This window comes from Lactuca virosa, chromosome 6 (genome assembly GCF_052849685.1).
Source record: "Lactuca virosa cultivar CGN04683 chromosome 6, Lactuca_virosa_CGN04683_v6, whole genome shotgun sequence".
NCBI lineage: Eukaryota > Viridiplantae > Streptophyta > Magnoliopsida > Asterales > Asteraceae > Lactuca > Lactuca virosa.
In genome coordinates this window covers 268,580,132-268,652,220 of record NC_136431.1, presented here as the reverse complement: position 1 = coordinate 268,652,220, position 72,089 = coordinate 268,580,132, and the positions used below count along the sequence as shown (strand labels likewise).

Below are 72,089 nucleotides of genomic sequence, written 5' to 3'. Positions count from 1 at the left end.
TTTTATTACTTGGAAGAGGGATGTCGTAATCCAAGCTATAAAATATTTGAAGGTAGGTGAATGACGACTCACCAATTTCCACCAAGATAAACGAAATGTATTATTAGGTTTTAATTGGTTTTGAAACTCCTAGATTCTTTTGAGATTCATTGAACTTTTCAATGGCATGTTTCAATCTCGAGTGTGCCCTTCAGGTTTTGTGACTGGGAAGCCGAGGATCACAAAACAAGGTATGAAGTAACCATGCAAATATACTTGGTACCCTTAATATTTACCCCTCAATCGATGTGCCGGTTAACCACACACGCTCCAACGATACTATGATAAACATTAAGTTACCCTTTGCCTACCTTGTTAAGTCCAGGTTAGTGTGTCGGTTAACCACACACGCTCCACTAACAGCTTAAACAAAGTGCAAAGTGTAATTGCATGGATTAGCACCTTATTCACATTTTCCTAAGTAACTAAGATTGGGAATTTATAAGTGTTTAGTTACTTAGTATTTATCATTATACTTATAATGAAGGGAGAATTATAGTCCTTTTCCTACCTGTTCGGGTAACGACCCTCCACCGGTCAAGGAAGCGGTGGGTGAGAATGGACACCCATTAAACTGCCATTTTATAGGCAGTAACCTTATACCCCCCTTATAGACCGGCTTCGTGAATGAGGCCTACTAATGGTAAGACGACTTGCTCTTATACATATAATATATTAAACTTTTAATATTATAATAGTATAAGGGTGTATTTTAGACATTTAAAATACTTGGTAGTTTAATCTATTAATTAAACTATACTCTTAATTTAATTAAATTTAAACCATGTCATTATGGAATTATTAATTCTCTTTTAATTAAACACTTTAATTATCTATTAATAAAGTCCATAAGAGTTAATTGAATTATTCAATAAAAACATCATAATTCCAATTATTAAATTCAAAATTAAAACCATTTAATTAATTGTTTAAGTTATGAACCCCAAGAGTTTTAAAATTCAATTCTTTTTTTTTATCATAAAAAAAACTTTTTCCAAATTCCAAAACTTGAGGGCAAGTTTTGTAACTCTTGAAAACTTTTGGATTCCATAACTTATGGAGTTAAATACTTGTTTTATGATGAAAGTTTTCATGTTCCATAACTTAAGAACAAGTTATGGAATTCTTTAAAACATTAAGACCAAGTTTTGTAACTCCATCAAAAAACTTTGAATCAAATTTTTTTTAAAAAAAAAAATTTCATATCCATAACTTATGGAAGTTTCAAAAACCCTTAAGATCACAACTTTAAAAAAAAACTTTTGAGCTCCAAATTTTATGACAAAATATGTAACTCCTTAAAACATTTAGATCAAACTTTTAAAACTAATAAAATAATCATATCATTTTATCTTTTACTAAATTTGACCTAATTCAACTCATATAACAAATGATTCAAATTTTACAAATAATTCGTTTTTCACAAAACAAGTAATTATCTTAAAATTTGACAAACGTCATGTTTTTTTTTCCTTTTTTTTTCAACTTGAAAATAAAACATTTGCATGAATATAACAGAAAACAACCCATGGCTCTGATACCACTGTTGGGTTTTGAGCATTCTAACACTCCTATGGTGTACATGCAACCCTATAAACCTTGAATCTATGTTTTCTCTATTATACATGCAAATATTAACTATTCCAAGGTTTCATCCTAACTAGCATATTATGAAGCACCTATACTACAAAGTTCTAGTTAGATGACATACCTTTTGATGTAGCTTGATGTCTTCAAGCTTTAAGAGCTTAGCCCCAATAGTGTGGAAGCCTCAAATGGAATCACAAATCACCAAAACACCTTGGAAGAACTTGAGAGAATATGTATGCACACTAAAATCGGCCCACTCTTATTTTCACACACTTGTGCCAATTTTGTGAGCCAAGGACCCCTTTATATATTATGGAGGATTAGGGTTACATCCATGTAAACCCTAATACCCATGACCTTTCATTTACATAGGATCCATGGGTTAAAAGCTCCATGGACCATCCATGAAAGCTTAGCCCAACCTAAATGAACTTGGCCCATTCCATATATATAAGAGTCCATATTTAATTAGTTCTTTTTGATCACTTAATTAATTCTAAATTAATTCTTGATCAATACTAATTAAATAATATGATTCCATATTAATATATTAGAACTTATAATATATTAATATAAATCATAAATATACTATTCTCAAAAGACTATCCATATAAATTGTGCCGGTGAAGTACAACCCAAATGGACCATGCCGGGTCGGGTCAAGTACATACCAAATATAGTTATGGACTTAGACATTAATCCAACAGCAGCTCCAAGCGATATGCTACCTTGCCCACCCGGGCCGTAATTCTGAAAGGGCGTATATATCGTGGTCCTAACTTGCCCCTCTTTCGAAACCTGATGACCCCCTTCCCGGGTGACACTTTCAATAGTATGAAATCCCCCACCTGGAATTCAAGATCTGATCGCCGCCGGTCGGCATAACTTTTCTGACAGCACTGTGCGACTCGAAGCAGGTCGTACACCTGCTAAATCAGCCCAGTAGTCTTGAGCACCACCTCAGTGCTCCCCTTAACTCGGTGTCCAATCTCATCCCAGTAAGCCGGAGTCATGTATCTCCTGCCATACAACATCTCAAATGGAGGTCGATCGATACTGGCATGGTAACTGTTATTGTATGAAAACTATGCCAGTGGAAGGTACATATCCCAACTCCCTCCAAAATCCAACACATATGCTCGCAGGATATCCTCCAGTGTCTGGATCGTCCTCTCCCTCTAGCCATCTGTCTGAGGGTAGTACGCTGTACTAAAATGCAGCTGAGTGCCTAGTTCCTCGTGGAAACTCTTCCAGAACCTGGATGTAAACCGAACATCACTGTCAGAGACTACCGATACCGGCACCCCGTGTCTAGCCACCACCTCTCGCACATAAATATCTACCAACTTCTCGACGGATAGACTCTCAGAGATCGGAATAAAATGGGCACTCTTCGTCAGTCTGTCTACGATCACCCATATGGTGTCCACACCCCTTGCCGTCCTCGGTAACTTCGTAATGAAGTCCATAGTGATCTCTTCCCACTTACACATGCGAATGGGTAGCGACTGAACCTTGCCATAAGGCCGCTGATGCTCGGCCTTGACCTCCCTGCAGGTCAAGCACCGCTCCACAAACCAGGCGATCTCCCGCTTCATGCAGGGCCACTAGTAACTCAGTCTCAAATCTCTATACATTTTTGTAGCCCCAAGATGTATAAAGAAATTGGACTTGTGCCCCTCCTCCAATATCTTCTGTCTCACCCCTCCAGTCACTGGTACCCATACCCGACCACACTGTATCAAAAGGCCACGACTATCATTAACAAACAAAGGATATTGTCCCCGAATCCGCTCTATCTTCAAATTCTCCTTCTTCACCCCCTCGACCTGAGCCTCCTTGATCATATCCAACAATGGAGAGATCACGGTCATCCTCAAAAAAACATTCCCAATCGGGGAACCTGTCACCTTGCGACTCAAAGCATCGGCCACCACGTTGGCCTTCCAGAGATGGTATAGGATTTCACAATCATAGTCCTTCAGCACGTCCAACCACCTCCTCTGTCGCATGTTGAGGTTCTTCTGATCCACCAAATACTTCAAACTCTTGTGATCAGTATAGATGGTGAACCTCACTCCATACAAGTAATGCCTCTAAATTTTGACGGAAAACACCACTGCCCCCAATTCCAAGTCATGAGTTGGGTAATTCGCCTCATGAGGCTTCAACTGCCTCGAGGCGTAAGCTATCACATGCCCCCTTTGCATCAGTACCACACCTAACCCTGAAATCGATGCGTCACAGTACACCACCAAACCATCTAACCCCTCGGGTAGTACTAGAATCAGAGCCTCGCATAACCTCTGTCTCATGGTGTCAAAAGCCAACTGCTAATCTGTACCCCATCAAAATGTCACACTCTTCATGGTCAAGCGGGTCAAGGGCACAACAATCTTATAGAAATCCTGGATGAATCTCCGATAATAGCCCACTAGACCCAAGAAGCTACGGATCTCGGAAGAATTCTTCGATACTTCCCACTGCATCACTGCCTCAAACTTAACTGAATCAACCGAAATACCCTCCTGGTTGATGATGTGCCCCAAAAATTGTATCTTCTGGAACCAAAAATCACACTTGGAGAACTTGGCATACAGCCTCTCTGCCCTCAGGGTCTCCAATAACTCCCTCAGATGTTGCTCGTGCTGCTCCTTGGTATTAGAGTAGACCATGATATCATCAATAAAAACGATCACCGACCGATCCAGCATCGGTCTGCACACCCTGTTCATGAGATCCATGAACGTTGTTGGGGCATTGGTGAGCCCAAATGGCATCACCATAAACTCATAATGCCCATACCGTGTCCTGAAAGCTGTCTTCAGTATATCCTCATCCCGAATCCTCATCTGATGGTATCCCGACTGAAGATCAATCTTGGAAAACCAATACGCACCCTATAGTTGATCGAATAAATCATCGATCCTCGGTAGCGGATATCGGTTCTTCACCGTTAGTTTGTTCAGCTCTCGATAATCAATGCACATCCTGTGTGATCCATCATTCTTTTTCACGAACAGGATCGGAGCTCCCCACGGGGAACTGTTGGATTAGGTGTCTAAGCCCATAACTATTATTGGTATCTACTCGACCCGAGAGTAGCATGGTCCATTTGGTTTGCATAACACCAGGACAATTTGTTAGGATGGACTCTTGAGAGAAGGTTATATCTGATTTATTAATGTATTATAAGTTCTAATATATTAATATGAAATCATATGATTTAATTAGTATTGATCAAGAATTAGTTTGGAATTAATTTAGTGATCAAAAGAGACTAATTAAATCTACGGGGACTAATTAAGATAGTTAGTTATATTTATATGTGTTGGGCTTATGATCCATGTTGGAGCAAGTTTATGTATGGACATATAAAGAGTTGGGCTACATGAACCATGGATCATAATACCCATGGGTATGGATTTGGGTTATACCCATAACCCTTGGAATCCAACATATAAATATGTAGTCCTTAGCCAAAAAACGCCTACACACATATTCTTGGAGTTCATGAGGTGTTTTGGTGCATGGAGATTCTCTCTCAAGAGCCACCTTTGTCCTAGGTGAGTTGTGAGTCATTTGAGGCATTCATACTTTTGGTGCTAAGCTCTTAAGGCCAAATACAACAAGGTTTCAAGCTACATAAGAGGTATGTCATCCTAACTAGTATTTCATATTATTTATGTCAATTGCATGCTAGTTATAGGCTTAATGCTTTGGAAACACCATTACATGTATAATTAGAGAAAACATAGATCCAAGACATTTAGGGTTGTATGTGCACCATAGGATATTGTAGTATACAAAACCCAACAGTGGTTTTAGAGACATGAGTTGTTTTCTATTATACTTGATGTTATTATTGGTTTTCGGAGCAAAAAAAATCGAATTTTCTGAATTCTGTTAGCAGGACTTGCCGAGTCCACTGGGTGACTCGACGAGTTGCTTGAAGATACGTTTGGACTCGTCGACCGCATCAAGGGGCTCGACGAGTTGGCTGTCCTGGATGCAGATTTTCGAGTTTTTTGGCCTGTTTTGGATTAGGATCATTACCACAAAATGTTTTTGTTCATAAAATTTGATTTTGATGCTATAGTAATGATTATCCTCATCCAAATAAAGGATAATTGTCATAGTTTCAAGATTATATTAGTTTATGTAATAGACTAATTTCTTGTAAATAGTTGATATGGATTATCTTGTTATTATGAGTTTAATCTAGATCATGGAAAATTTATTTGATTATTGTGTTAATTGAAATATTTGATCTTAATGGTTTTTATGAACCCCATAACTTGTCCTCAAGATATGGAAAATGAAGAGTTTTTCTGTTAAAAGTTCATTAAGATTCATAGGTTATGAAAAAAATGAAAGGTATTATTTTAATGTCATCATAAAATAGTTTTATGTCTTCTATAACTTGTCCTCAAGTTATGGAACTTGAAAAGTCTTCCATAAAAACCATATTAAACTCATAAGTTATGAAAATCCAAGAGTTTTGAAAAGTTTCAAAACTTACCCTCAAGTTTTGGAATTTGTAAATTCTCTCTTATGAATACTTTAATTCCAAATCCTAGAATTTTAAAAGTTAAAATTCAAGCCTTATGGACTTTATTAAATCAATTAAAGTGTTTAATTAAAGGAGATTAATAATTCCATAATGACATGGTTTAGTTTAATAAAATTAAGAGTATAGTTTAATTAATAGATTAAACAATCAAGTATTTTAAATGTTTAAAATACACCCTTATACTATTATAATATTAAAAGTTAATACTTATATATATATATATATATATATATATATATATATATATATATATATATATATATATATGTATGTATAAGAATAAGTTAGTCTTACCGTTAGTAGGCCTCATTCACGAAGCTGGTCTATAAGGGGGGGTATAAGGTTACTGCCTATAAAATCGCAGTTTAATGGGTGTCCACTCTCACCCACCGCTTCCTTGACTGGTGGAAGGTCGTTAGCCGAACGGGTAGGACAGAACATTAATTCTCCCTTCATTAAAAGTATAATGATAAATATAAAGTAACTAAACTTTATTAAATTCCCAATCTTAGTTACTTTAGGAAAATGTGAATTTGGTGCTAACCCATAAAATTGCACTTTGCACCTTGTTAAGTCGTTAGTGGAGTGTGTGTGGTTAACCGACACACTAATCTGGGACTAACAATTTGTGGCAAAGGGTAGCTTGATGTTAATCATAGATCAATGGAGCGTGTGTGGTTAACCGGCACCTTGATTATGTGGTTGTAACATTAAGTGTACCAAGTTAATTTGCATGGTTCTTCACTCCTTGTTTGTGATGCTAGGCTTCCCAGTAACAAACTTGAAGGGCACAATCGAGATTTAAACATGCCATTGAATAGTTCAATGAATGTCAAAAGATCTAGGAGTTTCAATTCATTTAAAACCTAATGTTAAATTTCATTTTTCATGGTGGAAATTGGTAAATCGTCATTTACCTACCTTCAAATATTTTGTAGCTTGGATTACGGCATCCCTCTTCCAAGTTATAAAATATTGTGTTGGGTCCTAGCCTTAATACTTCATATTGGGTGTTATATTAAGGACTTAAATCAACTAAACTTGAATTTCTCCCTCATAGATGTCTAGTTATGACAACTATGGTCTTCCATATCCTTTTGGATAAAGCTTTCCCAATGAAGATGATATCCCAAACGGCGATCAAGGTGTAAGATTAATCCATTTGTTGTGCGTTAATGGGACTGGAAATCATACTTCACTTCCTCCACCTCCTCCAATTATTCTCTCTAACCCACAAGTTCTTGAAAAGTGCAAGGTCACTCAATCTCTATTGGCAAGCAATGTCTATATGTGCTCACATCTTGGAGATGAAGTCACATATTGACAAGTTGGGAGAGTTGGGTGTCGAAGTCTCAAGGAAGTTGGTTGTTGACTGGGTTCTGCAATCACTTCCTAAGTCATATAGCGGGTTCTTTAAAGGACTACTATGTGACAGACCACGACATGACCCTTATCGATCTGACCTATTTGGTTGTTGCTGCTGAATCAGCAATGATTTCGAGCACTGGTAAAGCAATTTTTATTGGAAGATCTACTTCCCAAACTTTCATGGACATTGACAATAGAAACATTGGAAGTCCATAAAAGTCTTCTCGTCCCAATGGAAAGGGATCGGCCATGGTCAACCCGGTTGACCAAATGGTAAAGAGAAAGGATAAGTCTGAGATAGTCCCCTGTAACAATATTAAAGAGTCCATATGTTTTTATTGCCAAAGGAAGGGGCATTGGTTGCGATGCTGCCTGATTTACCTTAAAGTTCATTAGCATGGTAAAACTCAAAAAATTTGACTATGCTTCAGGTAAGGTCCACTATCTAACTCTATTAAGTTCGTATTTGGAGATTCTTATTACATGATGTGACTATGTCGCATTATGATGTTTTGTAGAATCGAAAAAAGGAGAGGAAGCTTAGAAGAAGAGTATGCTAAATCTGATCGCGAAAATGGATTTCAATCGCATGATTCGAAGATCAGAATTTTGAGCTGCTGCTTAAGACATATGATAGATTGCTTAGGAATAGATAACAACATAGTTTTCATATGTGTTTGCATTGTAAGGATAAGTTTTTCTATAATTTTAAAATAAAAGGAAAATTTTTGATTTTATTTATTTTAATTATCCTTACAATGGGATTTGTGAAAATTGTTGCTTATATGATTCCATTGATAACAATATTGGAAAAATGGATTTGATTCTTTCGGTTGCGGTAGTGTCATAATTTATCAAATAAGGAAAGATTTTCATCACCCAAGTTTCAGTTGGATAGAAACTTGGAATCATGCAACTTGTATTGTATGATGAATGAGAATTTTCATCTTTGGGAAATTAAGACTAATTCATTGTTCACATGTATATGTGAGTCAAGTGAAGGAATAGGAGATCGGGTACACTTGGTTGTGCGCTGACCAGGTCCACCACAAAGAACGATAAGGCTATTCGTCATGATTTACTGAAGTTTAGTAAATATGGTTGTGATTACAAGTTTAAGTATAATTCTGAAACGTTGGAAACGTTTCAATGTATGGCAGGACGAATAAGAAGAATCAAATTAGGCAGAAAGATAAAAGTTTCTCCTATCTGAAAAGATGGGAGAGTACTTCAGTATCATGTTTTATGATCATCTTAATGATTAGGAAAAACCATATCACAATTGATCCTCTAAGGATATCTTACTGCAATTGTTTGACTAAGAAGAGGAATCGTGAATTTTTGAAATGGTTAACTCAAAATATGAATCATACTTCGTTCCAAAATTGAGTCTTAGTGTAACACTCCAAGATCGAGCCTCGAGTGACATAATGTTAAGAAAGTTTAAAACACTTATCAAATGTAGAGTAAAATGTTTTCTACTCTTGTACATTTGAAATTGGTGAGTTGTGATGTTTTGGATAAAACAAAGACCAACTAAGGCCAATTGTGTGAAGTGTTTGTCTTAATAAGAATCCGCACTAACTCTTGAATATTTTCTTTGTCAAGGAATGGTTTTTTGAAAAGAGAATCTGATATGTCAAGAGGTCAGTGGGAGTCTTAAAGATCTTGAAAAGTTTCAAGAACTGATCAAGGGTATTCTTTATCACTACCACACGACTTGAGGTTTATAACCTATCATGTTGACATATTCTTGTTTCTGTGCCCATTCCAGTTAGAGTTGACTATGCATGTGAGTTATATGAGTTCTCAGTTGTTTGCATGACTACTTGGAAACAATGGTAGGCCCTTGTGCTGCCAGGTGGCAAGAAGTTAAGATTGAACAAGTTCAGTCCATATGAGTTTGGATTTGTCACTTATGGTTATGACAAATTCACATGGATAGAAACACATACACCATAAAATCTAAGTGTCATAAGATTTCTCTTCGATTCATGAAAATGATGGTGAGGAAACGCTTTCACTAAGTAGATTTTAAGAAGATAGAAATTGTGATATTTGCATTCTCAAATTCAATTATGATTACGGCATCCCTTTTCATAATTCGAATTGTGAGCAATGGCAAAGGTCTAAACATTTGAGACTATGATTACGACATCCCTTTTCATAGTTCTAATATTGTTTAGACACACATGTGAGCTATCTAAGGAAAGGTGTATGATTTTGGGAAGCTTAGATAAAGTCTTATCAAAGCATCTCGTATCATAAACCTGAACTTTGGTAATGAAAGTCAATAAAGTATTGATTTGTAGAAGTCCAGCTGATTTCTGGATACATCTCAAAGCTAGTGGGAGCATAAGTGTTATGCTGATAAGAATATAATTATCATGTTAGTGGGAACATGATAATTATGTTAAGTGTTGCAAGTTAGCAATGTTAATTATGGAAAAAAAAAGTTTCAATTTGCAAAGTTGCAGAGTTTGAAAAGTTGTTTGCTATAATTAAGGGACAGGAAATTGTACTTCATTCCAATTCTAAAATCTTAGATTGAGATGTTAATCAAATTTAGTCAAGTATATATATGAATGTTATGTTGGAATGGTTCAACATAAGGAAATTCTATATATGGAAATGCTAATTGCTTTCTCAAAATTCGATTATGATTACGACATCCCTCTTCATAGTCCGAATTGTGAGAACATGGCAAATAAAAAAAATTATAGCAAAAGACTGGTCGAGTATCATGTCTTTATGTGAGACATTATGAATCGTGTCCCATATGCTTCGGATAGAGGATCGATTATATGTGCTGTAATATTCATCTGTTCTAAATTTTCCAAATGCCTAGGGCATTAAGAGGGAAAAAGGATCAGAACTATATCTGACTAAAATGATTAAGCAATTGTCGAGGACAATCTGAGGCTTACCAAAGATTGGTTTCTCATGTACATTTGGAAGTATAGTGTTAATTTTGGAAGGACCATATTGACATATTCTGAAAAGAGGAAACTCTTGTTCAGAAGTGATAGTCAAAATGGGAATATGGAAATGTTTCCATAGGTGGAATTTATTCATTAAATCTATGTAAGATTAGAAAACTTAATGCAAGAAGGATGTTCAAAGGAATGTACTTTGAATGTGAGACTTCGTTTCCGTGGAATTGCTCTCCATTGGTATACTTTGTAATGTTTGTAGGCAAGTCTTTGTGACTTTTTGTGCATAGTCATTACAAGAGGATCATTGCATATAATTTTAGAGTCTAACAGATTTGCAAAGAATCTTGTGTTCTTATTGTAACACCCGGTTCCTGGTACGTATTTAATTCCAAGTATTGTTGTATTTTTCCCTGGGAGTCGACGAGTTGAAGGTCTAACTCGTCGAGTAAAATCGGCTTTGCGCGCGGATTTTAAGTGACCTACTCGACGAGTCGGGAGACCGACTCGGCGAGTAGGAGCTGTCTGAGTGAAACCCTAAAAATGAGGGTTTGCACCCTATTTAAACAACTTATCTCCTCCCATAGAGGTGGGTATACGGTCACAATGTCGGCCCACCAGCAGGGATTGTCTTTAGATGATTGTCTGTGTGATAATTATGTAGGTTCTATTACTAGATGTGCTTTATGTGCCAGTATGATATGCTTTATGTAATAGCGGTAGTAGGAGGGAATAGTCCCTCGCCTCGGTTGTTAGGACCGAAGGGTAGGCCAGTACCCCAGGAATGCTTGATAGTATGATTCCGACAATATGATTATGACAACATGATTATGATAGTATGATTAGGATTTGATAGTAGTAGGGGTGAAATAGTCCCCGTTGTCGGTTGAGATAGACCGGAGGGTAGGTCAGCACCCCAAAACTGCTTGACACGGGTAGTCAGCACCCCAGAATGGCTTGACACGGGTAGTCAGCACCCCAGAATGGCTTGACATGGGTAGGTCGGGCACCCCAGAATTGCCCGACAGTATGTATGCTACATGGTTGTATGTTATGTGGTATGATGGGGGAACTCACTCAGCATTGTGCTTACAGTTTCAGTTTTGGTTTCAGGTACCTCTTCATCCAAGGGGAAGGAGCCGGCGGCGTAGCAGCGCATCACACACACACATGGTTTCCTCAATGAGTTTTCTGGGATTGTACTCTGATTTATATTACTGTTCGATGTTTTGATTTTGAGACATGTTCACGATGGTTTATGGATTGATATGATATTGACAATGTTTTCAGTAAACGATTTTATAAATTACTTAATTACAAACGAAATTTTTGGAGTCGAATTTTGGGATGTTACAAGTTGGTCAGAGCCTTGGTTTGAGGGATTCGGACACACCCTCGGGGGTGTCTGGACTCAAATCGAGGGCTTGAAAGATTGTTACAAGAAAATAGTTTTCTAAAATAGAAGTTAAGGAATTTTGAGAAAGAACGAGGTGTGTGATGCGTGCTACCCGCCGAGCTCAAGTAAGTTTTCCCCAAGATACCCATACTTGTTATGTTATGCTATATGATATGATTATTGAAACTGCATGCTAGATTAGGGCTAAGGATCTAGGAGGATGTCGTGTATGCCTGTTATATGATTCTAAGAACTGCATGCTAGAATAGAACTAGGGATCTAGGAAGGATGCCTTATATGTTTGTTGTATGAGCTTATTGAGCTGTATGCTAGGGTTGTCTAGTCAGCAGTAAGATAGCCTGAGTGGGTTATGCTTGATTTGGTTACTCAATGCACGAATACTGCTTGCTTTGTGCTTGTAGGGGTTCTAGCTAGCCTTAACTAACTAGTAAGTGGATATGTAATAGTATTTGCAAACTAGTTAGGGAAGGATGGTAGGGACTCCTTGAGCAGTTGATGGTGGAGAGTAGGTCGGAGAAGGCCCTAGGTCAAGCCTAGGATGAGATTAGCTTGGATAGCAGATTTGGTAGAAGGAATTTGGTGAAGTCAAAGCAGTCCTTGAGGAAAGTACGGATAGATGTGGAAGGTAGTATGGGCCCGTACTACTGGAAGCAGAGGATCCGTACTCGAGTTAAAGGAGGCTGAGATGGAACCAAGGACCCAGAGAGCGTGCGAAACCTCTCGAGAGTATGTATGACCCTGACGTTTACATGTTTTATTTCAGAATGGTGGTTACGCGTCATGGAGCGGGAGGTTCAGGGTCTTGATCCGGTTCTAGATCAGGCTCGGGTGCGGGATCCGAGCAGGTTGATGACAGTTTACGCAAGTTCTGTTGGAGATAGTGTCTAAGTCCATAACTATATTTGGTATGTACTTGACCCGACCCGGCATGGTCCATTTGGGTTGCACTTCACCCGAACAATTTACGGATAATCTTTTGAGAATAGTATAAGTTATGATTTATTAATATATTATAAGTTCTAATATATTAATATAAAATCATATTATTTAATTAGTGTTGATCTATAATTAATTTAGAATTAATTTAGAGATCAAAAGTATGACTAATTAAATATGGGCTCTTGTATTTATATAGTGTGGGCTAATGCTTATTTGGAATGGGCTAGGCTTGCATGGAAATTCCATGGATACTCCATGGAGCTTTAACCGATGGATCTCATGGAAATGAAAAGACATGGGTATTAGGGTTTACATGGATGTAGCCCTAATCCACCACACTATATAAAGGAGGCTTTGGTTCTTGAAATTGAACCAGTTGATGTGTGTAAACTAAGAGGGCCGATTTCAAGTAGTTTGTGACTATTCTCTCAAGTTTCCAAGTTTGTGGTGATTTGTGACTTCCATTTGAGGCATCCACATTATTGGTGCTAGGCTCTCAAACTCCAAGCAATCAACTACTACTACAAGGTAAGTAATTCTACTAGTTTTATTTTATTCAAGTATCCCATGCCATGCTAGTTAGGATAAGAACCTTGGAAAAATAATTATTTGCATGTATCTTAGTCAAACATAGATCCAAGGTTTCTAGGGTTGCATGTACACCATAGGAGTGTTAGAATGCTGAAAACCCATCAAGTTCATCGCGTCTGAGATTATTAGAGGTATCCTTGAGTCGACTCCTATCATTTTCGGGTCGATCAAGGAGGGGATTATCGAGTTGATGGAGGATCGCCTCCAGGCATTCAGGAGGGACTCGGCGTCCAGCCAGTCGGGTATGCGCACATTGTACTTCAAGGACTTCAGGGGGAGTGGTGCGCCAGACTTTCACAGGGTGCAGGACACCATTGCTGCCAGGAGATGGATCGCAGACATTGAGTCTGCGGAGTTGACACTTGACGAGCTTCTACCCGGAGGGGTCGAAGGTCCGCTTTGCGCATGGTGTTTGAGGGACAGAGCTAGGGATTAGTGGGAGCCAGTCGGTGACTCAATGGGAGCCCCGACCATCGAGGCTATGACATGGTCAGATTTTGTGACTAGGTTCAGGGCTGAGTTTGCGCCAGCTGTGGAGCTTCAGCAGCTGGCCAGAGAGTTTCTTGAAATGAGACAGACGACCGAGACAGTGGCAGAGATCACTGCCAAGTTCAGGGAGAGGGCCTTGTTGGTACCTCAGTATGCGGGGGATGAGGAGATGCGGAAGACACGCTACCATGATATGTTGAGGGCTGATATTCGGGAGAATGTCAGCTATTCAACTTGCTCGACCCTGGAGTCCATGATTTCCATGGCGCGGGAGAGGGAGATTGATTTGAAGCACCTCAAGAAGAGGAAGGCGGAGACTGAGCAGGTTATGGGGGTTTCGGGGAAGAAACCCAAGGGATCCAACATTAGGTCGAAGGGCCAGCCGGGCCAGAGCCGCTGCAGGAAATGCGGCAGGTCGAATGAGGGAGCTTGTAGAGTGGGATCGTCAGGCTGCTGCAAGTGCGGCAAGACGGGGCACTTTAGCAGGGATTGTACTGCCCCTGCCCCCACAGTTCAGACATCAGACCTGATTTGCTTCCATTGCAATCAGAGGGGCTATAAAAAGGCCAACTGCCATAGGCTGTCAGCAGCATCAGCAGCAGTGCCGGTGGTGGCGCCGACTCCAACGACTGCACGAGTTACGAATGGCCGGAAGGTCAAGACAGAGGCTCCAGTGGTGCGGAGCCGAGCATTTCAGTTGACAGACGAGGAGGCACGCGCCGCACCTGATGTGATGACGGATATGATTTCTTCTCTCTAAACTTTTATATTATGTCGCTGTGATTTTGATATGTTATGTTATGTGCTCTGTTTAGGATCGTTCCATGTGAACGGTATTCCAGTTCAGGTGTTGTTTAATTCGGATTCTACCCGATCATTTGTGTCTCTTGCACTTAGCAAGAGGTTTCCTGAGTCTTCGGGCATGTTAGAGTGCCCCCTAGAGGTTGAGATTGCGGACAACCGATCAGTGCGGGTGTCAGAAGTTTTCAGAGATTGTGTTCTGAGGTTGTACGAAGAGCGCTGCTTGGTAGATTTGGTTGCCATACCATTGCGGGGGAAGAAGGTTATCATATGGATGAATTGGTTGAGCCCCAATGGGGCGGTGATCGACTACGCGCAGCAGTTGGTGCAGATCAGGACCCCAAGTGGGGGAGAGCTGGTAATTCAGGGCGAGGGACCACAGTAGGAACCAGCTTTATGTTCAGCAGCGAAAGCTAGGCGCTATCTCCAGCAGGGGTGCGCAGGGTATGTCGCCTATGTCTTGGATACCCGGGAGGCGGGTAAGGCGACGGTGAGTGATGTGACAGTGGTACGAGAGTTCGCGGATGTATTTCCAAAGGAGTTGCCTGGAATACCTCCAGAGAGGCAGGTAGAGATTAGGATCGACCTAGTCCCTGGTGCGGCTCCGATAGCCAAGGAACCGTATCGGCTGGCTCCTCCTGAGATGAAGGAGTTGTCTACATAGCTGCAGAAGCTGTTAGACAAGGGATTCATTAGACCGAGCAGTTCACCCTGGGGAGCCCCGATTTTATTTGTGAAAAAAAGGACGGGTCTCATCGGATGCGTATATATTACCAGGAGCTGAATATGGTAACGGTGAAGAACCGTTACCTACTCCCGAGGATTGACGATCTCTTTGACTAGCTTCCGGGAGCATCTTGGTTCTCCAAGATTGATTTGCATTCGGGCTATCATCAGATGAGAGTCAGAGAGGAGGACTTGCAGAAGACTGCCTTTCAGACATGATATGGTCACTATGAGTTCGTGGTGATGCCTTTTAGGCTCACTAATGCTCTTGCCGCGTTCATGGATCTCATGAACCGCGTGTGTAGGCAGATGTTGGATAGGTCTGTGATTGTTTTCATTGACGACATCTTGGTTTATTCCAATATGCATGAGTAGCATGAGGGGCACTTGCGGGAGGTTTTAGATACTTTGAGGAGGGAGAGCTTGTATGCTAAGTTCTCTAAGTGCGAGTTCTGGTTGCGCGAGGTGCAGTTTCTTGGGCACCTTGTCAACCAGAACGGGATTTCGGTTGACCTGGCCAAGGTAGAGGCCGTGATGAGGTGGGAGGTTCCGAGGTCTCCATCTGAGATTCGGAGCTTTCTGGGACTGGCAGGCTATTATCGGAGATTCATTCAGGACTTCTCCGAGATAGTCGTGCCCCTAACCCGGCTGACGAGGAAAGTTGTGGTCTTTCGCTGGGGGCCTGAGCAGTAGGCCGCATTTGAGACGTTGAGGCAGAGATTGTAAGAGCCACCAATCTTAGCCCTGCCAGAGGGCATGGACGATTTTGTAGTGTACTGCGATGCGTCCATATCGGGTTTGGGCGCAGTATTGATGCAGAGAGGGCATGTTATCGCTTACGCTTCGAGGCAGTTGAAGCCTCACGAGGCAAACTATCTGACGCATGATTTGGAGCTGGGGGCTGTTGTTTTCGCCCTCAAGATTTGGCGTCATTACCTCTATGGGGTTCTTTGTACCATTTACACGGACCACAAGAGCCTGAGGTATCTCATGGATCAGCCAAATCTGAATATGAGACAGCGTCGGTGGCTTGATGTGGTAATGGATTATGATTGCGAGATCCTCTACCACCCGGGGAAGGCCAATGTCGTTGCCGACGCGCTTAGCTGCAAGGCAGCGCCGATCAGGGATATCTGTATGAGGATGACGGTTGTGACTCTGCTGTTGGAGCGGATTCGGGAGGCCCAGCAAGAGGCCATGAAGGAGGAACACCGTAAGAGCGAGCGTATTGTGGGTCAGGTTTTCCTCCTTTGATTATGACAGTCGTGGAATTTTGACGCTGCACCGTAGAGTGTGGTCCCATATCATGGGGGTGTGCGCCAGGCATTGATGGAGGAGGTGCACAAATCCAGGTTTTCTATTCATCCCAAGGCGATGAAGATGTACAGGGATCTTCGTCCTGATTATTGGTGGCCATGCATGAAGAGGGACGTAGCCTGGTTTGTTGAGAGATGCCTGTCCTGCAGGAAGGTCAAGGCCGAGCACCAGAGGCCGCACGACAAGACGCAACCGTTGGACATTCCCATGTGGAAATGGGAAGATATTACTATGGATTTCATCACAAAGCTTCCCAGAACTGCACGGGGAGTGGATTCGATTTGGGTCATCGTGGATCGGTTGACCAAGAGTGCCTATTTCATACCGATCCAGGAGAGCATCTCGGCCGAGAAGTTGGACGATATCTACATTCGATAGGTAGTAGCTCGGCACGGAGTGCCAGTCTTAGTGATTTCGGATCGAGACATGCGGTTTACTTCCAGGTTCTGGAAGAAGTTTCACGACGAGTTGGGTACTCGTCTGCACTTCAGCATTGCTTTTCACCCACAGACGGATGGTCAGAGTGAGCGGACCATCCAGACATTGGAGGACATGCTGCGGGCATGTGTGTTAGACTTTGGAGGTAGTTCGGATACTTACCTTCCTTTGGCTGAGTTCCCCTATAATAACAGCTATCATGCCAGTATTGATTGTCCTCCTTTTGAGATGTTGTATGGGAGGAAGTGCAGGACCCCGATATGCTCAGGTGAGGTTGGTCAGAGGGTCATGGGGAGTACCGAAGTGGTAATCAAGACTACAGAGAGGATCCAGCAGGTTCGGAGCAGGCTTCAGACTGCTCAGAGCCGGCAGAAAAGTTATGCCGACAAGCGTCGATCGGACCTGGAGTTCCAGGTCGGGGATATGGTACTCCTGAAAGTGTCGCCTTGGAAGTGCGTCATTCGATTCAGGAAGCGGGGAAAGCTGGGCCGGAGGTATATTGGACCTTTCAGGGTTGTAGCCCGGGTGGGTAAGGTGGCATATTGGCTGGACCTACCGGCCGAACTCCGTCAGATTCACAGTACGTTCCACGTCTCCCAGTTGCGGAAGTGTCTGGTGGACGATTCAGTAGTGGTGCCTTTGGAGGATATTCAGGTGGATGACAGCCTGAACTACATCGAGTGTCTAGTGGCGATCCTCGACAGGAAGTCGAAGGATCTGAGGAACAAGAAGGTGGAGTTGGTAAAGGTGCAGTGGCAGCACCGCAAGGGCTCGGAATGGACCTGGGAGCCGGAGGACGAGATGAGGGAGCATTACCCCGAGATGTTTTCGGATTCAGCAGCAGACTTCGAGGACGAAGTCTAGAATAAGTGGGGGAGATTTTTAACACCCGGTTCCTGGTACGTATTTAATTCCAAGTATTATTGTATTTTACCCTGGGACTCGACGAGTTGAAGGCCTAACTCGTCGAGTCAACTCGGCTTTACGTGCGGATTTTAAGTGACCTACTCGACGAGTCGTGAGACCGACTTGGCGAGTAGGATCTATCTGAGTGAAACCCTAAATCTGAGGGTTTGCACCCTATTTAAACAACTTATCTCCTCCCATATCAGCCTCTATCGTCCCTCACACTTACAGAAGACCTTAAACTGAAACCCTAGCATTCTTTGAGTGCTCCTAAGCCATTTTTCTGCATTCTTTGGTGATTGTGAAGCTTGAGAAGAAGAAAGGAGCTTGGGATTTCCAGTGGAAGCTAGAAGATCCAGAGATTGTGTTTCATCTCCAGCTCATTGAAGGTAAAAAGCTTCAATCTTGACTTTCCATGTGTTTAATCATCTTTAGGGCTTGGGTTTTGGTATCTTTAGGGCATTTCTAAGCCATTTTCGGGTTGTGGGGTCTAATGTGAAGTTATGGCTTCAGATCTTGGACTTTGGAAGGGTCTCATGGCATAAAGGTGCCAAATCTATGGCCATGAGAGCCCCATGCATCTTGTAGGTCTCATTTTTGGTCCTTTTGAGCTTAAAGACCCATGCATGGACGTAAAGTTCTTGACTTTACGTGTTATATCGACCCTAAGAGGTTAGATCTACCCTTTGGATGAGATGGGCTCAACAGAAATGGAGTTTATGGACATGGACTTAGTGGACTCGACGAGTCGGGAAATGGTTCCCCGACCTTTGCTGTTTTGAGGAGTCTGGTTGAGTCTACAAAGGACTGAACAAAGATGGACGTGATTATAAGACATGGAAATCATGGGACTCGACGAGTGTATGAACAAACTCGGCGAGTCCAAGGAAATCTTCCAACCCATGAAGATGAACTCAACGAGTTGTTCATACAACTCGGCGAGTCATAGACTAAACACATTCTTATGAGGGAGATAACTCGACGAGTTCAAGGGGAACTCGACGAGTTGGTTGAGGATGGTCCCGATATTATGGTTGAAGAAGGACCCGTCGAGTTTTTGCTAGACTCAACGAGTAGAGTCGGGAGTTGGATCATTTTGGAGGAATAGGGACTTGACGAGTTGGGAGACCAACTCGGCGAGTCAAGTCAACTGGAGGTTGACTTTGACCAGGATTTGGATTGATCCTTATGGGGGTTGTGAGTACAAAATTGATAACTTAGTAGAGTTGTCGTGTAGGGATTGAGGAGTCGAGGAAATTCGAATTTCACGCCGAGGACAGTTCAGATACTACGCGACATTGAGGTGAGTTACCTTCCAGTAGAGGTGGGTCTACGGCCACAATGTCGGCCCACCAGCAGGGATTGTCTTTAGATGATTGTCTGTGTGATAGTTATCTAGGTTCTATTAATAGATGTGCTTTATGTGCCAGTATGATATGATTTATGTAATAGTGATAGCTGGAGGGAATAGTCCCTCGCATCGGTTGTTAGGACCGAAGGGTAGGCCAGTACCCCAGGAATGCTTGATAGTATGATTCCGACAATATGATTATGACAACATGCTTATGATAGTATGATTATGATTTGATAGTAGTAGGGGTGAAATAGTCCCCATTGCCGGTTGAGATAGACCGGAGGGTAGGTCAGCACCCTAGAACTGCTTGACACGGGTAGTCAGCACCCCAGAATGGCTTGACACAGGTAGTCAGTACCCCAGAATGGCTTGACATGGGTAAGTCGGGCACCCCAAAATTGCCCGACAGTATGTATGCTACGTGGTTATATGGTATGTGGTATGATGGGGGAACTCACTAAGCTTTGTGCTTACAGTTTCTGTTTTGGTTTCAGGTACCTCTTCATCCAAGGGGAAGGAGTCGGCGGCGTAGCAACGCATCACACACACACATGGTTTCCGCAATGAGTGTTCTGGGATTGTACTCTGATTTATGTTACTGTTCGATGTTTTGATTTTAAGACATGTTCACGATGGTTTATGGATTTATATGATATTGAGAATGTTTTCAGTAAACGATTTTATAAATTACTTAATTACAAACGAAATTTTTGGACTCGAATTTTGGGATGTTACACTTACATTTGTCATAAGGATTTGGAATTATGAAATGAGCATCATTGAAATGTTTTCAATTGATCTGTTCCAAAAAGAAAGGACCATAGGTAAACATAGTGTGCATGCTTGTAGCATGGGACAACTATTGTTTTAGTTCAAGTATTAAGTTGATTATATGAAACATTATACAATGAATAATGAGTAATCAATATGGCTCAAACGTTTTGGGGCCATATAGGATTAGTGTTATTCTTGTGTTTCACTTTGCATGTTTTGACTTCCCGAATAACTAGGTTATTCAAACCGTCCACAGTCGATCATACTTTGGAAGTAGGTATTGAGGGAAGACTGTCATGAATGGGTCTGTAGTATGTCTAGATGTTTTAGACATAGCTGCAGTATTCATGAGTGCTCCTAGAATAAGATTCGAGTATTGGATTAAACTCACGCTCATTTGAATCACTTCATGGATTTTATCACGAGTGATCATGAGACGATAATATCTTATACTCTTCAAACGGAGATGTGTGAGTTGTAGTTGCGAGTCGGTTGCACATTGACATATGTAAACGCACCAGTAACTTGGATGTTGTAAAACATATCGTTGTGTGTAATTTGATAAGTGAGTACAAGCGAGCATTTGGGTCGAAGCGATATCTGTGGGCCCCTCGATGATTTAGTGATGACAACCCTAAGTGCTCGGCCAGACCTGGACTGATTTGATTTGTTCAATTAGTCGGTCGTCATAAATCAGAAATCGGGAAACATTAGATGGACAGAGAGAATGATTATAATCCATGTCTCAGTCCATATGATATCTAGAATGGAGGAATATATGATCCCTTATCTAATGGACACGTCATTGACTACATCAGAGTTCGACAACGGCTTTTAAGAGCTACGATTGCTAGTCGGGATTTTGGAGTCATATTTGCAATAATAGTTTTAGACTTATTCAAGTAGGAGACTGTTGGATTAGGTGTCTAAGCCCATAACTATTATTGGTATGTACTCGACCCGAGAGTAGCATGGTCTATTTGGGTTGCATAACACCAGGACAATTTGTTAGGATGGACTCTTGAGAGAAGGTTATATATGATTTATTAATATATTATAAGTTCTAATATATTAATAAGAAATCATATGATTTAATTTGTATTGATCAAGAATTAGTTTGGAATTAATTTAATGATCAAAAGAGACTAATTAAATCTATGGGGACTAATTATGATAGTTAGTTATATTTATATGTGTTGGGCTTATGATCCATGTTGGACCAAGTTTATGTATGGACACATAAAGAGTTGGGCCATATGAACCATGGATCATAATACCCATGGGTATGGATTTGGGTTATACCCATAACCCTTGGAATCCAACATATAAATATGTACTGCTTAGCCAAAAAACGCCTACACACATATTCTTGGAGTTCATGAGGAGTTTTGGTGCATGGATATTCTCTCTCAAGAGCCACCTTTGTCCTAGGTGAGTTGTGAGCCATTTGAGGCATTCATACTTTTGGTGCTAAGCTCTTAAGGCCAAATACAGCAAGGTTTCAAGCTACATAAGAGGTATGTCGTTCTAACTAGTATTTCATATTATTTATGTCAATTGTATGCTAGTTATAGGCTTAATGCTTTGGAAACACTATTACATGTAAAATTAGAGAAAACATAGATCCAAGGCATTTAGGGTTGTATATGCACCATAGGATGTTGTAGTATACAAAACCCAACAGGAACTGCTTGGACGGATAAACCCTCGGTCTAGCAGCTCCTGAAGTTGCATAGATAGCTCCTGCATCTCGGGCGGTGCTAGCCGGTTTGGTGCCTTCGCTATCGGAGCGGCACCCGACAGCAAATCAATGCGAAACTCAACCTTCCTCTCCGGAGGCACTCCTGGTAACTCTTCGGGAAAAACATCCCGAAATTCTTGTACAACCGACACACGGCCCACATTTCTCGTGGTCTCAACCCTCGTATCTAAGATATAAGCTAGAAATCTCGTACATCCATACTGCAGAAATCTCCTTGCCCTCGTAGCCGAACACAGAGTCGGCCCCTGCGAGGCCCTCTCACCATGTATAACAAGTTCTCCCCCACTTGGGGTTCGAACCCTCAATAACTGGCGCTCGCAGTCGATCATCGCCACATTGGCCCCCAACCAATCCATCCCGACAATCACTTTCAGCCCTCGCAACGGTATCGGAACCAAGTCAACGCAAAACCTCTCTCCAAGCACATTCAGGACACAGTCCTGATACACCATCATAGCACTCACAGTGCGGTCGTCAGCAATCTCTACGTCAAGCGGGGAATCCAAAGTTCCTGGCGCATCCCGAAACTTCCTACTAAGTGCAAGAGACACGAATGATCGAGTAGCGCCCGAATCAAACAAGACATGAGCCGACATACCATTGACCAAAAAGGTCCCTATCCATAAACACAATGCACATATAAGCAATACAAATAAATAGAGAGCAGAGAAGAATATACACGTACCAGCCAGAACGTCTGACTCTGCCCGAGCCTCCTCGGTAGTCAGCTGAAATCTGCGGCTCTTCACCGCTGGAGCATCCGCCTTAGCAAGGCGGCCATCAGTAATCCTCATCGTGGCGGGCGCAGGGGCGCCATTGCTACTCTCCCTCCCTGCAACCTCAGACAATCGGCCTTTTTATGGTCAGTCTGGTTGCAGTGGAAACATATCCAGCCCTTCTTGGGGCAGTCCCTACTCACGTGGCCCGGCTGACCACACGTATAACACACCGGGTTCGTCCCCAGGCAAGCTCCCCCATGAGATCTCCCACACTTGGCACACCGACCACGGCCATGCTGGACCCTACTAGATGAATCTGTTGTCTTAGGCTTTTTAGCCTGACCTACTGCTGCCTGTGCCTGCTCAGGATTCAGCTTGGTGCAGAAATCCAACTCCATCTCCCGCTCACGGGCCTTCTCCACCATCTCATTCAGGGTTTTTCACCCTGTAAAGCTCACAAACTCCCGAATATCATCCCTTATCATAGAATGATATCTCTTCCTCCTCATGTCCTCATCGGTAGCGTGCTGTGGAATCAACAATGCTCGTTCCCGAAACTTGGCAGTGTTCTCCGCCACAGTCTCGGTAGTCTGCCGGAGCTCCTGGAACTCCCTCACCATCCATTGCACCTCAATAGCCGGTGCAAACGCCAAGTCAAATCGCCGAACAAACTCGGCCCATGTCATCTCAGCCACACCGGCTGCTCCCACCTGGCTGGTCACCTCTTCCCACCAATCTCGGGCTCCATCCCTCAACATACAGGAAGCAAAACCCACCGTCGCCATATCAGGGCAGGAACTTATGCGCTGGGCGTTCTCAATGTCCGCCACCCAGCATCGACTAACAATGGGGTCCCTGACCTCGAAAAACTCTGGCGCTCCACACGCCTTGAACTCCCGAAACGAGGGAGTTCGGGCCCCGACCTGACCCGCACCAATCTCGGCTCTGAATGACCTGAGCCTGTCCTCCATGATCTTCATCATACCCTCCTTGACCATCCCAAAGATCATTGGGGTAGCGTCAAGGATGGCCTTTGTAACCTCGGCTGCAATGATCTCGTGCAACCTCTCATCAATGGGCTCGGTACCGCTGCCCGATCCGGATCCAGACCCTGATCCTGATCCTGATACCCCTGTCATAAATCGTGTCATCACCATGCTGAAATGAAATGTCATAAACCATAATAATTAGGACATCTATATAGGGGATCTTCCCACACCGGTCCTCCTTAGATCTGTCAAATCTAGCATTAGTTCGGGTACAGGTCATGTGCTTTTAGTAGTACGGGCCCAATACTACCTTCCACACCTACCTGTACCTTTCCCCAAAGCTCTACCTGTCAACTCCAATTCGTCCCAAAAATAAACCATATACCACAAACCACCGCATAACCCAAATCCCAGGCTGTCCTAAGATTTGCCCTACCCACATCAAACAGACCAATCATAACAGGTTGCCTTTATGCATGCAAATTATACACAGAAAATGATCAAATAGACTTTCGAATAAGAGATTCTACCCTAGGACCACAACTAGACAAGGAACAGGAAAAAAGGCCAAATCAATCAGTCTAAGGCTATAAGCTCCTAACCGTATTCAATTTTAAAAGCATACACATAGCAAAAATCAATACGATTATCAAAGTTCAAATATTAGTATAACATGGCTAACACATTGGGGAACTACTTACTTGGCTCGGACGATCATGCGCGTTGCACTCTCCTGTTTTCCAGTCTCAAAAGTTTTAACTTTTATTTTTGAAAACAATTTTACCATTTCCTTAGTTTGATTCCTGACACACCCGAGAGTGTGCCCGAATCCCTCAAACCAAGGCTCTGATACCAACTTGTAACAACCCAATTTTTCAAAAGAAAATTTTCATTTTTAATTATCCAAAAAACAATTCCATCATCCACAAAAACTAGTTACAATTGTTTTCAAAACCATATCAAATACAACTTTATTTCAAAATATCATATTGTCCCATAAAATGCACTAGTGAGAGTGCACGACGCGCCATCAAGCCTTGCCCTTGCCCTTAGGCTCAAATGTACCTGAAACAAATCCACAAACTGTAAGCTAATGCTTAGTGAGTCCCCCAGAGCATACCCCACACACAATCCACATAACACATAACATATTAGCTATAAAGCTACACATATCACATAATCCATGCATACAACATATAAGGAAGCCATGGAAACCCTCAAGGGTCTTACACCTAATGCCACGGGAACCTCCACATGGTCTTATCTGCCATGGGAACCCCCACATGGTCTTCCTACCGTGGGAACCCCCACAAGGTCTTCCTGCCTTGGGAACCCCCACAAGGTCTTCACTACCAAACAAGACATAATGTAAACTATACAAGCAGATATACTAGGATGCCATGGAAACCCTCTAAGGTCTTATACCAATGCCACGGGAACCCCCACATGGTCTTCCATGAAAATGTCATTCTATCGTATCGCATAATCAATCAACAATCCTCATCACATAAAATGGGTTGGCCTTGGTGCCTTAGACCCATTGTTATGGTGAGAATACTCATCTTGTCTGCTGAATCCGAAAGCTGCTCTCCTAACAGTCTGTAACCACCCGTGCTGAACAATAATAACATTACTCAAGGTTAGGAATTGAACATAATCCAATTGAAGAGTCCAAAATCCAAGTCCTCTCTTAATGGCCCAAAAGTCTTCCTTTTCTATTGGGCCGAAAGTCCATGTCTAATTATCATTAATGGGCCTCATGGCCCAACAAGCCCCAACCATAGAAACCATGGCCCAAAACATATAAGTTGGGTTATGAGCATAACATCAATATTATGGTGTACATGCAACCCTAATTGCATTGATCTATGTTTTTCTAAGTATTCATACAACATTGAATACCAAAGCAATAAACCCTAATAGACTAGCATACAAATCTAAAAATCACATATGATTAGGGTTAGAAAGTTCACCTTGATTGTTATATAGAAATAACAATCACAATCCTTCTTGATCTTGACTTCTAAAAGCTTAGTGCCTCAAGTGTTGCACCTCTAATGGAGTCACAACACTCAAGCAACAGGATAGCTTTAGGAGAGGGAAGATTTGCGGCCCTTAGGGTATCTTAGAGGCATTGGACGAAAATCCCTTAGCCATGGGGTCTATTTATACTTATGGCTATTAGGGTTTTAGGTGGAAACCCTAATATGAATTCTTAAGCCTTAAGCCGCCCATGAACTCCTTTCTTAGAGCCCTTTGGACGAAATCTTATTGGGCTTTCCCATATATTTCGTCCACTCCACTCTATGGAGTCCATCAGCCCATTTATGCAACTATCAATGATTTGCATAACAGTCCCCAATTATTTAATCAGTCTCTTTTGTCCACCAAATTAATTCCAAATTAATTTATGATCAATACTAATTAAATAATATGATTTCTAAATAATATATTAATCTTGTGATATATTAATAAAATCATTTTGAGTACGAATTTAATATCCATATAGTAAATTCTACTCTCTCTCCTCTTGTCATCCTATCAGGTTGCATGAGTGAAGGCAACCCAAAATGACCATGCTCATAATCGGGTCAAGTACATACCAAAATAGTTATGGGCTTATACACCTAATCCAACAGTCTCCCACTTGGATAAGTCTAATAACTATTTTGCAAGTACGACTTTAAAACCTGATCAGCAATCGTAACTTTCAAAAGCCGCTGTCAACTCTGACATGTCCTTTATATAAGGGATCATATATTCCTCCATTCTAGATATCGTTTTAACTGAGACATGGATTTTAATCATACTCTCTGTTCATGTGTTGTTTCCCGATTTCCGATTTATGATGACTGACAACATACTACAATTGAACACATCAACTTAATCCAGGCTTGGCCAAGCGCTTAGCATGTCATCACTGAATCATCAAGGGGCCCATGAATATCGCTTTTATCCCACTTTGGGTAAAAGGAATGGATAAACTTCGACTCAAAATCTCGCTTGTATCTACTCATCATATCACACTCAACAATATGTTTTATAACACCAAGTTACTCGTGCGTTTACATATTATCAATGTGCAACCGACTTGTAAATTACAACTCATATGTCTCGGTTTCAAGAATATAAGATATTATCGTCTCACTAATCACTCGTGATAAAATCCATGAAGTGATTCAAGTGAGCATGGGTTTAATACAATACTCAAATCTTATTTCAGGAGTACTCATGAACACTGCAACAGACTTTTGCTATGTCTAAACGCTTTAGACAATCTACAGTCGGATTCATGACAGTCTAGCTTCAATACCTACTTCCAAAGTATTTATCGACTGTTGATGGTTTGAATAATTTTATTATTCGGGAAGTCAAAACATGCAAAGTGAAAGACAAGAATAATCGAATCCAATATGGCCTCAAACTTGTGAGTATAAATAAAACACCTTTTATTTAGTCACCATATTGATTACACATTATTCATTGTATAATGTTTCGGATAATCAACTTATTACTTGAATTATAACAATAGTTGCCCCATGCTCCAAGCATGCACACTATGTTTACCTATGGTCCATACTTTGTGAAATAGATCAATTGAACACATTTCCAACGATACTCATTTCACAACTCCTAATCCTTATCATAAGTGTAAGAATACCAAAATCTTGCCACTATTAGAATATGTTGGATTCTAACATTTCATGCAATGACCCTTTCGTAATGTCACAGCACCAAAGCCACCAAGACTTTGCCAATGATATTACAAAGTGCTCCATTGGAGATTGTTACAAGGCAATTCCATAGATATGAAGTCTCACATTCAAAGTACATTCCTTTGAACATCCTTCTTGCATAAAAGTTTCTAATCTAGACATAGATTCTTGATATCCAATTCCCATTTACGGAAACATTTCCATATTTGCCATATGACAACTCGTTTTAAATAGAGTCATATCTATTCATAATAATTTCAATAAGGTCCATCCATTAATATACTTCCAACTGCCCACAAGTGACCAATCCTTGGCGAACCTTAGATTGTTCTCGACAGTTGTTTAATTAATTTCAGTCATATTTGGTTCTTGTCCTTTTTCCCTCTAAATGCCCGAGGCATTTGGAAAATTTAGAATGGTCGAATATTACAACATACCAGAAGCGTATGGGACACGATTCATGAAAAACGTGATACTTTACCAGTTTCTTGCTACAATACTGGCATATTCTGAAAAGAGGCATCTCTTATTCAGAAGTGATAGTCAAAATGAGAATATGGAGTTGTCTTCATAGGTGGAAGTTATTTGTGTAAGATTAGAAAACTTAATGCAAGAAGCATGTCCAAAGCAATGTACTTTGAATATGAGACTTAGTTTCCATGTACTTGATCTCCATTGGAATACCTTATAATGACTGTTGACAAGTCTTTATGACTTTGTACATATTCATTACAGGAGGGTCAGTGCATATAAGTTTAAAATCTAAACAGATTTCGATAAATGATAGGAATTTGAAATTCTCACATTTTTCGATAAGGATTTGGGAGTGTGAAATTAGAATCATTGAAATTATGTTCAATTGGTTTATTTCACAAAGTAAGGATCATAGACAAACATAGAGTGCATACTTGGTGTATGGCAAAGCTATTGTTTAAGAAAAACATAGTGTACATGCTTGGAGCATGGGACAACTAGTGTTTTTAATTCAAGTATAAAGTTGATAAAACCGAAACAATGAATAATGAGTAATCAGTATGGTGATAAATAAAAGTTTTTATTTATATTCATAGGGTTTGATACCATATTTGATTCATTTATTCTTGTGTTTCACTTTGCATGTTTTGACTTCCATAATAACTAAGTCGCTCTTCCTGAATGATTAAGTTATTCAAACCATCCACAGTCGGTCATATGTTGGAAGTAGATATGAATCAAGACTGTCATGGGTTGGTTTGTAGAGGTCCAAGTTGGTGGACAAAGTGGTGCTACAACACTCATGACTGCTCATAAGTTTTGAGTATTGGATTCAACCCACACTCATTTGAATCACTTCATGGATTTTATCACGAGTGATCATGAGACGATAATATCTTATATTCTTAAAACCTAGAGATATGAGTTGTTACTATGAGTTGGTTATACATTGATTGCACGAAAACGCATTGGTAACTCGATGTTATAAAACGTGCCTTTGTGTATGATTTAACAAGTAGTACAACAAGCCATATGAGTCGAAGTTTATCCATTCCCTTTACCTTCGGGATAAAAGCGATATCTGTGGGCCCCTCGATGATTTAGCGATGACACATGTGAGTGCTTGGCCAAGCCAGAACTGATTTGATTTGTTCAATCAGTCAGTCATCATAAATCGAAAATCGGGAAACAACAAATGGACAGAGAGAATGATTATAATCCATGTCTCAGTCCATATGATATCTAGAATGGAGGAATATATGATCCCTTATCTAATGGACAAGTCATTGACAAGGTCAGAGTTCGACAGCGGCTTTAAGAGCTACGATTGCCAGTTAGGTTTTGAAGTCATACTCAATAATAGTTTTAGACTTATCCAAGTGGGAGACTGTTGGATTAATGTCTAAGTCCATAACTATATTTGGTATGTACTTGACCCGACCCGGCATGGTCCATTTGGGTTGCACTTGGCACAATTTATATGGATAGTCTTTTGAGAATAGTATATTTATGATTTATATTAATATATTATAAGTTCTAATATATTAATATGGAATCATATTATTTAATTAGTATTGATCAAGAATTAATTTAGAATTAATTAAGTGATCAAAAAGAACTAATTAAATATGGACTCTTATATATATATGGAATGGGCCAAGTTCATTTAGGTTGGGCTAAGCTTTCATGGATGGTCCATGGAGCTTTTAACCCATGGATCCTATGTAAATGAAAGGTCATGGGTATTAGGGTTTACATGGATGTAACCCTAATCCTCCATAATATATAAAGGGGTCCTTGGCTCACAAAATTGACACAAGTGTGTGAAAATAAGAGTGGGCCGATTTTAGTGTGCATACATATTCTCTCAAGTTCTTCCAAGGTGTTTTGGTGATTTGTGATTCCATTTGAGGCTTCCACACTATTGGGGCTAAGCTCTTAAAGCTTGAAGACATCAAGCTACATCAAAAGGTATGTCATCTAACTAGAACTTTGTAGTATAGGTGCTTCATAATATGCTAGTTAGGATGAAACCTTGGAATAGTTAATATTTGCATGTATAATAGAGAAAACATAGATCCAAGATTTATAGGGTTGCATGTACACCATAGGAGTGTTAGAATGCTCAAAACCCAACAGTGGTATCAGAGCCATGGGTTGTTTTCTGTTATATTTATGCAAATGTTTTATTTTCAAAGTTGGAGAAAAAAAGGAAAAAAAAAACATGACGTTTGTCAAATTTTAAGATAATTACTTGTTTTTGTGAAAAACTAATTATTTGTAAAATTTGAATCATTTGCTATATGAGTTGAATTAGGTCAAATTTAGTAAAAGATAAAATGATATGATTATATTATTAGTTTTAAAAGTTTGATCTAAAGAGTTTTTTTGAAACCTCCATAAGTTATGGATATGAAAAGGTTTTTAAAAAAAATTGATTCAGAGTTTTTTTGAAACCTCCATAAGTTATGGATATGAAAAGGTTTTTAAAAAAAATTGATTCAAAGTTTTTTATGGAGTTACAAAACTTGGTCTTAATGTTTTAAAGAATTCCATAACTTGTTCTTAAGTTATGGAACATGAAAAGTTTCATCATAAAACAAGTATTTAACTCCATAAGTTATGGAATCCAAAAGTTTTCAAGAGTTACAAAACTTGCCCTCAAGTTTTGGAATTTGGAAAAAGTTTTTTTATGATAAAAAAAAGGAATTGAATTCTAAAACTCTTGGGTTCATAACTTAAACAATTAATTAAATTGTTTTAATTTTGAATTTAATAATTGGAATTATGATGTTTTATTGAATAATTCAATTAACTCTTATGGACTTTATTAATAGATAATTAAAGTGTTTAATTAAAAGAGAATTAATAATTCCATAATGACATGGTTTAAATTTAATTAAATTAAGAGTATAGGTTAATTAATAGATTAAACCACCAAGTATTTTAAATGTCTAAAATACACCCTTATACTATTATAATATTAAAAGTTTAATATATTATATGTATAAGAGCAAGTCGTCTTACCACTAGTAGGCCTCATTCACGAAGCCGGTCTATAAGGGGGGTATAAGGTTACTGTCTATAAAATGGCAGTTTAATGGGTGTCCACTCTCACCCACCGCTTCGTTGACTGGTGGAGGGTCGTTAGCCGAACAAGTAGGACAAGGACTATAATTCTCCCTTCATTAAAAGTATTAATGATAAATACTAAGTAACTAAACTTTTTATAAATTCTCAATCTTAGTTACTTAGGAAAATGTGAATAAGGTGCTAATCCATGAAATTACACTTTGCATTTTGTTTAAGCTGTTAGTGGAGCGTGTGTGGTTAACCGGCACACTAACCTGGACTTAACAAGGTAGGCAAAGGGTAACTTAATGTTTATCATAGTATCGTTGGAGTGTGTGTGGTTAACCGGCACATCGATTGAGGGGTAAATATTAAGGGTACCAAGTATATTTGCATGGTTACTTCACACCTTGTTTTGTGATCCTCGGCATCCCAGTCACAAAACCTGAAGGGCATACTCGAGATTGAAACATGCCATTGAAAAGTTCAATGAATCTCAAAAGAATCTAGGAGTTTCAAAACCAATTAAAACCTAATAATACATTTCGTTTATCTTGGTGGAAATTGGTGAATCGTCATTCACCTACCTTCAAATATTTTATAGCTTGGATTACGGCATCCCTCTTCCAAGTTATAAAATAGTTTGTTGGGTCCTAGCCTTAATATATCATATTGGGTGTTATATTAAGGACTTAAATCAACTTTACGTGAATTTCTCCCATTGTTGATGTCTGGTTTAGACAACAATGATCTTCCCAAACCAAGCTTTCCTAATGAATATGACTTCCCGAGTTTGGCTCATGGAAGTCATACTTCTCTTCCTCCACCTCCTCCAATTATTCTCCCTAACCCACAAGTTCAAGGTCACTCAAGCCCTAATGGCAAGCAAGGTCTATGTGTGATCACATCTTAGAGATGAAGTCACATATTGACAAGCCGGGAGAGTTGGGTGTCAAAGTCTTGAGAAAGTTGGATGTTCAATCACTTTCTAAGTCACATAGTGAGTTCCTTTGGGACTACTATGAAACAGACTATGACATGAACCTTAATGATAATATCTATTTGCTTGGTGCTGCTGAATCAACAATGATTTGGAACGATAGTAAATCAAATTTGATTAGAAGATCAACTTCCCAAAAACTTTATGGACAGTGACAATGGTGACACTAGAAATCCAGAAAAAGCATTCTCTTCCCAATGGAAAGGGATTGACCATAGTCAACCCGGTTGACCAAATGGTAAAGAGAAAGGCTAAGTCTGAGATAGTCCCATTACCAAAGGGTCCATATGTTTATTTTGCCAAAGGAAGGGGCGTTGATTGCAAAGCTGCCAAATTTACCTAAGGATGTTAAAGTCAATAAGTTTGACTCTACATCAGGTAGAGCCCATTATCTAACTCTGTTAAGTTCTATTCTGAGATCCTCATTACATGACGTGACTGGGTCACATGTTGATGTTTTAAGAATCAAAGAATAGAGAGAAATCTTAAAGGAAGTATATGCTGATTCTGATCGTGAAGGTGGATTTCGATCGCATCAGAATTTTGAGCAGTTGGTTAAGAAGTTATGATATATTGCTAAGGAATAGATAACAACAATTTTCCATGTGGATTGTAAGGATAAGTTTTTCCGCAAAGTTTTAAAATAAAAGAAAATTGTTTAATTTTATTTATTTGAAGTATCCTTACAATGGCATTTGTGGAAAATTGTTGCTTATATGATTCCACTGACAGCAATATTGGAAAATGGATTTGATTCTTTCATTTGTGGTAGTGTTTAAATTTACCAAATCAGAAAAGTTCCTCATCACCCAAGTTTCAATTGGACCGAAACTTGGAATCATGCAAGTTGAATAGTATGATGAATGAGAACTTTCAAGCATTGGATAATCAAGACTAATTACTTGTTCACATGGATGTGTGAGTCAAGTGAAGGACTAAAGGGATCGAGTACACATTCTTGTGCACTGGTCATGTCCACCACAAAGCTCGTTAAGACTATTTGATTTACTAAAGTTTAGTAAATATGGTTATACTTACAAGTTTAAGTATAATTCAGAAACATTGGAAAAGTCTCAATGTTTGGCAGAACGAATGGGAAGAATCAAATTAGGCAGAAAGATAAAAATTTCTCAAATCTGAAAAGATGGGAGAGTACTTTAGTATCATGTTTGTGATCATCTTAATGATTTAGAAATCATATCACAATTAGTCCTCTAAAGGTCATTTTAGTGCATTATTATGACTAAGAAGAGGAGTCATGAATTGTTGAAATGGTTAGATCAAGAAGATGAGTCATACTTCGTTCCAAAACAATTCTTAGAGTCACACTCCAAGATTGTAACTTGAGTGACATATCTTAAAGAAAAGGTTTAAAACACTTGTCAAATGTAAGAGTAAAAGTGTCCTACTCATGTACATTCGAAATTGGTAAGTTGTGATGTTTTGGATAAAACAAAGACCAACTAAGGCCAATTGTGTGAAGTGTTTGTCTTGATACAGAATCCGCACTATCTCTTGAATATTTGGCAAGATAGTCTTATATGTCAAGAGGATAGTGGGAGTCTTAAAGATCCTAAAAAGAATTTCAAGAACTAATCAAGAATAAAACCTGAGGTTCTTCACTAGCACACGACTTGAGGTTTATAACCTATCGTGTTGACATATTATGTGCCCATTCTAGTTAAAGTTGGCTTTGCATAGGAGTTCCGAAAGTTCTCAATTGGTTGCATAATAACTTGGAAGCAATGGCAGGCCCTGTACTGCCAGGTGGCAAGAAGTTAAGATTGCATAAGTTCAGTCCATATGAGTTTGGATTTGTCATTATCCTTGTCTTGTGACTATGGTTTTGACGATTCACATGGATAAGAACACATACACTATAAAATCTAAGGGTCAAAAGGTTTCTCTCCGATTCATGAAAATGATGGTGAGGAAACACTTCCACCAAGCAGATTTGAAGCAGATGGCAAAAGGTCTAAACAATTGAGACCATGATTACGACATCCCTTTTCATAGTTCTGAAATTGTTTAGACACACATGCATGCTATCTAAGGAAAGGTGTATGATTTTGATAAAGTTTTATCAAATCATCTCGTATCAGAAATCTGAACTTTGGTAAGAAAGTCAATAAAGTATTGATTTCTAGAAGTCCAGCTGATTTCTGAGTACATGTCAAAGCTAGTGGGAGCACAAGTGTTATGCTAATAATCATCATGTTAGTGGGAGCATGATAATTATTGTTAGTGTTGCAAGTTAGCAATGTTAATTATAGAAAACAAAAGTTTCAATTCGTGAGGCTGCAGGGATTGAAAAAGTTGTTTTGCTATAATTAAGGGAGAGGATATACTTCATTTCAGTTCTAAAGGCTTAGATTGAGACCTTAATCATCTTTAGTCAAGAATATATATATGAATTTCATGTTGGATTGGTTCAACTTAAGGAAATTCTATATATTGCGTTCTCAAAATTCGATTATGATTACGGCATCCCTCTTCATAGTCAAATTTTGAAAACATGGCAAATAAAAATATTGTAGCAAAAGACTGGTCTAGAATCATGTCTTTATGTGAGACATCATGAATCGTGTACCATTTGCTTTGGGTACAGGATCGATTGCATGTGCTATAATATTTGTCATTTCTGAATTTTTCCAAATGCCCAGAGGCATTAAGAAGGGAAAAGGTCTAGAATTGGATATGACTAAAATGATTAAGCAATTGTCGAGGACAATCTGAGGTTTACCAAAGATTGGTTGCTCAAGGACAGTTGGAAGTATAGTGCTAATTTTGGAAGGACCATATTGACATATTCTGAAAAGAGGCATCTCTTATTCAGAAGTGATAGTCAAAATGAGAATATGGAGTTGTCTCCATAGGTGGAAGTTATCTGTGTAAGATTAGAAAACTTAATGCAAGAAGCATGTCCAAAGCAATGTACTTTGAATATGAGACTTAGTTTCCATGGAGTTGATCTCCATTGGAATACCTTATAATGACTGTTGACAAGTCTTTGTGACTTTGTACATATTCATTATAGGAGGTTCAGTGCATATAAGTTTAAAATATAAACAAATTTCGATAAATGATAGGAATTTGAAATTCTCACATTTTTCGATAAGGATTTGGGAGTGTGAAATTAGAATCATTGAAATTATGTTCAATTGGTTTATTTCACAAAGTAAGGATCATAGACAAACATAGAGTGCATACTTGGTGTATGGCAAAGCTATTGTTTAAGAAAAACATAGTGTACATGCTTGGAGCATGGGACAACTAGTGTTTTTAATTCAAGTATAAAGTTGATAAAACCGAAACAATGAATAATGAGTAATCAGTATGGTGATAAATAAAAGTGTTTATTTATATTCATAGGGTTTGATACCATATTTGATTCATTTATTCTTGTGTTTCACTTTGCATGTTTTGACTTCCAGCATAACTAAGTCGCTCTTCCTGAATGATTAAGTTATTCAAACCATCCACAGTCGGTCATATGTTGGAAGTAGATATGAATCAAGACTGTCATGGGTTGGTTTGTAGAGGTCCAAGTTGGTGGACAAAGTGGTGCTACAACACTCATGAGTGCTCCTAAGTTCTGAGTATTGGATTCAACCCACGCTCATTTGAATCACTTCATGGATTTTATCACGAGTGATCATGAGATGATAATATCTTATATTCTTAAAACCTAGAGATATGAGTTGTTACTATGAGTTGGTTGTACATTGATTGCACGAAAACGCATTGGTAACTCGATGTTATAAAACGTGCCTTTGTGTATGATTCAACAAGTAGTAGAATAAGCCATATGAGTCGAAGTTTATCCATTCCTTTTACCTTCGGGATAAAAGCGTCATCTGTGGGCCCCTCGATGATTTAGCGATGACACATGTGAGTGCTTGGCCAAGCCAGGACTGATTTGATTTGTTCAATTAGTCAGTCATCATAAATCGAAAATCGGGAAACAACAAATGGACAGAGAGAATGATTATAATCCATGTCTCAGTCCATATGATATCTAGAATGGAGGAATATATGATCCCTTATCTAATGGACAAGTCATTGACAAGGTCAGAGTTCGACAGCGGCTTTAAGAGCTACGATTGCCAGTTAGGTTTTGAAGTCATACTCAATAATAGTTTTAGACTTATCCAAGTGGGAGACTGTTGGATTAATGTCTAAGTCCATAACTATATTTGGTATGTACTTGACCTGACCCGGCATGGTCCATTTGGGGTGCACTTCACCGGCACAATTTATATGGATAGTCTTTTGAGAATAGTATATTTATGATTTATATCAATATATTATAAGTTCTAATATATTAATATGGAATCATATTATTTAATTAGTATTGATCAAGAATTAATTTAGAATTAATTAAGTGATCAAAAAGAACTAATTAAATATGGACTCTTATATATATGGAATGGGCCAAGTTCATTTAGGTTGGGCTAAGCTTTCATGGATGGTCCATGGAGCTTTTAACCCATGGATCCTATGTAAATGAAAAGTCATGGGTATTAGGGTTTACATGGATGTAACCCTAATCCTCCATAATATATAAAGGGGTCCTTGGCTCACAAAATTGACACAAGTGTGTGAAAATAAGAGTGGGCCGATTTTAGTGTGCATATATATTCTCTCAAGTTCTTCCAAGGTGTTTTGGTGATTTGTGATTCCATTTGAGGCTTCCACACTATTGGGGCTAAGCTCTTAAAGCTTGAAGACATCAAGCTACATCAAAAGGTATGTCATCTAACTAGAACTTTGTAGTATAGGTGCTTCATAATATGCTAGTTAGGATGAAACCTTGGAATAGTTAATATTTGCATGTATAATAGAGAAAACATAGATCCAAGGTTTATAGGGTTGCATGTACACCATAGGAGTGTTAGAATGCTCAAAACCCAATACTCTTGACATATAAGATTCCCTTGTCAACAAAACATTTCTTGGCAAACAAATATTCAAGAGTTATTGTGGGTTCTTATCAAGACAAACACTACACACAATTGGTCTTAGTTGGTCTTTGTCTTATCCAAGACATCACAACTTACCAATTTCAAACGTGCAAGAGTAAGAAAAAACATTTTCCTACTCCACATTTGATGAGTGTGTTAAAACTTCTTAAGATGTGTTACTCAAGTCACAATCTTAGATTATGACTCTAAGACTCGATTTTGGAACGAAGTATGATTCACCTTTTGATTTAACCATTTCAACAATTGTCGATTCCTCTTCTTAGCCATACTAGTGTACTAAGGTGTCCTTAGAGGACCAATTGTGACACGGTTACATAATCACTAAGTTAATCACAAAACACGATACTTAAGTTCTCTCCCATCTTTTTAGATTGGAGAAACTTTTATGTTTCGGCCTAATCGATTCTTCTTATTCGTTTAGCTATTCATTGAAAATTTTCCAATGATTTAGAATCATACTTAATCTTTTAGGTTTAACCACATTTACTAATCTTTTAGCAAATCATGACGAATATTTTATCGTTCTTCGTGGAGGACTTGACCTAGTGCACAACAATGCGTACTAGATCCTTTAGTCCTTTACTCGACGCACATACTTATGTGAACAAGGAATTAGTCTTAATTTCCCAAATACGAAAGTTCTTATTCATCATACAATACTAGTTGCATGATTCCAAGTTTCTGTCCAATTGAAACTTGGGCGATGAGAATCTTTCCTTATTTGGTAAATTTCTGACATTACCACAAATAACATAACTAAGAATCATATCCATTTCAATATTGATAACAATAGAAATAAACAAACATCAATTTTCACAAATAACATTGCAAGGATAAATAAGTAAGATAAAACTCAAAACTTCATTTATTTATAAAACGCGGAAAAAACATGTCCTTACAACGCAATTCAAATGAAAACTATGCTTATTACATATTCCTAATCAATCTATCCTAACTCTTAAACAACAGCTCGAAAATCCAATCTCCGAATTATGCGATCGAAATCCATTTCTTCGTGATCAGACTCAGCTTACTCTTCCTTTAACCTTCCTTTCTTTTTCTTCGATCCTACAAAACAGCAAAATGTAATCATATCACATCATGTATTAAAAATCTACAAATAGGAACTTAATAGAGTTAGATAGTGGATTTTACCTGAAGCAGACTCATACATCTTGACTCTCCCATCTCTTAGATCTCTCAGGTAGTAAGGGCAGCTTCGTGACCAATGCCCCTTCTCTTGGCAGTAGAAACACACAGACTCTTTGGGAATGGCACAAGGGACTATCTCAGACTTAGCATTTCTCTTTCGTAGAGAAAACTTTTCTGGACTTCCAATGTTGACATTGTCCATAGAAGGTCGGGACATTGATTTACCATAAAAATTTGCTTGACCAGTCCGCCAAATCATTTCTGATTCAGCAGCAATAAGCAAATAAGTCAAATCAATGAGGGTCACGTCGTGGTCCATCATATAGTACTCTCTAATGAACTCAATATATGAATCAGGAAGTGATTGAAGAACTAAGTCAACAGCCGGCTTCCTAGAGACTTCGACACCCGACATTCCCAATCTATCAATATGCAACTTCACATCCAAGACATGAGCACATACAGACTTTCCATCTTCGTGTTTATTTGCCAATAGGGCTTGAGTGACCTTGAACTTTTCAAGTCTTCAAACACGTGGGTCAGGGAGAATTATTGGAGGAGGTGGAGGAAGTGAAGCATGATTTCCATTTCCACAATCCAATCGTGGAAAATCATCTTCATGTGGAAAACCATTTCCAAAGGATTCAGGAAGACCATGGTTGTTAGATTTTGACATCTACCAAATGGGAGAAATACAAGTTAGTTGATAAAATCCTCAATATAGCACCCAAATGAAATATTGAGGCTAGGATCCAACACAATATTCTACAATTTGGAAGAGGGATGTCGTAATCCAAATTGCAGAACATTTGAAGGTAGGTAAATGACGATTTACCAATTTCCACCATGAAAAACGAAAATTGAAAATTAGGTTTTAGATGAATTGAAACTCCTAGATCTTTTGAGATTCATTGAACTTTTCAATGGCATGTTTAATCTCGATTATTCCCTTATTGTCTGCGACTGGGATGCCGAGGATCACAAACAAGGTGTGGATAACCATGCAAATTAGCTTGGTACTCTCGAAGATGTCTATCACCTAATCAATATGCCGGTTGACCACATACGGTCCATTGATCTATGATAATCTACAAGCTACCCATTGCCATCCTTCATTGGTCCCATATTAGTGTGTCGGTCAACCACACACGCTCCACTAACGACCAATAAGGTGCAATGTGCAATTTCATGGATTAGCACCAACTCCACATTTTTCCTAAAGTACTAAGATTTGGGAATTTATAAAAGTGTTTAGTTACTTCGTATTTCATTATACTTATAATGGAAGGTTGTGTCCTATCCTACCCGTTCGGCTAACGACCCTCCATTAGTCAAGGGTGCGGCGGGTAAGAGTGGATACCCAATGGCGGTCATTTTGCAGGCCGCTTCCTTAAACACCCCTTATAGACCAGCTTCGTGAATGAGGCCTACTAACGGTAAGCCTGACATTTACTCATACATATATAATATTAAACTTTTAATTTTATATAGTATAAGGGTGTATTTTATACTTTTAAAATACTAGGTGGTTTAATTTAATAACTTAAACTTTTAATTTGATTAATCTTAAACCATATAATTATGGGTTTATTAATTATCTCTTTTAGTTAAACTCTTAATTAAATTTAATAAAACCATAAGGGTGTAATTTGAACTTTTCAAAATACTAGGGTCTTAGAATTCAATATATCAAAATTAATACTTTTTAATGAAATTTTAAATTACAAAACTTGAGGACAAATTTTGAAACCTTTCAAAATATTAGGGTTTAACTATTTAAATTTCAAAAACTAAAACTTTTAAGTTCAAATTTAAACTATAAAACCTAAAGGGTGTAAATTGAAACTTTTCAAACTTACTAGGTCAAATATTTGACTAATAATAATCCTATATTATCCATATTTAACCAAATCCATTAATTTTGATAAGGATAACCATTCCAAACTTAAAAAATTGAATTTTGGCAAGAAAAATGAGTTTTGGCAATTATCCTCAACAAAATCTGGCTAGAAAATCGAATTTCCCGGCACCAGACCCTTGGACTCGTCGAGTCCACTATGGAACTCGTCGAGTAGGACCTACTCGTCGAGTCCATACAGGGACTCGGCGAGTTAGCCAGTCAGAAGGCAAAAAATTCGATTTTCTTGAACTTTGGCAATTCACTTTTTCATCTATTCACTAGAAAAACGACCTAGGCTCTGATACCACTGTTGGATTATGAGCATAACATCAATCCTATGGTGTACATGCAACCCTAAGTGCTTTGATCTAGGTTTTTCTAAGTAAACATACAACATTGAATACCAAAGCAACAAACCCTAATAGACTAGCATACAAATCTGAAAATCACATATGATTAGGGTCAGAAAGTTTACCTTGGTTGTTATATAGCAATAACAATCACAATCCTTCTTGATCTGGACTTCTGAAAGCTTAGTTCCTCAAGTGTTGCACCTCTAATGGAGTCACAAACACTCAAGCAACATGATGACTTTAGGAGAGGGAAGATTTTCGGCCCTTAGGGTCTCTTAGAAGCATTGGACGGAAATCCCTTAGTCATGGGGTCTATTTATACTTGTGGCTGCTACGGTTTTAGGTGGAAACCCTAATATGACTGCTTAAGCCTTATGCAGCCGATGGACTCCTTCCTTAGATCCCTTTGGACGAAATCTTATTGGGCTTCCCCATAGATTTTGTCCATTCCAATCTATGGAGTCCATCAGCCCATTTATGCAACTATCAATGATTTGCATAAAAGTCCCCAATTATTTAATCAGTCTCTTTTGACCACCAAATTAATTCCAAATTAATTTCTTATGAATACAATTTAAATAATATGATTTCCAGATAATATATTAATCTTGTAATATATTAATAAAATCATTTTGAGTACGAATTTATTATCCATATAATAAATTCTACTCTCTCTCCTCTTGTCATCCTATCAAGTTGCATAAGTGAAGGCAACCGAAAAGGACCATGCTCATAATCGGGTGAAGTACATACCAAAATAGTTATGGGCTTAGACACCTAATCCAACAAAACATGACCAGGCCCAATGACTAATCAAGGCCCAAAAGCTTACAAGCCCAAAACAAGTCCAAATCCATTTGATGTGCGTACGCCTAGCGTACCACCCTCGTACGCACAGCGTACTGAGTCTCTGGTTCGTACGCGCTGCGTACGCTAAGTTACGCCCAGCATACTAACAGATTAAGCACTTTCTTCCATTAAGTGCTTAATACTCGATTTTCTCACGTCCAATAGTCAGATCTAAGCTCATTAAGACGTCCTAGGGCATAAAGTTGGCAACTTTATGCCTTTTCATGTCTCATATGTTCCCAACAACCCATTAAGACCTTTCCAAGGGTCTTAATCTAGCCATGAGGTCAAAACACCGATCAAGACTTCATTTTTATGCTATGAATGGGCCAAAGGACCTCAGATCTAACCTTTTCAGCCTCTGGAGTTGCTCAACTCTCAAGAGGAGGTCTAAAACCAACTTAGGGGACAAATAGAAAACCCTAGCTAGATCTAATGAATAACATGGCAAGATCAAATCTTTATACCTACAGAAGCTTCTCGAGGTGAACTACATGCAGATTCTTGAAGCCCAAAGCCACTCCAAGCTAGCTTTAGCAACTCCTCCTTCTTGAATGGACACAAAAATGGCCACAAATGCACTCCTTAATCTCAACACACAATCTCAAATGATTCTAGGGTTTTTAGGGACGTTTGAAGGTGAGGGAGGCTGGTTAGGGTGGAGCTAAATGAGATAAGGATGCTTATATAGGTCTCAAGTCCGGAATATTAGGGTTTGCACATACGTCACGTACGCCCCGCGTATTCTTGGTACGCCCAGCGTACGTGCTGACCCGCCGCGTTCATTTGTTCGTGTACGCTGAGCGTACTCATGAAGTACGCCCAACGTACTTAAGGGACATAAAATTCAATATTAAAAACTTCAAGGGCTATAATGGCAATACTTGAATTGGAGTGTTACATGTATATACTAGGTTAAAACCCGTGTGCTACACGGGTGATAAATTAACATAACTTAGATTTAGAAATAAAAATTAAATAAATAGCAACATAATATCATTTGTCTAATGTTGAATGCATGATTTTATGAAAACTAAAAAATCAAATAGAAATGTAATGCATTGTTATTTCTGACTATATAAAAAACCTCATCATACCTACCAGACAAAGAAAAACATATGGTAAATAAGTGTTAAAGCAAACTCTCATGTGCAAAATAACAATTATGGCATCCATTTCCATCTTAGGGCAAGAACCTATAAAATTAAATTCTAAATTAATTGATAGAATTGTATGCTAGGTCTTGAATGTGGAGAAAAAGAGAACCAGGAATCTATTGACATAAACCCACCTTGGTATAAATAATTAAAATTAGCAAAAAAAATGATGCAACCGTATTGGTTTGATTAAAATACATATTAAATACTAAGGAGACATGAACACAGTCACATACATACACACTATTCTTCTTGCAGATGGTAGTTATAAGCTTCAGTATATGAATGTTCCTTGTGTTTACTCGTGAGAACTTGAAAATCATGACTATTTGAAAATCATGACTATTTGAGAATGAAACTCAGCTGTCCCTGTTTAAAAAAAAATGAAACTGGTTTGTTTCAAAAGGCTTATTTGTGCTTACACACATATCAAAAGGCAATTTTTATAGTATTAGCTAAGCATAAATAATGTCATTTTTGTCCATTTTTAAAGATGGAAGGTTTATAAGGCAATTTTGATAATAATGAATAAGCACAAAGAATGAAACTCAGCAGCAACAAAGAAAAACTCAAGGCCCAAGCTATGTAGCTTCATTTTGTAAGAATGAAACTCAGCAGCAACAAAGAAAAACCCAAGCTATTTTTTTTTCATTTTCACATTGTACTTTTCAATGCAATAATAGGATAAAAATGGAAAAAATAGTTTTTGTATTTGTATATATATATATATATATATATATATATATATATATATATATATATTGATTGGAACATCACTTAACTTTTAAGGGCTTTATTGGAAAGTACAATGCTATAATGGAAAATTGAAAACAAAAAAGTAGGATGCTATAATGAAAAAACAAAAACAAATGTCATAAATAACAAAAATATGGTAAGTACAATGCTATAATAGGATAAAATATGATATTATAAATAAAAAAAATATATGCAAAAGTACAATGCTCAAATAGAAAAAACAATATAATATATATAAAGTACAATGTTATTATATAAAACTTAAAACGAAACCAAATGCCATAAATAAAAAAAATATTGTAAAGTACAATGCTATAATAGGAAACAATATGATATTATAAATAAGAAATTATATTCAAAAGTACAATGCTTAAATAGAATAAACAGTATAATATTTAAAGTACAATGCTATTATAGAAAACTTAAAACAAAATCAAATGCCAGAAATAACGAAAATATACAAAAGTAAGACGATATAAATGATAAAAAAAATTCTTCTAAATTCTATTCGTATACGTGTCTTCTTTGTAATCATCGTGAGCCTAGAAATACCCACCTGAAATTGATTTAGATATTTATTTCGGGCTGTCCCCGTTGTAGGACTACTTTTTGAATACTTTATCTCATTACGGATGTGAACATGTATTACATGATTTTTGTTTAAGAAAGATTTAGTTTTCATGTCCCCTTAGCTCCCAAGTATATATATATATATATATATATATATATATATATATATATATATATATATATATATATATATATATATATATATATATATATATATATATATATATATATACTTGGGAGCTAAGAGGATATGCTGCCAAAATTTTCTTAAACAGACAATCATGTATTACACGTTCACATATGAGAAAAGTTATTCAAAAAATAGGTTTAGAAGCCTACCGTTGTAAATACTCTATCCATTTCCGATTATTGGTTCTCGTGTCGGGGATACTTTTTAAATCATCGACTTTAAGAATACTCTAAACAATAAACTTTGTTTAACGGAGAGTAAACCCTAAACACTAAACTGTGTTTCCGTTGCATCATGTCTATTGATAAAAGTTGGACTACTAATCCACATCATCAATCTTTCGAGTTCCAGCTAGGACTCGACTCTTATGTCGAGAGATCGAAGTCGGACCTAGATAGTAAACGTGAAACCAGATGTCCGTGTGAGAAATGTGATAATCTTTACTTCATGGATTCGAAATTAATGTGAAGTTATGTCCATATATATGGTTTCAGTTGGTCATATGAAACGTGGACATATCACGGTGAACCTTTAATTACTCCGGTTGTAGATGTCGTAGCGCCAAGTAACGAGATGGTTGATGTTATCGACGATGTTATGCGGGAGTCGAGAGAAAATGATACCAATCTCGATGAAGGAACCTTGAATATAGGGGGTAGTGGTGTCGATGATGATTTTGAACAGGTGTTAGAAATCAAGTGATATCCAGGATGTACATTCTCTTACCATGATTTTTTAGCAAATCCGATGCATCTCAAGGTCAACAACAAATAGACTGATAATTCATTTTATCAACTTCTTGAGTTTTTGTGTTCAAAATTTACACAAGACAATAAAGTTCTTTGTTCATATTATCTAGCCAAAAAGAAACTGAAGAAGATAGGTTTGGGGTACGAGTCAATACATGTATGCAAAAATGATTGTTTTCTCTTCTGGAAGGAACACAAGTCATTACAGATTTGTCCCATTTGTAAAGAGAGTCGTTGGATTGATAAAAACACCAAGGGTAAGAAGGTAGCTCGTAAGGTGTTATGGTACATTCACTGACCCCTAGACTATGGCGTTTGTATTTTTCAAGGTACACTTTCAAAAATATGATATGACATAGTATTGGGAGATCAGAAAATGGTGTGATACGTCATCTCATTAATGGAAAATCTTTGCAAAAGTTTGATGTAGATTACCTTGCTCGAGTGAACCTCGCAACGTATGCCTAGGGTTGGCAGCTTATGGCTTTAATCCATTTGGTAACATGTTTAATCCATATAGCACGTGGCTCGTCGTACTCGCCACATATAATTTGGGAGATCAAAAAATGGTGTGATACGTCATCTCATTAATGGAGAATCTTGGCAAAAGTTTGATGTAGATTACCTTGCTCGAGTGAACCTCGCACCGTACGCCTAGGGCTGGCAGCTGATGGCTTTAATCCATTTGGTAACATGTTTAATCCATATAGCACGTGGCTCTCCGTACTCACTACATATAATCTGCCACCATGGATTTGTATGAAAGATTCATCATTCATGTTGGCCTTGTTGATTCCCGTCTGCAAAGCACCTGGAAAGGACATATATGTTTTCGTTAGGTTGTTAGTGGAAGAGCTTAAGTTTTTGTGGCACTCAGGCGTACACATTAAAGACACAGCGACAAAAACATTCGTCACTATGAAATCTATGTTGTTATGGACAATAAATGACTTTCCAGCTCGTAGTAGTTTATCAGGTTGGAGTAGGAAAGGCTATAGAGCATGCATGACTTGCAATGAAGACACTCCCTCGTACCTTGTAACAAATAAAGTCATTTATGTAGGTCTTCATCGATTCTTAGATGCTAATGATCCATTAAGGATGAGTTTGAAATTTAACGGGTAACTTGAGACAAGACCCGCTCTGAGACACTTTACTAATGAAGCCATACAAGAGCAACTAGGTCGTCTACTACTTCGTAAACTGGCTAAACATCGTGAGATTGTCAAGGACAACATGGGTCAGCAAGAATTTGAGTTAAACTGGTTGAAACGTAGCATATTTTTCGAGCTTGAGTATTGGTCTTCTCTGCAGCTGAATCACAACCTAGATTTCATGCATGTCGAGTAAAATATGGGAGATAGTGTTTTGGGTACTTCTTCGATGAATGATAAGAGTAAAGACACGTCAATTACATGTGAGAACTTGAGAAATCTGAATATCTGGCATAATCAATGGTTGCAAAGAAGGGGTAACAAGTTAAGTAGACCACATGCAAGATACTCACTAAAGAAACCTGAACTCAAAATCTTTTGTCAATTTATTAGAGATGTTAAACTGCCAGTAAGAAAGTGGTAGATAATGATATTAACATTATTGGGTTGAAATCTCATGACTATCAAATTCTTATGCAACGTTTGATATCGATTACATTTAGAGCATTATTGGACAAAGAAACTTCTACACCAATTGTAGATCTTTCTATGTTTTTCAAGCAAATTTTCTCTAGAACACTAAAGGTGGCAGATATGAGAAAAGAAAAAGAAGACATTATAATCTTGTGCAAGTTAGAGTTGATTTATCGTCGAATGTTTTTTGACATTATAATTCATTTAGTTTTGTATTTACCTGATGAAGCGATTGTCAGAGGCCCGGTATATATGAGATGGATGTATCTGTTCGGAAGGTATATGAAAAAACTAAAAAACTATGTTAGAAATAAGGCGAGTCTTGAAGGTTGTATAGTTGAAGGTTATGTTATTGAAGAAGCCTTATCATTTTGTTCGATGTACCTTCGAGATGTGCAGACTCAATTCAATCACCCTGAAAGAAACGAGGATGTTGTCATTGACAAATCAAAGTTTTGGATGTTTGAGTCTAAGTGTCAACAGGTCAGCACAGCGTAAATCAAACATCTTGATCTAAGGGAAAAACATAATATGGAATGGTTTATATTGAATAGTTGTAAAGAAGTCAGACAATACATCGAGTAAGTGTTCTTATCTCTATCTTTCATTATTTATTGTTACTTTTTTCCATTCATCAGTTATATATATATTTATATTTATATATATATATATATATATATATATATATATATATATATATATATATATATATATATATATATATATATATATTGTCATAAATATAGAAAATTCAAATCTGACCATCTTGAAAGTGACGAAAAGACCAAATTTCCCAACTGGTTTCTTCAAAAGGTAATAACATTTAACAAACAAATATGTTTGATCAATATAACGAATCAAGAATACATAAAACATCAATATATGTTTAATAGGTTTTTCAGATGGAAAAAAAAAATACTCTCCAGAATTCCACAAAGAGTTGACGACCCTTTCAATGGGTTCATAAATGGATATTTATACTTACACTGCGTGCATAGTCAATGGTGTTAGGTTTATCATACTTAGTCGTGATGAACAATGCACAATACAAAAACTATGGAGTTCTAGCGGTGCGTGAGAATGGAGAGATATATTATGTCCAGCTAGAAGAGATTATGGAGGTGAAATATCCATATGATTATTCGACTGTAATATTTTGGTGCAAGTGGTTCGATACGAGAAATATTCCTGATAATAATTTCATCAGTATCAACACAGAAGAAGAAGCATACCAAGATGATCAACTCATATATGCTTCACAAGCCAAACAAGTGTTCTACATCCGTAAGCCTTCTCGAAGAATCCAAAACAACAATGATAATGTTGTCGTTGAGCATGTTAATCATTGAAGTACTTGGGATCTACCATTCGATAATGCTCGTGTCCAAAATGCTTACAGTGACTCTGACCAAAATGTTGACAATGTGGAGGCAGGAAATGTTGACGTAGTTCAAAACAACTCTTCATCCGATGCTAGACTTTTTATCGACTTCTCATAATACTTTCAAAAGAATGTTGATGTAGCTCAAAACAATTTTAATTATGAGGATGAGGATGAGAATGAAGTACCTCCACCAACGGGTAGAATCGATAATGTTTCCGAGGAAGAGATTGATTATGATGATGACGATTCTGATTATGATAATGATGAAGAAGACATTAAAGTATATGAGGCACATTATGATTAAAAAAATCATATGTTTTTTTGTAATAGAAACTTTATTTGAAGTCTAACTTTTATTCATATTGTTTGTCTATATTGTACATCTTATAATTTTGCAGGCTAACTTTTATTCATATTATGTTTCTATATTGTACGTATTGTAATTTTGCAGGCTATATATGGGGTTTAGTTGGGCGATATTCTTCTACATGATGACAGATGTTATGGGCCTAGAACATGGAGGTGATGGAGCCGGGGATCCACCATCTCCAGTAGGCTTTGGTCGTGGACAACACAAACTGGATGGTAAGTGTTATTATGATATATTTATTAGCTATTTTTATTCTTTTATTATAAGCTATCATGACTAATATTTTTAATTATATTTTTCAGTTGAGCTTCCTAAAAAAATAAGTGGTCTATCAAAAATCATCCAACTATCAAAGATGATACGGACAAACGAGGGAAAGCTCGTGGATTTGGATTTCGACAAGGAGCTCACATATTCCATGTCGGGAAGTGTGGTAATTGGTTTACCTATGATATCGGGAGGTATATGTGGATGAACATCCGTTTGAGCGTATCTGGTTGGGACAATGTTTCCCCACAGTAAGGAATGTCACAGTCGTGCATCTAAAGGTAACTTGGATAATATTTTAAGTCTAGTTGTGATTGTATTTATTCAACTAAATTTTTTGTATTTGTAGAATAAGTTTGATTTTGATAAGGTTAACTTGGATCCCGAGCGTGCTCAGTTGTTACGGAGCATTGATGCGACTTTATAAAAAATTTACAGAGGCCGGAAAAGTAAAGCGCATACTTATTTTCAGAATGTCGGGGGGCTTATAGATATCCAAAGGGCATTAGCCAACCCCCCCCCCCCCCCGGGCATGTCTCGTGAAAATTGGGTGCAAGCAGTCGAACATTTTCAAACGCCCAAAATTTTAAAGCGTTCGGAATCAAACAAAGAAGTTCGTGCACAACAAGTTGTAAACATAGGTGGATCGTGCTCGTCTAGCAATGCGTGTTTCAAAGAAGTAAGTTATGATATATTTAACTGTTTATTTAAATTATAAGTAATCTAATTTTTAATGTTAAATAGGATATCACTTGAATCATAGCATTTCCTAAGGCAAATACCGATCGTCAAAGGGTATTTAGTAGTCCTGCAGTCGAGCAATAATATGTAAGTGGTTAATTTGTATTTTCATAGAAGTGTTTATATCGTCAAGGGGTATTTAGTAATCTAACTTTTATGATGTTTATCATTTTTTAAAAATACAAAATGCTTTACTCCTTGAGACCAGTCAACAAAATCAAGCTTTTTTTGAAGCCAGCGGTCTAACAACAAAGGATATACAAAATTGTTTTGAAGAATATTGGGTGTTTGACGAGGCCATATCAGAGGCATCAGGCGTAAAACTTCTACGATTGTGTCTATGTACGATCAGGAGCAACCACCACAACAATCACAGGTAATTGTTAGTTTAAGTGTATTTGAAAAGTACAATGCTATAATGGAAAAAAAGTAGGATGCTATAATCTTCATTACCTTAATTTGTAAAGTAGAATACTATAATTATACGTTGCTAATTGTTAGTTTAGTGTAGTACAATGCTATAATGGAAAAATGAAAAAAAGTACAATGTTATAATGTATATGCAATATTGTGTACGATGTAGTACGGTTATAATTTGATATATTGGTACTTTGTAGTTTGGTAGCTTTTAGAAAGTACAATGCTATAATGGAAAAATGAAAAAAAGTAACAACGGCGATATATGGAGCGTTTGCAGTGAGGTAACAACGGCGACCTTTTAGGCGTAAAAAGCTTTAGCGACGACACACCTAGCTTTTAGCGGCGACGCTTGTCACCGCTAATGCTTGTGTTTCTTGTACTGACAATCACAAATATCATCCTAGAAAAAAAAAAGTTTGAATCGCACATGGGTAGAGAGGAAATCACAAAGGACGTTATGTCATCTCCTCTTTTGTGTCTCGAGAAAATGGCAAATATCTAACTTTTTTTATATACACAATAAGATACCGTAGGTGGCTTGATGAATTCGCAGGCTTGTTTGTCTCATCTATGGTATCGTAGATTAAAACTTAAAAGTGGAAAATTCCAAATTTTTGGCTAATTTATGAAAATAATGAAGAAAATAGGATAGATTTGTAATTTTTCCTTAATTAAATTGGCATAATTTGTTTAATTGCCAATGTTTGAACTTGTAATTCTAGCCTTTTGTTGGCCCTTTTTAATAAAGTTTCTGTTTCTGTTAAAAAATAATAATAATAATAATAAATTATAAATAAATCTGAAGTTGGAATTTAAAGCCACATGTGTGAGATTTTCAATTCACCAACTTAAAAGTTATTTCAAAGATTCACAAGTAACTAAAATGGATAGTTGGGTTAGTTAGTTTCCATAAAAACAACATTAACCATATAAATAATATAGGAGTTATTTCAATGAGATTTATGTTCTTGTCAATATATGATGCGAAATGACAAATGACAAAAAATAAATAAAGAAATAACAATTTGCATAACAGATTTAATTTTAAACATAAGCTGATTTTGACTTGAACTTACTGTGGAAGAACTGAAAACATTTTTTTTTCTGAAACAGCAAATAATATACTCATAACTATCACCACCTCTGTCTTAAACGAGATTTGAATCTATGACCTCTAAAATGAAAGAGTCACTCCTTACCTGTAGGCTAAAGTTCATTTTTGGTTGAACAACTATGATTAAACAAGCACTAATAGCGAAACCCAAAAAATATATAGCACAGTTACAATTGCCATGAAAGCAAAAGTGGGGTTTTCAATAAAAATGAATAATATCTAAATTAGGCCCAATAAGATAGTAAATATGTTTTCAGATATATCTTGAATAATACATACATACATACATACATACATAATAATAATAATAATAATAATAATATTATTATTATTATTATTATTATTATTATTATTATTGTTATTATATTTTGTAGTTGTCTGCAACAGAAATTCGTTCATGTGCAATGAGTCAACAATGAAATGCGGAAATATCTTTGTATTTTGTTGACTATTCACCTTATCAATCACTTTAACTGTTCTTTTTCCAACCCTACAACACTATAAATACCACCATCTTCACTCATATTTCATTACAACTAATCTATCATTCATCTTCTTACATATTCATTTTTCCAAATATAATTTGATAATGGCCGTTGTAACTGTAGACCTCGAGGTCACTTCTTCACTTCCTGCTCCGAAGCTTTTCAAAGTCTTTAATGACTTCGACACAATTGCACCTAAGGTTGAACCAGAGACTTACAAATCCGTCAGCACCATCCAAGGTGATGGGGGTGCTGGAACCATCAAGAGCATTACATACGGTGATGGTAAGTAATTGCACCATCAAATTAATAGATAACTTTTAGATATTTTTGCTTAGATTTTTATAACTTCATGTCAATAATTTTCTACCAAATGATTTCAACTTGAAACTTATCATAGGTATTCCATTCACAAGCTCAAAGCACAAGGTTGATGCCGTTGACACAAAAAACTTTAGCTACAGCTACACCATCTTTGAAGGTGATGTCTTAATGGGCATAGTAGATTCTGCGCATCATCATATAAAGTTTTTACCTTCTAGTGATGGTGGATCCGTATACAAGCACACAGTGGTGTTTAACTGCAAAGGGGACAATAAAGTATCCGAAGATAATATTAACCTTATGAAAGAAGGATTGAAAAAGAGCTTTAAGGGATTTGAAGCCTATGCCATTGCTCATCCTGAAGCTTACTAATTGATATGGGATCAACATGTTTTGCTTCAATAAGTCATACTGTGGTTAGTGTGTGCTCATGATAAAAGAAGAAATTGTTTTCATAGAGTTTTATTTTATTGCTTGCCTTCACCTAAATAATTTGACGTCTGGTCTGTTTGTGTGGTTGTTGTACTAGGTTTCCCTTTGAGATAACAATAAATGAGCAAATACCACAAGTTAGTTTATTATGTTTGATTCTCGAATAATTATTCTAATCCTTACACTAAAGTGTATCACCACAGCTTTTGAGATGATACATATGTCCTTTAGAATGTTCATAATCATCGTTTTATATCTTTAACATATGCGGTGCATCGAATTTAATAAATAAAAGCATTTTTACCAAATGTCATGTTCTCATATGTTGGTCTTGTGAATTTGATGAGAAAGTTCACAAACCAAAGAACCTTGAATAGCCAGCGATGTCCTTTAGAATGATGTCTTTAACATATACGGTGCATATAACTTAATAAATAAAATCATTTTTATCAAATATCATGTTGTCATTTAATTTGATACATTCCATTTTCTAGGATGTTTTGAATTATTTTTTCTCGGGTTGTCATTTTCTTGTATTTTTCATTTTTTTAAAATTAAAATCCACATTTAGTCAGAGTGTATATATATGTATGATAGTTTATTTTTTAAATTTCAGAATAAATGTTCTACAAACGTTTTTTTTCCTACCTGTTTCAAATCTCCTAAAATATATTAAATTATTTATTTTATTATTTATTTCCTTTGTATTTGTGTAAACTTTTACTTTAAAAAATACGTAATGATTACAACTTTGTATTAAACTTTTATTTTTAATGAACTGTATAGAGTGAAAACGACACTCTGTTCAAGCGTGATCCTTAAATAGTGATTTAAAAAAAATGCTGATTGATTAGAAGTATAATGATAAATGCCAACGGTTATTTACGATTCCATCACTACTACAAAAGGGCACATAGGACACGGTATATAAGACCCATTTCTGGAAAAAAACGGGCTGAATTATATAAAAACCGGGTTTTATAAGGGGGAGTCTCATATGACCCGGCTTTCAACATACAACCAGGGTATATTTAATACTAAAATAAATCGGTTTCTAATGTAACAACCGTGTCTTATAGCCGTACAATTATATGTCTCAGTTTTTAGAATACAACCGCGTTTTATGTCTGTGACACACAAATTATAAGGTTATATGACACATTTATCAGCAATTATAAGGTGTCTTTTGGGGTGCTATGACAACATCAAGATCATGTTATGGAGTTGCTAAGCTTTTTTATAATAACAAATTTTTATAAATAATACTATAATAATAACTAGCAGGGAACTCAAGAAGAAGTGGTATAAGTACAAAGAGTAAAGAAGTTACATCACCAAAACATAAAGCATAAACTATACAATGTTGTCAGAGTAAGGACTCCAAGAACTACATTTTCCCAAAATAAGCAATGAATTTTGAATCGTGTAAGTAGGCCAAAGCACCAACTTGTATACAACTTCAAGATGTAAATGGAAAATACAAATTTGATATTAAATGATGCAGTAGAAGCAAGTAAAAAACTCAAATATAGGATACTCAAGTGGTCACCAAAAACATAAATACAAACTTTTAATCATTTGCACATGGAATCAGCAGCAGCAGCAGCAGCAGCAGAGCCCATTAATATTTAAATACAAGGCAAAAGGTGGGACTAGATGAGATGTCAATTGACACCAAAGCTTCAAAAATAAACAAAGTAGAAATGCTTTAGTGGCAAAGATTGACAATAGTAACAAACTCCGTAGATCCAAAAAAACAGCAGCATAGCATTTCCCATATTGTATTGTACGGATGAGAATGGGACGGAAATCGGTTTCAGTACTCGAACAAAATCGTTGGGGAAAATAGGTCAACTTGACTATGCATGGGAAAATATGTCCAATAGGTGTGAAATCTGTCCAGTTTCTTATACTGTAATGATAACCACAGTACATAATAGCAACAAACTTTCAATATCCACTCCAGAATAGCAACAAACTTTCAGTACACACTCCAGAATAGCAATGTATTTCAGTCCAGTTTTGTTTCCATTTTCTCAAGGGAAACTTGTGGTTATATACGCCCTGTATGTGGCAAAAACACATAAGAGGTTACAAAGGCAAATTTGTTCGATACATTTTTAAGGCCAAATTTTTTCCTGAAAAGCACATTAAAATTTGTCAATATGATATTTAACTGTTGCATGTAACAACAAGATTGAGATGGATGGATACTCTAGCTTTTTTAGAATCAAAATCATTGATAATATTATCAAGAACTCAATCTTTTAACAAATTTAGTTTCATGCTCATTCAGATTCTGAATAGTTCTATAATAATTACATAATAAAAATAACTAGTAAAGACAATGGAAACACCTTAATCGTTAACCGGTGACATCATTTTCTTCTTTTTCTTGTTTCTCTCCAAACCTTGGAATAACCCTGCAACAACAAATAAGAAACAAATAACAAATAAAACTAAAATTTAATAATTGTATTCAAATGATAATCCTATAAAATAACAAGAGAGTGGCAAGCTAGCAAACCCATCACTAGAGCCGACCTTAAGAGTTTGGGGTCTGTAATGAAAACGCCCCCAAATTACTCACCCAGATGGTTGTACTTTAATCCCTTTGCGTTTATTTCTCCCTACCCCTCTTGATTTCTTCCTCTCTATCGGTCGCTCATCTCTCCAATTCTGTTCTCTTTCCCTTTATCTAAGATTCATCCATGGGGGAGATTTCTAGAGCCTTTTGGAGTCATAGGGTGGATGGATGCAGAACAGGGGCGTCATATTTTGAGATAGTAAAGGTTATGAACCGTTGATATCTTGGGCTTGTGGGGACAAAACATGCAAAATATAACAGATTGAAAGAGGGAAGCGACTTGTTTGTAAAAGATCCCCATATGGGATATTGGTTTGGGAGGTTTTGATATGTGGAGATGATAGAGTATAAAATACATATCCAAGTCATTGATAGGGAGCCTTTTGGCGGGAAAAGAAAAAGAATCCCCTTTCTACTAAATTATTTTTGTCCAGGTCCAACATAGGAAAAAAAATGATGAATGAATATTCATATTGATCTTGTAAAACATTTATTTATATGCATTTCTATATTGTGAGGGTATGTTTGTTAATGTCTATCAATTTTATTAACGATGCATAGTTTCTCACATAACAAACAATACGAGTAAATAGTTTGTTTTATTATTAAGGATTATTATCACTAGAGCCCAACGAACTTACCGGTTTTGGTTTAAATGATCATTCGTGATATTTTTTTGCATTATAAAGGAATGAATTCATGTTTTAAGGTTTTAAAATGTCATTATGAAAAATATGAAGGGGTCGTCCGGTGAACATATCATGGAGTTCCAATGAGTGTACTCACACTTAAGTGCGTGCCCAAGGTATTCACAAGTCTCGCCATTCCAAAATCTGAAATCATAACTTCAAAATCTGCATCGAGAAGAACATCATAGGGTTTCAAATAATGGAGGATTATATGAGGTATACACCTATGGTGAAGAGATGTTAACCTCCTCCCTGACCCAATCGTCATCTTCTTTCTTGATCCTCAATTTTGAATTTGAACACAGCCACCGCAGGCGACTCAATCGTGAAGAACAACTTCTAAACTTCCATGTTTCATGTACTCGTATACCACCAAAGTCATTCTTCTCCGATTTTAGAGTGACCTAATATTGGGACAAGATTGCGATGTTTGATTTTCCTGATTATTTCCATTTTCGCCTTGAATCCACTATCCTCTTTACAAACGTCATCGTTAGCTTCAAATTGGTGTCGGAGATTAATGTATTCGACCCTAGAAATGATGAAGTCATGTCCCATCTCTTTTTTGAACCTATGCATCTCCTACTTATTCTCTAAGGTTCTCTTCACATCCGCAAAAAATGGAGTTCACATCCAAAGAAAGAAAACCAGTTAGGGTGGAAATAAGGGAATGAGATGATTGGAAGAAGGGAATAAGGGGAGAAGGTGGTGGTGGTTGGTCGTGGTGGTTGCGGTGGTGGTAGATGTCGATGGTGGTGGTGGTGTTGGTGTTTGTGCTAACAGTGGTGGTGGATGTGGCGCTAGAGAATTTCTCAATAATTATATGAATTATGTTGTCTAAAATGTATATAAGGTTAGTTGTTAATCTTTATAACATCATTCTTTTAGTTTAAATATTGTTTGTTAAATTCAACTGTTTTGAATGTTAGACAAAACACTGATTATTTGTTGTGTTTGTTTTTCAGTGAAGATGAAAGGATAGCTGCCACACTTGATTACGGAACAATCCCACTTCGATGGGATAACAATTTCTTTTTTGAAAGTTTTTATGTAGTAAGATATAACCAAATCAATGAGTTTTTTGTAACACTCAAACATGTTTATATCAATGGTTATAATGGTTGGTTATTTAGAATGTCTACATTAACATAACATGTTCATCAAAACATACTCTTTGTATTAAATATGTGTTTTGGATGTAAGTCTCAATAAATTTGTCGGTGGATAAGTGGAATATAGTATAATTTTTTGATGCAAGTCCCAATAGTTATTTTCATAAAAGAAAGTATGATAAAAAAAACCAGGTTTCTTATAGGACCTGGTGCCATTTTAGTCGATGTTTTTGGGATTGGAACCGGGCTCTTATCTCATTATATGACCCGGTTTAGTTTGGTAGAACCGTGACCTAATCTCCTTATGTAGTGTGGTTTGTGGTCTCTAATATAATTACATGTCCCGGTTTCTATAAAAAACCGTATTTTTTTAGGCTGATAGGACCCGGTTTTAAAACCGGGTTTTATTTCTTTTTTCGCATAGGACTCGCTGGCTATAAGACCTGGTTCAAAACCGGGTTATTTAACTAATTTAACCTGGTCGTATAAGTTTTTGACAAAATTGCAAAAATGGTCCCTGTGGTATGCATTTTTTTGGGGTTTTAGTCCAAATCACGACGTTTTTGGATTGGTGGTCCATTTGAGGTAGTTTGCTTGTGATTTTGGTCCTTCGGTAAACTGAAAAGACTAAAATACCCTTCTGATATATTTTTTATGTTTTTTTCTATTTAATTTAAAGTTTTATTAATAAAAAATATGGGAGCTCTCTCTCTCTCTCTCTCTCTTTCTTTCTCTCTCTCTATCTATCTATCTCTCTATCTCCCTCTCTCTCTCACCAAAAAAACCCACCTGAGTATCATTTTCTTCCCACGACCCCGTCTTCTTTTCACCATCGACACACCACCTGCAACCTCATATTTGTTACAGTTCATCGACACCCAACACCCCCTTCACATAATCATTCCCATCGTTTACCACCACACTCTTAAACTAGACCTGCAAATTAGAGATAAAACTCACACAAGTTCATATTTCTTCAACTGGGTTTACAACATTTTCGACCCATTCGAGTGTGTGTTTTTTCTGTTTCGTGTGTGTATTTAACTTAGATCTCAAAACTTCGATTGTGTATGGAGTTCTACTTCGATTTATGTTGTTCCTCGCCCCTTTTTTCTTAAGAACCCTAACTCTTTGATGGTGGTGGTCGGGTGGTGTTGAGAAAATAGGTTTAGAGTTGTGACAACTTGGTGGTAATAAAAACTCTAATATGTTCTTGAGTGAAGATGGAGCCCTAATCGTGTGTATTACTGACGATGAACAACATGGATAGAAGCCCTGACGTAGGTCTGGATTTGTAACCGGAGAATAGGAACAGAGGTGAGTTTGGGTTTGAAATTTGATGCATTGTGTTTGAGTTTTGTGGATTCCGATATGGTATTCTTCCTTCACCAGGGAATAAGAAGCAATGACCCAAGCCTCCATCTATGAGCACACAACAATCAAGAATTTGCAACATGTTTTGATTGATTCTTCTTCCTAGCGCCATTAACAGATTAATCCTTGATGGAATCGCATCTAACTGATAGATAATTCATTTGTTCCACATGGTTACATCTCCGAATCTATGCACCGCCATACCCACCACCAATTTGCATCTAATTCTTCATCATCGTTATCTGGTCCCCGATGCCCCTGGTCAAATGGTGGAGATCAAAGTGTCGGATTAGGCAGAAGAAGAAGAAATGGTGGAGAGGAGCGAAACTTAGCTGTTACCGGTGGAGGCTCCGTCAAAGATGGATGCTTGGTCTCGACGGAGATGGTGATTCCGATCTGGTAGAAGGATGAACTGAGATGTGTACCCTTCAAACATCAAGCCTCTAAATCATCATAATATCTATCAGAAAGAATGAGGGACAAGTTCAAGTCTATAGTGTCTATTTTTGTTAAATTAGGATAAAGAACGAGAGATGATTCCAGTTGATGGTGGTCGTTCCAAATGAGAGACAAATTGGAACAATGAGAGAGAGAGAGAGAGAGAGAGAGAGAGAGAGAGAGAGAGAGAGAGAGAGAGAGAGAGAGAGAGAGAGAGAGAGAGAGAGAGAGAGAGAGAGAGAGAGAGAGAGAGAGAGAGAGAGAGAGTCATTTTTTGTATTTATTTATTAATTATAAAACAGTTAAAAAAATGAAAAATGAAAAATAAATATAGTCTTTTCATTTTGGGGAGGGACCTTTTCCACATACAAACTAGCTCAAAAGGACCATCAATCCAAAAGAATCGTAGTTTGGACTAAAACCCCAAAAAAATACATAGCACAGGAACCATTTTAGCAGTTTTGTCTAAGTTTTTTGTAGTAGTGCATAAAAGGATCTAACATTTTGATTAAAATGTGAGCACAACAAATGAAAAGTACTTTTAGAGTTGACAAAAGTTGTGTGTAAAAGTATTATTGCTGTCGCTAAATCAATTGTGACGACTGCTTGCGACAACAAATAATTAATTTCTTTTAAAGAAAAATTCATAATAATATTAAATAATAATTTTAAAAATATAACTGGGCTTAGAGACCTCATTTATCATTTTGCGTCGATATGTCGTAGCAATAAACATATAAAAAGAATCAAAGTAGTAATTGGTGACCGCTTGTTTATTGGTGTATCTTGTAATAGTCAACGCTTCCTGTTGACTTTGGTGGTCACTCTCGATTAGTTTGTTAATTAACTAGAGTTAGTTTGTTTAGTGTTAGCTTAATCATAGTTAGTTAGGTTAGTTGGATGTTGGGTTAATATCTTTTGAATATATTATGTACAGCTCTTCATTCTAAGTAATAATGAGAAAATCTCTACCAAATTCATAATCTTCTACATGGTATCCGTGCAACGACTGATTCGATCATTTTTCATTTCTTTCTCATTCATTGTTTGATTCTTGTTCTTCAATTTATTTTTTTCTTTTCTATTCATATATTGATTCTTGTTCTTCAATTTATTCAATCAAAAATGGCTACTCTACCTGCTTCATCTAACACTGACACCAGATCTATCAAAATTTCTAATCCTAACTCTGTTCTTAGGACCTTCTGATAATGTTATCAAAATTTCTAATCCTAACTCTTTCTTAGGACCTTCTGATAATCTTATCACAGTTCTTGTATCAAATGTTTTTTAATTTGATGGAACTGGCTTCTCTATATGGAAAAGATCAATGATTCTCGCACTTCCAACTAAAAACAAGTTTGGATTCGTTGACGGGTCGGTGGAGAAACCAGATAGCAAATATGAAATGTTTTAGAATTGGAACAGATTGAATTCGGTGGTGATTAGTTGGTTGCTGAATTCGCTATCCAAAGACATGGTTGAGAGTGTTCTTTTCTTACAAACAAAAAAGGGAGTCTAGTCGGAACTGAATTAGATGATTTCTCTTCGTATTTCATAAAAATCAAAAGAATCTCATACGAACTTAAGATGATACATGAAATTCCAAATTGTTCATGTGGATCTGCATTAAAAATTAAGAAATTCCAAGAAGAACAAAGATTGATTCAATCGCTTATGGGACTTGATAACTTGTATAAAGCAATAAGGGGACAAATATTGATGATTACTTCACTTTTTAGCATTGCCACAGTTTATTCTATTCTTATCCATGAAGAAAGGAAACATGGAATCTCAACTAATCCTAAGTTTTTGTTGAACCAATGGCTATGAATTTTAATAACACATCCAAGAAAAACATCTATTGTTCTCTCTAGAAGAAATCTTGGAATGTTAAATCTCAATGTTACAGATTGAATGGATTCCCTGCAGATTTCAAGTTCACCAAGCCAAAGAAGTTTTAGTCCACATTTCACATTATTAATTATAGCAGTCGATCTATATCCCCCTAAACAATACAAGCAGTTGATGCAGTTATTGAAAAACAACAATGGATATGCATGTTTTAATTCTTTAATCATTGATGGTACTATGGATACTGCAGGTAATTACGACACTATTTTCAATCTACCAGGGAATGATACAATCCGGATAAGATACACACCTAAGTCTAGGTTGATACCCTTAGCCCCACTAAGTGTATTCCCCTTTTTAATTAATATGTTGTTAATTCATCATACAAGGAAATTACACATTAAACCTCCCTAAGTAATTGTGCATAATTATTATCATCTTTTAAGAGCATATTACTTCTCAAGATACTCATTATGTAGACATGCAAATTATTTATTAGAATTTAACCATTTTACATCAATACAAAATATCATGCACATATCACCACATCATCATTGTAGCATATCATCTCACTAGCATGCCTTTTCCTAATCATCATAGACAAATAATTTCAGAAATCACAGCATGCCCTCATCAATCTTAATAAACACAAACACCCTTTCTAGCATGAACCTATTACACCCTTCACTTCCAAATACCATATAATGAAGTGTAGCAAGCAATATATACATTCAAAACTTCAAATCACACACAACTACCAACATTCAAAGCAAATAAATCAGCTTCAAACATGGCACCTGCATCCTATAACATCTTAGGTTCATTCCAATCCCTTTAAGATATGGAATTGTCTATCAAAGTACTTAGATCTCCACAAGGATTGACTCACCGTTGCCATGTAGATGCTCTTTTCCCCTTCAAAACTCGTGAGCACTTGAGATTATCCCAAGCACCCGAATACAACACAAACAATCATGTTACTATATGTTTTCAAGTTTACTTACACAAATATACTGTTAGGATTACAATTAGGTTTACAATTAGGTTTACAATTAGGTGAATGCTTATTTTTAATATAGTTTTAGAATTCCCAGATTGACCCATGATCATAAAACATAATCTACAACTCCAAACAGGATGTTTTAGGACTTTCTAGAAACTAGACTCTATTTCATACAATTCCGTCCCTCTGGTTCATTGTGTAATTCGGATCAGATTGGGCAATACAACCCTTGCAAAACAGACAAAGTTGTCCAGTTTTCTAAATTTTTCCAAAATCACCATATTTGTGCCTAAACTCAACAAATACATACATCATACCAACTCCATGACTTCAATATAGAAATTAGGTTGAAAATAGATTACTAACCTGTGGAAATCTTGAGGAATCCTAAGAGAAATTGAATGAGGTGGATCCAAGACCAATTTCACCAAAAAATCTTCAAAAAATATACTTCTTATTCACTTCAATCAACTTAAAACTCCAAAAGAAGAAACCCTCTCTAACTTGATTTGTTCGCTGCAAATAAGGTTACAAACACGTTTTTTAGAGTTAGCCCTCTTTAAATATACCATAAAGTTCATATTTGTGCATGATCAAGAATCATTTTATTACACTTTTCCCTCATAACTTAACCTTAAACTAAGGAAAATGTTAGTTTAAGAATGAAACTTAACAGAACACTAACCTTGATCACGGAATGGAAAATTTTGTTCGTTACAAGCCTCCCCTCATTAAGAGGATTCCGTCCCGAAATCAGGAAATGGAATGAACAGGTGAGGATAATGAGCCCCCATATCATCCTCATGCTCCCACATCATGTCACGCCCATGCTTTTTTCTCCTACAAAAATTTCATGGGCTTCACCCTCTTCTTGGGTAACTGCATGGTTTCACATTCAAGTATCGCATTGAGTTCCTCCACTAAATTTTTTGCCTCATCAACTTGGTTTCGCTTTCTCGCCTTCCTCCAAAGTCTTCGGTTGATGCTTGTAACATTCGGACCTTGTAAGTTTCCTTTTAACCCTTGATTAATAGAATAATTGCATTTTTGGTCCTCTGGCTAGTATGCGGGGCGTACTCTATGAGTACGCTTAGCGTACTAGGTAGATCTTGATCGTGGGCATTGACCATGTAGGGTTTCAAAGCACTCCATGGATGATGGCAATGGGCCCCTTTGATGAAGTGTAGGTTAAAAGCCCAAGACTTGTCTTTTCCCTATAAATAGTCATGTATTATTCATTATTAGGGTTAAGAGTGAGGCAAAATGTAGCCGCCACATTGTGAGGTTTCTTATGTAGTGTTAGATTCTTTAGTCTATGCTGAAAGTGTAATTTATTCCTCATGTTTTGAATAAATCGAGTGATCATTCGACATAATCTTCATATTTGTGTTTGTTCTTATTTTCCGCATCTTGTTCATCAAATCTCAATTAGGGTTTTATTCCTAACAAGTGGTATCAGAGCGGGTCTTTGAAGATCTATTGATTTTTGAAGCATCGGTTCTTGATTTGGTGATTTTCTGCATATATATTGAAGATTATTCGTGTTTTGGCGGATTGGAATCAAGGCTCTTGTTCAATGTTCTGTTCATGAAGATTTACGAAGTTTTCTACTGTTCGTTGTGGTAATTTGATCCAATTCTCTTTCAATTCATTATTTTCTGTTGGATTGATCAGTTTTGAGCCCATATTCATTGATATTGCCTTTCATTTGATTTAGCCCAAATCATGTTATGTTCATTGTTCATTGATCCATATGTTTTAGCCCAGACTTCTTTCAGTTTGAACTCTTGCTTCTAGTTCGTTCCAGGTCTTCATTATTCTCGTCTCTTCATCAATAATGCCATCTTCAAACAAGAGATTCTTATTCTTGTTTCAATCAATTGATTTGTGTGTGATATTCGATTATTTGTTGAGATTCATTTGTTTCTCACATCGTTTTTTTTTAATCGAGCCCTCGGATCCATTCTTCATTTAATCGATCAATAAGTGTTAGAAATCAATGATTATTTCGATGTTGTTACTGGATTGACGAATGAGGATGATGATTTGGGTTGATGATTCTTGGTCTGGAGCTCATAATTGCTCTTTGATGAACTGATGAAGGGCGTGACGATTGTTGTTGATTTTAGAGATTTGATATAAAAATTATTTTGTGTTTTGAGGATTTGTTGTTTATCGATTATCTATTTCATTCCGAATTGATGGTCTCACTGAACACAAAACGAGAACAAAAATTCAAAATTGACTGTGAACTTTGGAACGAATGCCTCTCCTGAACGAAAGAAAGAAATGCCTCTCATGATCTGTTGACTAGTTGTGAATCACTTGCAATTGCTTTGAAGAACGAATCTGGATGAACATTGGTCAACCGAAAAAGTCAAAATCGCTATGAAAGCCTTACCTGTGAACGTTCGTTTACTGTGCTTCTCTTTGGGGTATAATCGACGAAATTGAAGCGAATCTATGATTGGGTTCGTCTGTTGCCTTGGAACGAAAGAGGGGAAAGCGAACCTATGGTTTGGCTTGGCTAAGGTTTCGCTCCTTATTCTCATCGTGATGCTCGGTTTTGCTTTTGTATCAATGAACTTGGAAGGAAAGCACTTGGAACGAAAGGAGGGAGATTTGCTTTGGGTGTATTTGGAACGAACGGTGGCTAACATTGGACTCGGAGCGAACCTATTGCAGTCGACGTTTTTTTGGTAAAATGTGCCAATTTTAAGGTTTCGCTTGTCATGAAGTTAGATTTCGGACCGAACATGGTTTTTGTATCACCAATCTTGGACCGAACTTGGTTTCGGTTGCTTGTGCTGGGACCGAATGAACAAATCGTGGTGGTATCGTTCCTTCTTTTATCAGTCGCTGTGGGGAAGAAGATTACTCAAAGTTTCCCACTTGGTCCCTGCAACTTCAAGAATTTGACGATCTGGTCGCTATACTTTTCATGCCTTGACAGTTTTGGACCATTTCCAGATTTTGTTACAAATAAAGGGGTATGTTGATGAAGAATTACCATTCCAGCCCCTGTCTTTCAGCAAGTGACAGTTTCTGTCCAATATTCAGAAATGTTTGCAAATTTGAGGGCCGGTGAATAGTTTTGTTTTTTTTTAACGCACATATTTTTTCCGTGAACAGAAAAATAAAGATTCCATCAAGTCTTGGCGGTTCGGAAAGTCGTTTTTCGTGATAACGTCAAAATTTTCACGACTTTTTCGGATTTTATACTTCATTGTGTATATCATTTTGTCGTGGGGGAGCTTAGTAAATTTTTATCCATTCAAGATCATTCTCATGACCATTTGAAGGCTTTATAATCATGTTTTTGATTATAAAACGGGGGAGAATTTGGTATGGCCATTCGAAATTGGATTTGTGACTTTTCAAAGTTTAAGATTTTTGATAAAGCTTGTGGTAGAATTATGAAGGTAGCTTTTACAGTAGAAGTTCTTCATCGAGCTCTGCTAAAGCTTTTACAGAGAAGTATCCTTTACAGTAGAAGTTCTTCATCGAGCTCATCTAAGGACTTGTTATATCTCCGACTTCTTGTATTTTATCGATCAAGTGGCGTTATGAATCTTAAAGTTTGGGTTGTTACATGATATTTTTTGATGGATTATATCATTAACTTATTTGAAGATCATTGTGACTTGGAGGGGGAGCTCTTCAAAGACAAGAAGTGATTTGGTTTTTTGTTCTGAAATGGGTTTGTCATGGCGGGTTTGGTTTTCATGAAGATTTTTTTGGGATTACATTCGAAAATGACGTTTAAAGACATTACTTCAGTGCTTGGTTTATATATCCTAGAGCCCATGTTTGAAGACTATTGAAGAATCAAGATTCGTGGATTGCTTCATATATTTCTCGTTGCAGATCTTTTTATTTGCTAGATGCTTGTTTTGGAAGTTAAAGCATTGTCATCCATTTCATACTTTGAGGGGGAGATTATAGGGTTTCAAAGCACTCCATGGATGATGGAAATGGACCCCTTTGATGAAGTGTACGTTAAAAGCCCAAGACTTGTCTTTTCCCTATAAATAGTCATGTATTATTCATTATTAGGGTTAAGAGTGAGGCAAAATGTAGCCGCCACATTGTGAGGTATCTTATGTAGTGTTAGATTCTTTAGTCTATGCTGAAAGTGTAATGTATTCCTCATGTTTTGAATAAATCGAGTGATCATTCAACATAATCTTCATATTTGTGTTTGTTCTTATTTTCCGCATCTTGTTCATCAAATCTCAATTAGGGTTTTATTCCTAACAGACCACGTACGCTGGGCGTACGCTGGCTTGCGACAAACCCTAATTTTTAGGGTTTGTGCCCTATTTAAGCTTTTTAAACCCATCTCTTGACAATTTTAGACTGGCCTCCATATCTTGAAAACCCGAATTTCATCCCTTAGCCTTTGTGTGATGCTTTTGAGCACTTGTAAAGAACTTTGGGTGTGTTTTGTGCATCTTGAAGTGGTTGAAGAAGATTGAAGACTCATTCTTTGGAGAAGGGCTTAGAGATCCATATTTAGCTTCATCATTTTGTGACTTTTGAGTTAAAAAGTCCATAACTTGTCAACTCCTTGTATAGATCTTCTTTTGGGCTAGTTTATGGCTATTCTGGTCCCTTTTGATTGGTCTTTGTGAGCTAAGGTCGTTTCAGCAGCTTAACCTCTTAGATCTGGACATTTTAGTGGTACCTTAAGCATAAAAATGCAAACTTTATGATGTATATTGACTCATGCATGTGTTAAGACCACTTTTTAAGCTCTTTTGAGCTCTAGAGCCCCATTAAGCCATGCATGCACGTAGAGTTGCCAGCTTTACGTGATAAATCATCTTTTGAGACAAGATCTGAGAGTATGTAGTAGGGGTTGAATGAATTAAGTGATTATTGATGTAAGGTGCCCAACTGCGGAGAACGCTCGGTGTACAAGCTGGTACACGACGCGTACTAGCCCCATAGTGTGTACGTTAAGCGTATGAGCTGAGTATGCCTAACGTACTCAGGAGGTGGGCTTCGGTTTTGGGATTCTCGGTTTTGGGCCATGTGTGGACCTTAGGAGTTTAGGGGTTTTTTGGGCCATCATATTTTTAGATTGGACTCTTTTGGATGAAGGCCCACGAAGGGGTTTGGGCCCAATTTGGAAGATTGGGCCATAATTGGGCTGTGGGCGACTATTTTTGGAATTGGGCCTTTTGAGTAATTAGTTTGGGTTTTGGTCTTGGGCCAAGTTAGGTAAAGGGTAAAATGATCTTTTACCCTAGTTTGGACTATTGGGATTTGTCCTTGGGCCAAGTTTGGCCTCTTTTGGATGAAGGCCCATAAAGGGTTTTGGTACCAATGTCGACCCATGGTTTATTATGTTAGGGTGCTAGATGTCTACGTGACTCTTGCATGTGTATGTGTGTCCATGCTAAATGGGCGGGGCCCAATAGTATTATGTATGCTATTATTTGTTATACTTGTATGTTTGCATGCTGGGCGGGGCTCGTTGTGCTAGTTTGGCTGTGGCACCTTATACTAAGTGGGCGCGCCACATTATGCGAGTTAGGATGAGGCCACTTATACTCAGTGGGCAGGGCCCGTTACACTCATCAGGTGGGGCCCATTATTTGTATGATATGTGTGGTATGTGGTATTTGTGGGCAAATCACAAAGCTTCACTGTAACATCCCGTTTAAAATAGAATAATTAAATAATAAATCCGGAACCCCGATGTGTAATTTTATTATTATTTTATAGCCAAAATGAAATAATAATTAGCGGGGTGTTGGTTTTGGGAAGCCAAATGGCGAGATTTGAATCTCCGAGGGTTAAAGTTTAATTTCAGGACTTATTTTGTAAAGATTTCAGTAGTCGGGGGGTGTTTGGTATTATTTGGACTTAATATGTAATGATTTATGGAAGCAGGGGCTGATTGGTAAGATTTAGCACTTGATTTGGAAAGGTTTTCGGAAGGCGGGGTTTAAATGGTAACTTCTGGATTTAATTTGAAAGAAAAGGGAGAAGGAGGGACTAAGAGTGTCATTATGGGCCAAAGTTTGAATAGAGCGGGGTTTATAAGCATCGACCCTCTCAACCCTAACCCTAATGGGATGTTCATCCATCACTATTCTTGGGTGCTCTTCAGCCGCCGCCGTGAGTATCTTCCCGACCGTCGTCGAGTTGCTGCTGTGAACCACCGAGGCAGCAACCTTCGTCCCTTCCTACACCGAGTTACCGAGAAATTGCGGCGCCCTTTCCTTCCAGCGAACTCGAGTGACCGCCCATTCCCATTGTCTCCTTCTTCTTCTTCTTCCGTTGCAAGGTCGCCATTCCGGGCGGCTGTTACGACTGATGTTCTCTTCTGATGGCCATGCGCTACCGCTCGATTGCTGCCGCTGCTACACTGCCGACGATAGAACGGGAGCCGCCAAGTCGAGGACCGACGACGGACGTCGTCGTCGCTACTGAGACGGACACGACCACCTCCTTGCCATGAATTACGTCCTCCCTTCTCCGCTTCCGTTAGGGCCACGGTTAACTGATGTTGTTGCCGACTATTCCGCTCGTTTCCATCACCGCCATGCGGCTGTGCCGCCAATAGTCGCTGTTGATGCCCGTTTTCCTGTCCCACTGCCATCGTCATGCGCCACCAGGTGGGTGGCTAGGTTTATCTCGCAAACAGAAGTGTATTTGGGTGTGTTTCCATTGTTAGGGCGTGTTATGTGTGAGTCGTGTAATCTGGAATCAAAAGTGAGGCACCACCACCACCGTGAGGTGATGGCTAGCACCTCCGACCACCACATGCCGCCACAGGGTGGCTGTGTGTGTGTGTGTGTTTTTATTAGTGTGTGTGTGTGTTATTTGGATTGTGTTGTAAATTGTAATCGGCCGGAATAATAATAGAAAGCTTATAGCCACCACCGTGAGGTAGTGGCTGCCGCCACCAGCCGCCGTGTTGGGTGGCGGTGTGCCTCGTTTGCGTTTTGACTCGTTTGGGATGCTTGGACAAAATGGGCCTAATGAAGCCGTAGTGGGCCCAATGAAACCCTAATTTGGAGCCGAAGTAACTTAGTTAGTTGGTGTTTCGATGAATTCGATTAACAAAGTTCAATGCATATCGACTGAAGGCAAACGGGCAACAAGCTGCGCCGCTAGCCCTTTCTGGATGGCAAAACCAATTCTTTTGAAAACAAAGAATACCTAATGGGCCCAATGAAGCCCTAATTGACCTAAAATCCTAACCATGTGACTAAAGGGCTAGTATTGGGTTGGAAACCCTAATTAGGGTTTGGAAAACCCTAATGTCATGAAACCCTAATTTTGGGGATTGATCGGGACCCGCACTGGAATTATTTTCAAAACTTGAAATAATTAATTAATAATCATTTGAAAATTAACCTAAGGCAATATTGGACTTAATGGATTAAATCCTTAATGGGTTAAGTAGGAACACTTAACCCTAATCGTCATTTCATGTGAAAACCCTAATTTCAATTGGGCCTTGAGTTCGGCCTTCCTATTGGACTTTGATGATTGGATTACTGATGGGCTATCCAAGAACAAGCAAATGGACCAAAATAATTGGATGAGCTTGGGGTAAGGCCCATGTGAAGGACTTGGGCCCAATCTAGAAAATTGGGCCATAGATGGGCCATAAATGGGCCTTGATGATTATTAGTTATTGGGCCATCGGTATACCAATAGTGTGGACTAGAATTAATGGATGGGCCTTAAGGAAAGACTATGTAGAGGTCTGGGCCCAATAAGGAAAATTGGGCAATATGTTGGGCTTTGGACCATTACTTGACTATTGGGCCTTTGGAGTGTGAGTTGGACCTTGGGCTTGGAACCCAATTATTAATTGGGTGTTGTTTTGATGTTGACAGCTCGGGAATCTGTCAACCAGCAGCTGGAGTTTTATCCGTGGGACTTCAGTAGTGTAAGGTGAGTTTTCCTCACTATACTCAAGGGTCTAAGGCACCAAGGCCGGCCCTTTTGGATTGTTATCCTGATATGTTATGCTAGTATGATCTGTTAGATCAGTATCCTGGTAGATAGGATGGTATTATGCTATTATGATCTGTTAGATCAATATCCTGGTAGATAGGATGGTATTATGTTATTGTGATCTATTAGATCAGTATCCTGGTAAATAGGATATTATTATGTTGTTATGATTTGTTGGATCGGTTTGTCTGTCTATAGACTGTTATGTGACTATCTGTTATATGTGCACATGTTGATTGGTGGTTGAGGCTCATCGGCTTTGTGCGAGAGCCAACAGACCTGGGCATTCCAACCCGATGGTTGTGGGCTGTGAGTATTCCATCCCGAGGAAGATTGGACTCATCTTGTGTGGACATTTTAACCCGATGGTTGTGGGCCGTGAGTATTCCATCCCGAGGATGATTGGACTCATACTGTGTGGGCATTCCAACCCGATGGTTGTGGGCCGTGAGTATTCCATCACGAGGATGATTGGACTCATATTGTGTGGGCATTCCAACCCGATGGTTATGGGCCTTAAGTATTCCATCCCGGGGATGATTGGACTCATAGTGTGTGGGCATTCCAACCCGATGGTTGTGGGCCGAGGGTATACCATCCCGAGGATGACTGGACCCAAAGTATGTTGGCATTCCAACCCGATGGTTGAGGGCTTGGGGTATTCCAACTCGATGGTTGATTGGACCCATAGTATGTTGTTTGTGATTATATGTGTATTGTTGTGTGTATGAGTATTTTGGGGGAACTCACTAAGCTTTGTGCTTACGGTTTCAATTTATTGGTTTAGGTGCTTCAGATGTCTCGGCAAGGCGAAGGTGTGACCGTACACATCCTTGTGTTTTGGACTTATGGTTTCTGGGATACTCTGATATTAAACTATTTTGAAAACATTTTGTAATAACTAATGCCTTTTGGATGTTTGAAAAAGTTTTAAATTGGCTTAATTTTTATGGGTGTTACAAGTTCGTATCAGAGCCTTGCTTTGAGTGAATTGGAGGAACACTCGTGTGAATCCATTCTCAAATCAAGGAAAAGATTTTCAAAATGATTTTTAAATGGTTTTCAAAATACTAAAAGAGGATGCAGGGTGTACGATCAGCTAGAGCCAGTAAGTAGACCCCAAAATACCATACAATTATTTAATATTGTGATATGTTATAACAACATGCTAGTACTAGGCTAGGGATCTTCAGGAATTGCATGATAGAATTGCCTGATTATATGATGCCTGATAGCCTAGGGTTTTCCTTATATGAAATTGACATCATTACTGTAGTTGCTTAGTGTATGCATCACGGTCGTACATAATTAAGATCTTATAGCCTGAGAATGTTTGGTTTGGACTTATTTCATGTTCTTGTTTGATGAAGGGCTTAGGTTAGGATCAGGTATTCGAAAGTCTATAGGGTCCAGCATTATGTATGACTAGCATACACTGGTGCTGCAGGGTTGGTGGAAGTTTCATGGATGGTTGAGTCGTGTGAGGTCGGTAGGCCAGTTTGAGATATTTAGCATTCCTCTAGGAGTGAGGATTGAGTGCTCGCCATGTTATGTATACAGTTAGGGCGTTGTGATGATACTTGAGACAAATATGGGTAGGTGTGGAAGGTAGTATGGGCCTGTACTACTGAAAGCACAGGACCCATACGCGTTGTAAGGAAGTCACAACCCCTAGGGTTTAGTTGGGAGTTGGTTCCCTATTATTATCTGGGTTATCTAAGATCTCTCTAGTGTATTATCAGAATGGTAGTTACAAGACATTTTGAGACCGGATCCGGATCAGGAACGGAAGCTGGTAGCCAAGATAGGCCAGTATTGTCAGAGGATCGTGTCAGTGAGATCATCCGGGAGGAGGTGATCGAGATTGTCCGGGGACAGTTGCCGGATATGTTGGGGTCTATTAAGACCGCCATGGTTAAGTATTTCGATGAGCGTTATGCAGCCCTTGCTGAGACGGCTGCCGTAGTAGCTACAACAGCTGTAACAACGGCGGGGGAGGAGCTGGTCGAGCTTTCCAGTACCGGGACTTGTTACCGGGACATATTCTGATGAGCAGAGGGTTGCAGTTACTTGTGTAACGCCCCGATTTTCAGGTATTGTTTAAATAAGGTTTTTGGGTTAAGCTCTACTCGACGAGTTGGTTGACCTACTCGTCGAGTAGCAGCGGGGCAGGATCGCGTGTTAAGTGACCTACTCGACGAGTCCATATTGGGACTCGGCGAGTAGGAGCTGGCAGATGAAACCCTAAATCCCGGGGTTTGCACCCCTATTTAAAGGAACCTCAGCCTCCTTTGGCCTCTTTACAGTCTTTGAGAGCCCCTTAAAACCCTAATACGTGTGTGTGCCGATTGTGTGATTGAAGCTTGAAAAGAGAATCTTTTGAGGGAGAAGGCTTAGAGGAGAAGGAGATTGGAGCAAGTAGAGTGTGGAAATCAACTCTTATCTCAGTTATCATCTTATGGAGGTAACCAAATCACCCTTTTCTTGGTGAATCTCTTCTATTGGTTGAGTTCTAGGGTTTTTGGTGAGACATTAAGTTGGAAAGATGAGCTATGGGCTAGATCTGAGATTGTAACTTCAGATCTGGACCCTCCTTGGATTCTATAAGCATAAAGTTACAGTCTTGGTCATGATTGAGGTCCCTTTTGAGCATAAAGTTCCATTAAGAACTTAAAATAGGCATTTGGAGCCTTTATAGCCATGCATACACGTAAGGTTTCCAACTTTACGTGATAAGCATGACCTAGAAGCCTGGATCTGTGATTTGGAGCCACTGCATGGCTCAAAGCAAGTCTGTATGGAAAAGGGACTGAATGGACTCGGCGAGTCGCAAGGTTGACTCGGCGAGTCACATGAAGATGGCCATGGACTCGACGAGTTGGATGAACAACTCGGCGAGTCCGATGAAGATTACCATAAGACTCGACGAGTTGAAGAACAACTCGGCGAGTCGGATGAGTTTTCCCTAGGGTATGTATGTGTGTGTATCCGTCGAGTTGCAAGAAGGGAACTCGACGGGTGGCCTTAAAGTTGGAACGAGAATCGAAGCAACTCGACGAGTCACCCCGATGAATCGGCGAGTTGGTGTATGCTTCAAGGAACTCGGCGAGTAGCCGAGGGTACTCGGCGAGTTGGGGCCAACATGGACTGTTGACCTTCACTGAGGACTTTGACTTTGACCAGGGGTTGACTGGTGGGTTGTGGGGTACCTTATAGAGTTAAGGACTTATGAGTAT

At 38.0% G+C, this 72,089-nt stretch overlaps 1 protein-coding gene across 1 annotated transcript; it reads left to right on the top strand.

Annotated features, from left to right (window-relative positions):
- Window positions 1-51,113: 51,113 nt before the first annotated feature.
- On the top strand, window positions 51,114-51,962 carry LOC145120370 (root allergen protein-like). Its single transcript, XM_079056197.1, has 2 exons — window positions 51,114-51,342; window positions 51,458-51,962. Exons 1-2 carry the CDS (start codon window positions 51,162-51,164, stop codon window positions 51,751-51,753), a joined length of 477 nt encoding a protein of 158 aa, XP_078912323.1. The 5' UTR covers window positions 51,114-51,161; the 3' UTR covers window positions 51,754-51,962.
- Window positions 51,963-72,089: the final 20,127 nt, after the last annotated feature.

Coding starts and splice junctions, on each gene's coding strand:
- LOC145120370 (XM_079056197.1), top strand. CDS start 51,162: ATGGCCGTTGTAACTGTAGACCTCGAGGTCACTTCTTCACTTCCTGCT. Junction 51,343..51,457: donor GAGCATTACATACGGTGATG/GTAAGTAATTGC, acceptor AACTTATCATAG/GTATTCCATTCACAAGCTCA.